This window comes from Nicotiana tabacum, chromosome 1, assembly GCF_000715075.1.
Source record: "Nicotiana tabacum cultivar K326 chromosome 1, ASM71507v2, whole genome shotgun sequence".
Classification (NCBI taxonomy): Eukaryota; Viridiplantae; Streptophyta; class Magnoliopsida; order Solanales; family Solanaceae; genus Nicotiana; species Nicotiana tabacum.
Window position 1 is genome coordinate 98,565,246 of NC_134080.1, and position 72,089 is coordinate 98,637,334.

At 37.3% G+C, this 72,089-nt stretch overlaps 3 protein-coding genes and 1 pseudogene across 9 annotated transcripts; 2 read left to right on the forward strand and 2 right to left on the reverse strand.

Annotated features, from left to right (window-relative positions):
* The first annotated feature begins 16,520 nt into the window (after positions 1-16,520).
* On the forward strand, positions 16,521-18,615 carry LOC107823983 (pentatricopeptide repeat-containing protein At1g31920). Its single transcript, XM_016650693.2, has one exon. It carries the CDS (start codon positions 16,774-16,776, stop codon positions 18,589-18,591), a length of 1,818 nt encoding a protein of 605 aa, XP_016506179.1. The 5' UTR covers positions 16,521-16,773; the 3' UTR covers positions 18,592-18,615.
* Positions 18,616-18,881: 266 nt separating this feature from the next.
* On the reverse strand, positions 18,882-25,324 carry LOC107823984 (phosphomevalonate kinase, peroxisomal-like; annotated as a pseudogene).
* Positions 25,325-27,236: 1,912 nt separating this feature from the next.
* LOC107823986 (vacuolar protein sorting-associated protein 25) lies at positions 27,237-39,169 on the forward strand. Of its 4 annotated transcripts, none has more exons than XM_016650696.2 (8): positions 27,237-27,375; positions 27,510-27,615; positions 34,120-34,209; positions 35,718-35,857; positions 37,252-37,305; positions 37,410-37,498; positions 38,410-38,485; positions 38,882-39,169. In XM_016650696.2, the coding sequence occupies exons 3-8, from the start codon at positions 34,151-34,153 to the stop codon at positions 39,001-39,003; spliced, it is 540 nt and encodes a 179-aa protein (XP_016506182.1). In that variant the 5' UTR covers positions 27,237-27,375; positions 27,510-27,615; positions 34,120-34,150; the 3' UTR covers positions 39,004-39,169. The 4 variants fall into 4 exon arrangements, with proteins under 4 accessions (XP_016506182.1, XP_016506181.1, XP_016506183.1 ...); XM_016650695.2 differs by having other exon boundaries at positions 27,510-27,553; XM_016650697.2 differs by having other exon boundaries at positions 27,243-27,375; positions 27,516-27,615.
* Positions 39,170-39,474: 305 nt separating this feature from the next.
* On the reverse strand, positions 39,475-51,956 carry LOC107823987 (protein AE7). Of its 4 annotated transcripts, none has more exons than XM_075252404.1 (7): positions 51,762-51,956; positions 51,087-51,240; positions 49,910-50,014; positions 49,719-49,818; positions 47,337-47,570; positions 40,353-40,398; positions 39,475-39,845 (listed from the first exon to the last, which is right to left on the reverse strand). In XM_075252404.1, the coding sequence occupies exons 2-7, from the start codon at positions 51,209-51,211 to the stop codon at positions 39,745-39,747; spliced, it is 711 nt and encodes a 236-aa protein (XP_075108505.1). In that variant the 5' UTR covers positions 51,212-51,240; positions 51,762-51,956; the 3' UTR covers positions 39,475-39,744. The 4 variants fall into 4 exon arrangements, with proteins under 4 accessions (XP_075108505.1, XP_075108510.1, XP_075108515.1 ...); XM_075252409.1 differs by lacking the exon at positions 51,087-51,240 and adding an exon at positions 50,138-50,166 and having other exon boundaries at positions 49,910-50,005; positions 51,762-51,901; XM_075252414.1 differs by lacking the exons at positions 51,087-51,240; positions 51,762-51,956 and adding exons at positions 50,138-50,166; positions 50,728-50,865 and having other exon boundaries at positions 49,910-50,005.
* Positions 51,957-72,089: the final 20,133 nt, after the last annotated feature.

Below are 72,089 nucleotides of genomic sequence, written 5' to 3' on the forward strand. Positions count from 1 at the left end.
TATACTAAGGGCTTCTGGTTCGTAAATTTGCAGCTATTGTAGTTGGAGGATGTTATTATGAACATACGAATTGTGTGGTGCACTGTTGATTTTAGCATGGGTGCATAAACATGTTTTGGTATAGTGAGTTGAGGTTGATACGGTGCTCGTATGTTAGAATCAGACCTGGTATAGAATTTCGGATATTGGAATTTGGTTCTAAGGCTTGTGGGCTAAGGTGGCAGGAAGGATCTTCAGTCTGGCTTGAGCTAATGTGCTCATATAGGTTGTGGTGGTAGGGGTAGGTGCACTATGTGTTAAACAATGCTTTTGGGCAACTCCAGAATGACTCTTGGCACGTTCGAGGATGAACGTATGTTTAAGTGGGGGAGAATGTAACGACCCGAACAGTCATTTTGAGCCCTAGCGCATTGTTTAGCGATTTGAGGCCTTGAGTAGCTTCACTTCATGTATTATGACTTGTACGTGTGGTCGATTTCAATTTTCGGGAAGTTCGGAGTTGATTTGGAAGGAAAATTCTCAATTCGGAAGCTTTAAGTTGAAAGAATTGACCAAGGTTTGACTTTTGAGTAAATGACATAGGAATCAGGATTTGAAGGTTCCAATAGGTTCGTATGATGATTTTGGACTTGGGCGTATGTTTGGGTTAACTATCGGATGGTCCGGAAGCATTTCGGTGCTTATTGTGGAAAGCTGGCATTTTGAAGTTTATAGAATTTCCTAAGTTCGAGTTGAAGTGGACTTTGGTGTTGTTGATGTCCGTTTGGGATTCCGATCCTTGTAATAGGTTCGTGTTGTGACTTGTGACTTGTACGCAAAATTTGGCGTCATTCTGAAATGTTTAAGTGTAATTCAGATGCATTCGGCGAAGGATGAAGGTTTGAAGTTAAGAGAGTTTAAGAAATTGAGTTTTGATCTTTAATTATTAGTTTTGATGTTGTAATTTATGTTACGAACCTTTGAATAAGTTTACATAGGATATATAAACATGTTAGAATGATTGGACGGGGTTCGTCGGACCTCGGGTAAGTTTTGGGATGGTTTCGGACCACTTTTTGACCTTTTTGAACTGCTATTATCTGATACAAGGGGGGTGCTCTTTGCAATCGCTGAGTCCGGATCGTAATCGCGAAGAGCAAAGTACATTCCAGGCCTTGTGAATCGCGATCGCGAAGGGATGTTCACGATCACGTAGAAGGAATTTCTGTTGTCAAGAGTCTGACTTTGGGGGCTTATATCTTGCAATCTATAAGGAATTTGAGGATGATTCAGAAATGAAAAATGTAGCTTTTTGAATCTAGTTTTCAGAAAATTAAACCATTTGTCATTTAGAATTTTGTACAAAACGTTATGACTCTTATACTGAAGTGTGTCTGTGAATAACAAAACACAATTTGTACATCGCGATCGCTGGATTTTGGCCGCGATCACGATGAAGGAAATGATGCTGGAACTTTTGTTAACCCCGTCACATGGATAATGATCGTGATCGTGAAGAAGGAGGCCTGATAGGTGTATTAAATATCTAATTTCGGGATTTTGAGCTCATTTCTTCACTTTTAAGTTCTTGGAGCTCTTGTGGGGCAATTTGGGGTGATTCTTGAAGATCATTTTCACCATATATCATAAGGTAAGTTATTCCTACTTTTTTCGAGTTAAATACATGGATTATATATAGATTTTAATATGAAATTTGATAGATATTGTGGAATTTTTAGAAGAAAACTTAAAATGGTATTTTCGAATTTTGGCCACGAAATTGGACATGGAATTAGGAATAAATTATATATTTGAGTAGTGGTGTTATGGGTAATGTTTATCTTCAAAAAAAATTGGAATCCAGACGCGTGGGCCCGGGGGTTGACTTTGTTGACTTTTCGAGCGGAGTTGGAAAGTGTTCTGAATTGTTAAATTATGAGTATTGGAGTATATATTTATTAGTTTGCATGTTGTTTGACTAGTTTCGAATCGATGGGCATCAGTTTGGGGTGTTAGAGAGGAGTTGAAACCGGTTATGGAACTTCGGAGCTAGGTAAGTCTCGTGTCTAACCTTGTGAGGGGGAATTTACCCTGTAGGTGTTATATTTGCTATGTGATACATGTTGTGGGGGCTATGCACGTATAAGGTGACAAGTGTTCATGCGTATTCTAGAATTCATGATTAGGTTCGGGTAGTCTTAGACTCACGCCATGCTTTAATTATAATATTTGAGTTATTCCTTCCTGTTTAATTGCTTTAATATACATTTTGCATGAGACTAGACTTGCGCAAAGTATCGGACTTACGATTCGTGATGTATGGAGAGCTAATTGATTAGCAGTAGAGATTTCACTTCCTATTATGGATTTCTCCCGTGTTGTAAGTATTTTTCCAGATGTTTTCTTGAATTTCACAACTCACACATATATTCGTAAGTGGGGCCAGTGATCCATCAAGTCTTCACTATTCCTATGGGATCGGGTTGATCGCCTCAGCAGTATCATTATGGGATCGTTCACCTCGACAGTATTATGAGATGCATCTATGGTTCGTGTCGGTCGACCCTCAGCAGTGTACATGATTATGGGATCAGGATGAGTGTCTCAGCGGTACTATTATGGGATTGGGTCGTACGCTATGACAGGAATTCGTGCCTTTACTCTTATGGGATCGGGCTGCTCGCCTCAGCAGAATCGTGTGAAATACTTGATAAGGAGTCTGCATACTCATGAGTTTTCCTGACTTGAGATGTGAACGTAGATTTGGTGATGACAATTATGTATTCTATTTGAGGAGGTATCCGGTATTTGAGGACCTTGTGTTCACTATTCAGTCGTAGACCGTATTATTTGCCTATATCTATTCTCACCGTTTACTTACCATGTTTCATACTTGTCTACTTTACTATATGTGATTTATTGGACCGCTAGTAAGTGTCAATACTGACCCCTCTTCATTACTTCTTCGGGGGTAGGCTAGATACTTACTTATAACGATCCAGCAGGTCGTTTTGAGAATTTGCATTCTATTCAGCTATTTGAAGTCTTGAGTAGCATCGTATGATGTGTTATGATTTGTGTGAATCGTCGGTTTGGTTTTCAAGTTATTCGGAATTGATTTGGAAGAATGATTCTCAACTAGGAAGCTTTAAGTTGGAAGAGTTGACCAAGTTTGACTCTTTAGTACTTGACCTTGAATCGGAGTTCTAATGGTTCCATTGGGTCCGGATGGTGATTTTGGACTTGGGCCTATGCCTATTTGGATATTTCTAGAATGTTTCAGCACTATTTGGCAAATGTTGGAAATTTAAAGATTTGGAATGTTTATAAGTTTGACCGGGAGTTCACTTTGATGATATCGGGTTCAAATTGTGATTCCGGGAACTGGAATAGCTTTGTTATGTTATTTGGGACTTGTATGCAAAATTTGAGTTCATTTCGAGTTAATTGGATAAGGTTCGGCACGAGTTTTAGAAGTTGAAAGATTCAAAGTTCATTAAGTTTGATTTGAGGTGCGATTCGAGGTTTTGATGTTGGTATTCATGATTTGAGGCCTCGAATAAGTTTGTGTTATGTTATGGGACTTGTTGGTATGTTCGGACAGGGTCCCGAGGGTCTCACGTGAGTTTCGAATAGGTTTGGGTTGCGTTGCGCTTGTTTTTTAATGTTTCGACGTCGTTTCTTCAAGCATAAAGGGTACCACATTAAGCAAATGAGCTCCAATTTCTGTTTTGATTGAAGCATTGTATATGTATCATAATTACGGAGGCATAGCAAAAAAGGAATCGTCGAATTTGGACATCGTATGAGGAGATAATGGTCATTTTACAAAGAATTGGGTTGCCAGATTTTTTCAGATTAATTATGAAATTGCCACTTATTTCGTATTTAAAAATCTACACTATTTTCAAATATTAAAACCAGCATATCTCCTTCATTATAAGGTCAAATGGAGTGATTCAAAGCTTACTTGAATGAAATTTCACAAGAAATCTATTGGAGGCATCAAAAGCGAGTTTTGGGATCGTTTGGCATGAAAAATGAGGCAGAACAGCTGGCAGAAATATATAATATCAAGGGTTTGTTCATTTTATCATATTTTGAGTTGGGGAGCTCGGATTTGGGCGATTTTAGATGCGATTTTCACCACATGAATTGGGGTAAGTGTTCTCTACTCGGTTTTATATTTCATGAATTCATCTTCATTTTTGGCATTTGATTGATGATTTCAAAGTGAAATTTTGGGGGTTTTGTCTAATAGTTTATAAAGTGAATTTTTGAGTTTAGAACATCGATTCGAAGTCGGATTTAAGTGAAACTAGTATGGTTGGACTCGTAATTGAATGGTTGTCAGATTTTATAAGTTTTGTCGGGTTTCGAGGTGCGGGTCCGGGTTTGACTTTTTGGTTGACTTCGTTGGACGTCATTACGGCCTATTGTGGGTTTTGGAGCATGACAATATTGCAACCCCACAATTTCTACTGTTATCACGGTTTTGCACTAATAAGCCATGCGCGCGCTTCGTTTCATGAGTGCTCTAGAAATTTTGCCACAAATTTCATAGGAGCGGCCCCACTCCATACTCATATAGGTCCATCCATCAAGTGTATTCTGCAGCACAATACACCACCTATAAAAAGGCTATGGATTATTGAATCAAGAGTTTAATAACTCAGCCTCGCATTCTTTGCAGACTTGCACTATATACATGTGCCATAGGAAGAGACATAATTAATAGTGCATATTTGATCAACTAATGACTTGTTATTACCCATATAAACCTACTTCATGGGATCTCCAATCACATAGGTTAAGTTACCATCATTGTTGATACATCTCAAATTGGCAAAATCTCATTCCCCTCGATGTTTCACTTATAAGTCAAAGGATCAGCCAAATCCTCTTTTGATTACATATTATATGTATGAAAAAATCCTTATCTCTAAGAAATTGCTTTATCTCTAAGATTTATTTTCTTAAAATAGTTATTGCGCCTTGGCAATCACACTTCATCGACAAAAATATAGTCGGTTTAATTCCTAGTGAAAAGCACACCAAGAGGTTGCTTAATCAGCCTCATTGTCAGACAATTTCAATATCATAACACCTCATTAAAAGGTGTTCACACAATCACTAGTGAGTTTTTCCTCATCTTAATCAGAAATTCAATATCATTATTATATCCTTCAAATACAAGGAAAATCCGTATATAGTTAACTAGCTCATAGTACTTCTCAAGTAACACATAAAACCATTTCAAGTTAGTAGGAAATGGGTCATAATTCAATTATTTCATCATCACCCAAATGGCTAAAGACCCAAAGCAAAATAACTTTTTAGAGCCAAAAACACAATATATTTTTTATCTTGCAATATAAATTTTTGCCACAAATTTTTTTAATTTTGTAAGGCTTCATTATAATTTTAATAAACAATTTTTCCTAATTTTTTCCTTCTCACGATCAGGCTATATAACTCTAGAAACCACGGTCCTCTATATTTTTAAATATTTCAGGTTAAAGAGATAATCTTTTCACAACTCATAAAAAGTTCTACTTTATAAATAATAAGCTAATATATAGCTTCATCTCGAAAATTATCATATGGATTAATAAGCATGTAATTTATTAATTAATTAAAAATAAATATTTGAATCCGGTACATCATCACAAGAAAAATCAAACCATTTAATCTTATATGCTTTTCCAATTCCCCTTCACCAAAATCTTCAATTACCGGAATAGAATTAACCCGTCCAAGAGATAGAAAATTTATCTATGAACTCTTTTTTTTTCGAAGCACGTATGACTTGATAAAGGTTTGAATAAATATTTTTCATGTGATTTCAAAGAAAAGGAAAATACTTCAATTGAAAATTTATCAAACTTGGCATAGCAAATTTCGTCATTTTTTTGTTATTGAAGAGATTTATTCATTAACCCACTTTTTCTATTAGGTGGTTAACACTTTTCAATGTAATTCTTAATTAACAATAAGAATCAATCTAGCAAGAATAAAAAATTCACCGCAGGAAAGTCCTACTATTAAATTCACATAGTTAAAGTGAGGTATGGATGCTAATAGAAAGGATGAAAAAATATTTTTGAGAGCTTTTAGTATAAAATGATTTATTAAATAAATATAATTTTGTACCCCTAATTGAATTATATAACTATACAAAATCTACATTTAAGTAGGGTTAGGCGCATTCAAATACTAGAAAAAGCATACCTTAATTTTGTGGTGCAATTTATCCTTCATAATACGATAATGCACAAAATTGAAACAACAACTTGATTAACATTTTGTAGCTCATGAAAATAATTTGAGTGGTATTCTTCATAAGACCATTGTGCAAACTTGAAGTGTAGGTCCCATTTTCAGAATTAAAACAATAACTTGGACAATATCAAATTTGATTCTCCATAATAAAAAATATGAAAATATCCTTAAGGACTGTGTTTTTGACACGCCTCAAACTTTGATAACTCATATTCTCCATAATCAAATATTTCTCCAACAGAATATGCTGTAAATATAGCTTATACAAAAGTGATTTGTAATTATATTAACATCGCTTTACCTTAATTACCAAAAAAAACTTCGCTTTACCACACTCCATTTCAGTTTTCAAAGTTTGGTTACTAATTCTTTAGTGATCAAACTTACCAGTTATTACTGTATTATAATTTGTAAAAATTCAAAATTTGGGGAAAAAGAAGAAATGGTAAAATTGCACGGGGCACCTTATTTGGTTGCCCTCATTTAATCTATACCTATTTTTTTTAAAACTTTTAACTTGTACCCACTTTTTAAAAAACTTCAGCCCCCTTTCTCCTCCTCCTTCTCCTCCTCAAATCCGTAACAGTGTCTCCAAGCTCTGTGATATAACTAGAGGTGTTTGTGTATGAAAATCCAACACCAACAGGGGATTCCAAGAACAATAAGTTTGCAGCTGAAAATATTAATATACACAATTATTAGTACTACGAAGAGATTTTGATTTCTAATTCTTTGATGAAGATCTGCAAGTACTAGGATAAATTCAGATGTCTAAAAAGAAAAGGAAATATGAGCTAACAAAAATATTTTTCGATCTAATTTCAAGGTGGGTTGTTATTTAAAATGATCAATCGTTTTAACACAAAAACTTTAGAAGGCTCTACATTAACACAGAAAAATTACTTCTAATGTTGATTAATTAGAGCAGATATTTGGTTACATAAGGAAGATTATTTTCTTGACAGTTTCATTATGAAGGGAAGAAGGCTCTAGAGCTGAGTCGTGATGGCGCCTACTCGTAGAAGCTAGGCAAGCCGCGACATATAGAAATTCTAACTCTTTCATTTTAATCTTTTTTACGATTTTGAATTAACAAGTAATCAACATTTAAATATTAACGATAAACAGAACAAGCGGAAGACTTAAACAGCTAAAAACAACCAAGTCAGTACTACAATGCCAATATACTCCTCTACCCGGAATCTGGTGTCAAAATATTCACGGACGGTCTATGAGTACCACATACAATTGTCTGAAAGAAATACAATCTGTCTCGAAATCTAATGAAAACAGAGTACATAATAAAGTAGAAGAGAACGTCGGGCCTGCGGATGCCTGCAGGACTACCTCGTGATCTCTGGCTGGACTGAAGGCACACTCCCCAAGTTCTACTGTCCAAAAGCTGCTCCGGAATCTGCACATAGTGCAGAGTGTAGCATCAGCACAACCGACCCCATTTGCTGGTAAGTGTCTGGCCTAACCCCGGTGAGGTAGTAACGAGGCTAGGACCAGACTCCAGATAAACCTGTGTAGTTATATAATATACAGCGGAAAATAAACAGGAATAAACAATTAACATGGGAGGGGGTACATGCTACGGGGGAAATATCAAATCCAGCAGAAACTTAAGAGAAATATGAGAGAACAATCCAAGATCTACAACAAAACAATAATGAGACTATTGCGGCGCGCAACCCGATCCCTATCATGTAACGTTGTTGCGGCGTGCAACCCGATCCCTGTCATTTGACACTGTTGAGGCGTACAACCCGATCCATTTATATCTCTGTTGTGGCATGCAACCCGATCCAATATAACATTGTTGCAACGTGCAACCCGATCCAATATAATATTGTTGCGGCGTGCAACCCGATCCAACACAACATTGTTGCGGTGCGCAAGCCGATCCATACATTTATATACCTTTAGCAACAACCATACCAAGAGTCCCGGCAAGGGATCAACAAATAACTATACTATCCGGCAAGGGATTCGACAGTAAAAGTAAATACATCCTGCCAAGGGAGAAACAGCTATAACCAATCTTAACCCAACATCTGATCATCTCAGCTAACACCAATACTCTATCGTAAGTAATTTCCACGAAAACAATCTTAATCCTTGCTCAATATCGAGAATTATCAATTAAAGCATCCGTAGTATAATTTAAGAACACAATAAATTACAATTTAAGACTCACGGTCATGCTCGACACCAACGTATAGATACTCATCACCATGCCTATACGTTGTACTCAACAAGAAGCAAATAGCAGATAGGACACAACTCCTAATCCCTCAAGCTAAGGTTAGACCGAACACTTACCTCGAACTTCCACGGCCAACTCAAGCCTCAAACACCGCCTTTCCTTTCGAATTCGGCTCCAAATCGAATGTATCTAGACATAATCGATTTAATAACATCAATAAAAGTTAAACAATCCAATTTCAATGCTTAATTATAGCTTTCTAATCATTCTTCCCAAAAGTTAAAAATTGACCTCGGACCCACTTGGTCAAAACAAGAGGTTCGGACCAAAATCTGATCACCCATTCACCCACGAGCCCAAATATATAATTTATTTTGAAATCCGACCCCAAAATGAGGTCAAATCCCCAAATAATCAAAAATTCCTAACTCTATGTCAAATCCCTAATTTTCTACCCTTAATCACATGATTTAGGCCTAGAAATCTAATGGGTGTTAATAAAAATTGAAGAAAATGAGTCTAAGATTACATACAAATGAATTGGTGGTGAAATCCCCTTTCAAAAATTGCCCAATTTGGAGTTGAAGAGAAGAAGTTATGAAATTTTGGCTAAATCCTGTTTTTGGTTCTATTTTAAAATCACTGGACAGGCCTTCATCGCGTTCGCGATAGGCCTGTCGCGCTCGTGATGAAGCCAACTTAAGCGACTTTCACGTTCGCGATAAATGGCTCGCATTCGCGGAGCTTCAGCTCCCAGAGCCTTCGCGTTCGCGTCCAGGTGATCGCGTTCACGTAGGGTATAGTACCCCTCCCTCTGCCCAGGCTATAAGCCTTCGCGTTCGCGATATCAGGCCCGCGTTCGCGAAGGGAAGACCCCCCCAATGCTTCGCGTTCGCGACCTAGTTCTCGCGTTCGCGTAGAAGGAATTTTGCTTCAGCATGAATAGCTCATCGCGTTCGCGAGGGTCCTCCCAAGAACGCGAAGAAGAAAATATCAGCACACCAGAACTGAAAAACCTGCAACTTTTTGTGTTCCAAAAACTTTCCGAAACTCATCCGAACTCACCCGAGCCCTCGGGGCTCCAAACCAAACATACATACTAACTCAAAAAAATCATATGAACTTATCTGTGCGATCAAATCGCCATAATAACATCATTAACATCGAATTAAACCTCAAAATCAATGGATTATTTCAAAACTTCTTAAAACATCAAATTTTGCATTTAAGGTCCGAATCACGTCAAACGTATTATGTTTCTTACCAAACTTCACAGAATTATCTTAAATCACGTATAAGACCTGTACCGGGAGCCAGAACCAAAATACGGACCCGATACCAAAATGTTCTAATCAACATTCATTTTCAAATCCTTTAAACAATTTTAGAAAATAATTTTCTTTAAAAATTCATTTCTCGGGCTTGGGACCTCGGAATTCGATTCCGGGAATACGCCCAGGTCCCATATTTTCCTACAGACCCTCCGGGATCGTCAAATCATGGGTCCGGCTCCGTTTACCCAAAACATTAACCGAAGTCAAATTAATTCATTTTATAGTTAAAATCTATCATTTTTCACATATTTTCACATATAGCTTTTCGGCTACATGCCCGGACTGCGCACGCAAATCGAGGTGATGTTAAAAGAGGTTTTTAAAGCCTCGAAATGCAATTCTATTTTAAAACAAGTGATGACCTTTTGGGTCATCATATTCTCCACCTCTAAAACAATTGTTCGTCCTCGAACGGACAGAAGAAGGAAGTACCAGAGTCAGGGAAAAGATGGGGATAATGGCTCCGCATATTGGACTCGGACTCCCAGGTCGATGCCTCAGTAGGCTGACCTCTCCATTGAACACTAACAGAAGGGAAACTCTTCGATCTCAACTGACGAACCTGCCGATCTAGAATAGCTACCGGCTCCTCCTCATAGGACAAGTCCTTGTCCAACTGGACAGTGCTGAAATGTAACACATGGAATGGATCGCCGTGATATTTCCGAAGCATGGACACTTGAAACACTGGATGCACGGCCGATAAGCTCGACGGCAATGCAAGTCTATAAGCCACCTCTCCCACTCGATCAAGAATCTCAAACGGGCCAATGAACCTAGGGCTAAGCTTGCGCTTCTTCCCAAATCTCATCACGCCCTTCATAGGCGATACTCGAAGCAATACCCGCTCACCGACCTTGAATGCCAAATCACGAACCTTGCGGTCGGCATAACTCTTTTGCCTGGACTGAGCTGTACGAAGCCTATCCTAAATAATCTTGACCTTGTCCAAGGCCTCCTGAACCAGATCCGTACCCAACAACCGAGCCTCTCCCGTCTCAAACCATCCAACCGGAGACCGCCACCGCCTACCATATAAAGCCTCATAAGGAGCCATCTGAAAACTCGATTGGTAGCTGTTGTTGTAGGCAAACTCTGCTAAAGGCAAAAAATGATCCCACGAGCCTCCAAAGTTGATGACACAAGCTCGGAGCATATCCTCCAAAATCTGAATGGTCCGCTCGGACTGCCCGTCCGTCTGAGGATGAAACGTTGTGCTCAACTCAACCTATGTGCCCAACTCTCACTGAACTGCCCTTCAGAAGCGTGAGGTAAACTACGTACCTCGGTCCGAAATGATAGATACGGGAACCTTGCTGCTGCGACTGAGTACCCACCAATCTCGGACAAGCCCTCCTGATATGACCATACTCACCACACTCAAAACATTCACCTGAGTGCTGCGGCTGAGGAAACTGAGACTGACCCTGGCGACCTGAATGACCGCCTCGAAAACTCTGGAGCGGCGGTGCACTGATAGGAGCAGGTGGTGCATTGTAGGGCTGCTGATTCGGATACTGCATGTGAGAACCACGGCCACCTGAAGCACCGTGAGAAACCTGAAGCGCTGACTGAAAGGGCCTAGGAGGATGGCCTCTACCATACGAATCCCTGCCTCAAGACAAGGCACCACTGAATTTGCTCGAATGACGGGGCCTCTTGTCCGACCCATGACCACCTCTCTGCGACAAAACCATTTCCACTCTCCTGGCCACATTGGCCGCCTCCTGGAAAGTAATCTCACTCCCAGTCTCCCTAGCCATCTGAAGACGAATCGGCTGAATAAGTCCATCAATGAACCTCCTCACCATCTCTCTCTCGGTGGGAAGTATGACAAGAGCATGACGGGCCAAGTTGATGAATCTGGTCTCATATTGAGTAACAGTCATGGAACCCTGCTAGAGACGCTCAAACTGCCTCCGATAGGCCTCTCTATGAGTGATGGGGAGAAACTTCTCCAGAAATAGCTGAGTAAACTGCTCCTAAGTCAAAGCTGGCGATCCGGCTGGTCTAGCCAAACAGAAATCCCTCCACCAAATCTTGGCGGACCCAAACAAGCGAAAAATGGCAAAATCGACCTCATTGGTCTCAACTATCCCCATGTTCCTAAGAACCTCATAACAGCTGTCTAGATAATCCTAGGGATCCTTAGTAGATGCACCGCTGAAAGTACTAGTAAAGAGCTTGGTGAACCTATCCAACCTCCACAAGGCATCGGCAGACATAGCTTCTCCATCACCGGTCTGAGCTACCACACCCGGCTGAACTGCTCTAACTGGATGAACTGCTGGAGTTTGAAACTGGGGAGCTACCTGCTCCGGGGTGCGAGTAGCAGGAGTCTGGGCTCCTCCTCCAGCCTGAGAGACGGCTGGTGCTACAGAAAGCAAGCCTGCCCGGGTGACACTCTCCATAAGGCCCACTAGACGGACCAGAGTATCCTGAAGTACTGAGGTAGCAATAAACCCCTCTGGGACCTGATCTGGGCCCATCGGAACTGCTGGGGCCAGAACCTTATCATCAAAGTCAACCTGAGGCTCCGCCGCTGGTGCTGCTACTCGAGGCTGAGCTCTGCCCCTGCCTAGGCCTATAGCACGGCCTCGGCCTCGCCCTCTACCCCTCGTGGGAGCTGCTACTGGGGTCTCAGGCTGCTGATCGGTGGATGAGGAAGCGCGTGTTCTCGCCATCTGCGGAAGAACAGAGTAGAATTTCAATTAGCATTGAGAAACCAATCCACACGACAGGAAAGAATAAATGTGGAATGTTTCCTAACTCTGTAGCCTCTGGGGATAAATACAGACGTCTCTGTACCGATCCCTCATACTCTACTAAGCTTTTCCGTGAATTGTGAGACCTATGTAACCTAGACCTCTATTACCAACTTGTCACGACCCGGATTTCCCACCTTCGGGAGTCGTGATGGTGCCTACTCATAGAAGTTAGGCAAGCCGCGACATATAGAAATTCTAACTCTTTCATTTTAATCCTTTTTACAATTTTGAATTAATAGGTAATCAACATTTAAATATTAACGATAAATGGAACAAGCGGAAGACTTAAACAGCTAAAGATAACCAAGCTAGTACTACAATGCCAATATACTCCACTACCCGAAATCTGGTGTCACAATATTCATGGACAGTCTATGAGTACTACATACAATTCTCTGAAAGAAATACAATCTATCTCAAAATCTAATAAAAATAGAGTACATAATAAAGTAGAAGAGAACGTCGGTCCCGCGGACGCCTGCAATACTACCTCGGGATCTCTGGCTGGACTGAAGGCAGACTTCCCAAGTGCTACTGTCCAAAAGCTGCTACGGAATCTGCACATAGTGCAGAGTGTTGCATCAGCACAACCGACCCCATGTGCTGGTAAGTGTCTGGCCTAACCCCGGCGAGGTAGTGACGAGGCTAGGACCAGACTCCAGATAAACCTGTGCAGTTATATAATATACAACAGAAAATAAACAGGAATAAACAATTAACATGGGAGGGGGTACATGCTATGGGGGAAATATCAAATCCAGCAGAAACTTAAGAGAAATATGAGAGAACAATCCAAGATCTACAACAAAACAATAATGACACTGTTGCGGCGCGCAACCCGATCCCTATCATTTAACACTGTTACGGCGTGCAACCCGATCCCTGTCATTTGACACTGTTGCAATGTGCAAGCCGATCCATTTATATCTCTATTGCGGCGTGCAACCCGATCCAATATAACATTGTTGCGGCGTGCAACCCGATCCAACACAACATTATTGCGGTGTGCAACCCGATCCATACATTTATATACCTTTAGCAACAACCATACAAAGAGTCCCGGCAAGGGATCAACAAATAACTACACTACCCGGCAAAGGATTCGACAGTAAAAGTAAATACGTCCCGGCAAGGGAGAAACAACTATAACCAATTTTAACCCAACACCTGACCATCTCAGCTAACACCAATACTCTATCGTAAGTAATTTCCACGAAAACAATCTTAATCCTTACTCAATACCGAGAATCATCAATTAAAGCATCTGTAGTATCATTTAAGAACACAATAAATTGCAATTAAGACTCACGGTCATGTTCGACACCAACGTATAGATACTTGTCACCATGCTTATACGTTGTACTCAATAAGAAGCAAATAGCAGATAGGACACAACTCCTAATCCCTCAAGCTAAGATTAGACCGAACACTTACCTCGAACTTTCATGGCCAACTCAAGCCTCAAACACCGCCTTTCCTTTCGAATTCGGCTCCAAATCGATTGTATCTAGACATAATCGACTTAATAACATCAATAAACACTAAACAATCCAATTTCAATGCTTAATTATAGCTTTCTAATCATTCTTCCCAAAAGTCAAAAATTGACCCCAGGCCCGCTTGGTCAAAACACGAGGTTCGGGACCAAAACCCGATCACCCATTCACCCGCGAGCCCGAATATATAATTTATTTTGAAATCCGACCCCAAAACGAGGTCAAATCCCCAAATAATCGAAAAGCCCTAACTATACCCAAATCCCTAATTTTCTTCCCTTAATCACATGATTTAGGCCTAGAAATCTAATGGGTGTTAATGAAAATTGAAGAAAATGAGTCTAAGATTACATACCTATGAATTGGTGGTGAAATCTCCTTTCAAAAATCTCCCAATTTGGAGTTGAAGAGAAGAAGTTATGAAATTTTGGCTAAATCTTGTTTTTGGTTCTGTTTTAAAATCACTGGACAGGTCTTCATCGCATTCGCGATAGGCCTGTCGCGTTCGCGATGAAGCCAGCTCAAGTGACCTTCGCGTTCGCGGAGCTTCAGCTCCTAGAGCCTTCGCGTTCGCGTCCAGGTGGTCGCGTTCGCGTCCAGGTGGTCGCGTTCGCGTCCAGGTGGTCGCGTTCGCGTAGGGTATAGTACCCCTCCCCCTGCCGAGGCTATAAGCATTCGCGTTCGCGATATTAGGCCCGCGTTCGCGAAAGGAAGACCCCCCAATGCTTCGCGTTCGCAACCTGGTTCTCGCGTTCGCGTAGAAGGAATATTCCTTCAGCATGAATAGCTCATCGCGTTCGCGAGGGTCCTCCCGCGAACGCGAAGAAGAAATATCCTCACACCAGAACTGAAAAACCTGCAACTTTTTGAGTTCCAAAAACCTTCTGAAACACATCCGAACTCACCTGAGCCCTCGGGGCTCCAAAGCAAACATACGTACTAACTCAAAAACATCATATGAACTTATCTTGTGATCAAATTGCCAAAATAACATCATTAACATCGAATTAAACCTCAAAATCAATGAATTATTTTAAAACTTCTTAAAACATCAAATTTTGTATTTAAGGTCCGAATCATGTTAAACGGATTCCGTTTCTTACCAAACTTCATAGAATTATCTTAAATCACGTATAAGACCTACACCGAGCGCGGGAACCAAAATACGGTCCCGATACCAACATGGTCTAATCAACATTCATTTCCAAATACTTTAAACAATTTTAGAAAATAATTTTATTTAAAAATTCATTTCTCGGGCTTGAGACCTCGGAATTCAATTCCGGGCATACGCCCAAGTCCCATATTTTCCTACGGACCCTCCGGGACCGTCAAATCACGGGTCCAGGTCCGTTTACCCAAAACGTTGACCGAAGTCAAATTAATTCATTTTATAGTCAAAATTTATCATTTTTCACAAATTTTCACATATAAGCTTTCCGACTACGCGCCGGACTGCGCACTCAAAGCGAGGTGATGCTAAAAGAGGTTTTTAAAGCCTCGGAACGCAGAATTCCATTTTAAAACAAGTGATGACCCAGAAGAAGGCTTTAGAGCTTAAGTTCGCCAGTTACAAACAAAAACTTCAGCTCTAGAGCTGAAGTTCGCCAGTTACAAAACAAAAACTTCAGCTCTAGAGCTGAAGTTTGCCAGCTACAAAACAAAAACAAAAACTTCAGGTTTAGAGCTGAAGTTCGCCAGTTACAAAAATAAAAACTTGCTACTTCAGTCCCGTCTACTAGAATGCTGAAGTTTTGCGTGATTGTCTTTGCTACTTCAGCCCCGTATGCTGAAGTTACGCGAAAAAGTGGATACGCTTGCAATTTTTTTTACTAAGTGGACACAAGTTAAAACGTGACCTTAAAAGCGGGTATAGATGCAAATGCCCCGAAGAAATAAAAAGTAAGGGTTTAGGCCAGCAAAGTTAAATAAGAATTTAAGTAATTTACACTATTAAAATAATTTAATTGATTATAACACATTATTTACTTATCTTTTTTTCATGGTATCATATAATGCTTACTGTAGGAAGTTAACCGCAATTGCATTTTGGAATAACATAATTGTGAAATAGCTGTTAAAACATAAGTGCACAGGTAACTTATACGTATTCATTAAATAAATATCTCTCAAATTATTTTTCTTTTTCATCCCTTCGTGACATGGAATGTGAAGATGGGTTCCACGTGTAGGACACTCATGAGTGGGTACGTAGGGATATAAATAATAATTTTTTTTTTAATTCCCTTTCTCGGCACGGGTATAGATATCGTACCCCATCGTTTAACTAAAAATTTTGGACTAGCCAACGAAATTGGTAGAACATTTACCAAAAGAACAATATGAATGGCTACAAATATTTTTGAAGTGTCTTCCATCTTAATTCCATACTTTGTGGACCCATCTTCAGAAAATACATTATCCTATCAACTTTTACGTGTCTCGTGACCTGGCAAATTTTTTCTGGCTCAAATTCACTTCCAAATCTCATGGATGAGAGCTGACCTTCCACATGTCCCAATCAAGAAAATATTCAAGATTTCCAGCTACTCTCAATTTCCATTCCAGTTCCAAAATTTTCATAGCACAAATTTTTAATCTTTGATACTACACTAGTGAGTTTATCATTCATCAATCTAAAAATTGTTGAAAATTTCTGAGAGTCATTTTAGTCCATTTTTTAGTAAATGATGGTGTAAAACAGAATGGTGAGGACTTCAGTCTTTCATCAGACTCCCTTGCTGATACCCCATGAAGATCATGCAAAAACCCCAGAATTCAACTTCAACTTGAAGGAACAAGAATGGATTTATATGATCAAGAAAAGCAACAATATGAAGGAATTGAAGCAAGTCCATGGCCAAATCTTGAAACTTGGATTAATTTGTAGCTCTTTTTGTGCAGGCAGTCTTTTAGCTACTTGTGCACTTTCAGAATGGGGCAGCATGGACTATGCTTGTTCGATTTTCGGGAAAATCAGTGATCCAGGTTCATTTGAATACAATACTGTAATAAGGGGACATGTTAAAGATATGAACTTAGAAGAAGCTCTACTTTGGTATATTCATATGATTGAAGAAGAGGTTGAACCAGATAATTTCTCATATCCTGCACTTCTTAAGGTGTGTGCTCGATTTCGGGCCCTCAAAGAAGGAAAACAGATTCATGGGCAAATCTTCAAGTTTGGACAAGACGATGATGTGTTTGTGCAGAACAGTTTGATCAATATGTATGGAAAGTGTGGAGAAATTAAGGAATCTTGCATTGTGTTTGAGCAAATGGATCAAAGGACTATAGCTTCTTGGAGTGCACTTATTGCAGCTCATGCAAATTTGGGACTATGGTCTGAGTGCCTCAAACTTTTTGGTGATTTGAACTCTGAGAGATGTTGGAGGGCAGAGGAAAGTACATTAGTGAGTGTGATTTCTGCTTGTACTCATTTGGATGCCCTTGATTTTGGCAAAGCCACGCATGGATATCTTGTAAGGAACATGAGTGGTCTCAATGTTATAGTAGAGACTTCCTTAATAGACATGTATGTTAAATGTGGAAGTCTGGACAAAGGGTTGTTTCTCTTCCAAATAATGGCAAACAAGAATCAGATGTCCTATAGTGCCATAATCTCAGGGCTGGCATTGCACGGGCGTGGAGAGGAAGCTCTAAGGATCTACCATGAAATGCTCAAAGAAAGAATAGAAGCAGATGATGTTGTTTATGTAGGGGTTTTGAGTGCTTGTAGTCATGCTGGACTGGTTGAAGAAGGGCTAAAATGCTTCAATAGGATGAGGCTGGAGCATCGGATAGAGCCAACGATTCAGCATTATGGGTGCATGATTGATCTCTTGGGGCGAGCTGGTAGGCTCGACGAGGCTTTGGAGCTCATCAAGGGCATGCCTATGGAGCCAAACAGCGTCTTGTGGAGAAGTCTGCTAAGTGGTTGCAGAGTTCATCAGAATGTTGAGTTGGGAGAATTAGCAGCCGAGAATCTCTTTCAGTTGAACTCGCGAAATGCAAGTGACTATGTTATGCTCTGCAATATGTATGCAAAAGCTAAAATGTGGGAAAAGAAGGCTGTGACTCGGACCAAAATGGCTAATGAAGGGATAAGTCAAGTCCCTGGCTCTTGCTTGGTTGAAGTAAACAGAAAGATGTACAAGTTTGTGTCACAAGATAGGTCACATCCATGCAGTGAAGAGGTCTATGAGATGCTTCACCAAATGGAATGGCAGCTGAAATTTGAAGGGTATTCGCCAGATACATCACTGGTTTTGTATGATGTAGATGAAGAAGAGAAGAGGCAAAGATTGAGCACTCATTGTCAAAAGTTGGCAATTGCATTTGCACTTATAAAAACATCTCAGAGTTCTCCAATAAGGATAGTAAGAAATGTCAGGATGTGTAGTGATTGTCACACATACACTAAACTAATTTCCATGATTTACGAAAGAGAAATTGTTGTTAGGGACAGAAATCGGTTCCACCAATTCAAAGATGGAACCTGCTCTTGTAAAGACTACTGGTGAATACATCTTCTTTAACCATTAAAACTCCACATTCTTTATTATGATCATATTTTCTACAGTTCAAAGATTTAAACAATATTAGCAACCATCTTTAGAGTCATGCCAATTCTGGAGAACCATCCCCTCACCTCCACCCAAATACGGGGTTTTCACAAGGAGCACTTTGGTTCTGCCTCACAAAAAGAACTAAATTTTATTTCTTTAGTGAGTCACTACGGGGGTGATATGAGCAGGGAAATTGATAAGAAATCTCGATAAAATACTGTGTAGACGAGCTCTAACTGCTTAAATTTTAAAAAAAATAAATAAATTTAACTCACATAATCTGAAATCAATCAACTTGAACTATGAAGTACAAGGGAAGTACATTTCCAGCAAGATCTATTTTTTTTTTTATTCAGTGATCCTTAAGACTCTCATAACCTACCGGATAAAGACTACTTGAACTAGAAAGGTAATCTTATTCATCCTAATATAGTCGGATTAAGATCTCATGTTATAGTTATATAGCATAATAATACTACTGCAAGTGATCTCCTACTTCCAGATAATTATTCCAGCTGAATTGAAGAAACAGCTGTAGTAATTTCCTTTGCTCGAGGATCATTGTTTTCCAAGGACACACCGCGAGGATCTTCTCTTACTAGCATAGCAAGAACATTGACCGAACTCCAAGCTTTAGTCACATTTTTTTTGAATCTGCCAAAGAGACTGCAAAAACTGCATCGAATCCACCAGCACCAGGAATGCCAGCTAACAAAACTCCCTCCATATTCATCGTAGCATCTAGAAGCTGAGACTGTGATTCTGGTTCTATCTGTGAACAGTGCAAATGGTGAAAGAAATGCTCATAAACATGGAAACAAGGCAGCAGCGAACTGGACTCCTTAAGAGCTTTTGACCTTACGAGCTTTGTTTGAATATCAAGATTGTTAAAATATGTCAATTGAGAGAACTGCAGAAGCCATCTTCCTACAAAATTCATTCACTTTTGCAACACATGTAAGATTTTGCATGGAACCTACTTTTCTTTCTCATTTGGAAATTATTTTGCAAACACATGGAAGGAAATTATTTATTTTAAATTACTTCATTTTAACACTTTTTCTTGTTACTCGTTGGATATTTATAGAAACCCAAAGGAAATGGATACTATAATTACACATTGAAGTTGTCTAGAGATTAAATTCTTCAGAAACATAGCCTTCTTTTGCATCCTTGAGATATAGTGATGTCTTGATGAAGTAATTCACACATGGGTGGGGAGAAAGAAAAGAAACAAGCTTCTAGTTACATGCTACTGGAAAACTTACTGGAATTCCTGCAACCTCTCCCATCTTGCGCATTTGATACCTAATCCAAAGCATAGCATCTCGAGCTCCTAATAATTCTTTAACAATTTCTGCTTGAGTTGGTTCATTAGCTCGCTCCAACCACCGTTCATGGTGAGAAGCAGTAGAAACCAAAGTTCCAAATGAAAAGGAATATCTAAAGTTTAGAATAATATTCTATGGATAGCAAATACAGAATTCAACAAAAAAGTAATGAGAATCCAGTTGACTTTACCATAGAAAGTTTGGGCTACACATGTTATGGGATTTAGATCCTTCATCTCAAGGAAGTAGATAATCTTTTTTATGCTTTGTAATTAAAATTGACTTATGAAGAGGGCAAATATAACAATCACTATGACTACGTCCTCTAGTCAACTCGGCCAGGTTACATAAGATAACATCTGCAACACCGAGGGATTTATATTAATATATTAAACCTTCCCAGAAAATATTAGCATCTAAGTGCGTGACAAAATGAGGCAAAACTTTCTAACCAGATAGCAATAGACTTTGCTGCTCTAGTTCTAAAAGAGTTTCACCTTTTCAGCAGGAAGCAGGCTGCAGGCATTGATGATGCATTCGTAAGCATTATAATGTCTCTCAGTCAATTTACTTAAGGTATTAAGGTGCAGTTCAAGCGCAGAGTTCCTTCTGATAGCCTTCTCCATGTTTCTAGAGAATCCTGAGGGTCGGACCTCTGCCATTTCTTAACAGCCCCAACCATCGATGGTGTTGAAGATCCTCCACTACCCGGTTCTCCGAGTAACTGCAAGTGCTCAGCTGTTAGCTCCAGCAACTTAAAAAGAAAGAAACAATGTGTACCACATACAATTAACCACTTTGATCTTGAAACAGCTTCTGCTGGAGTAGGATTCCTTGGAAGACCAAGAATGATTCCATTAAAGGAGGAAGCCTAAGGCAAATGTTTCCTGTCAGGCAACATCTTCAATTATAAAGGTTATACAGCCAATCAGGAGATCCATCAAAGAGGGCCACAATAAAAGCATGCTAGGTTGGATTAGTAATGACCTATAAGAAAGTTATTATCATTTGCATCTGAGAAATAGCAAAACCCAACAGCTAACTTGATACTGACGTGCCATGCACTTCTCGTTCCGGCAACATGAGCTTTAGACTGGAGAGCAAACTGATTAACCCTCTAGATACTTTCTAGTGACCAAATCTGTGATTTGGGTGGCAGTTTAGGTTAGAGGTGGTTATAGCATAACCATTTCTCTGATAAATCATTTGCGAATAGGTTCTGATACAATTGCTTAGCACAGGAAATGACCAACATTCTAAAGACTGAAGAACAAACCTCAATTGCAGCTCCTCCAATTACCTTTTCCGCTCGTTATTCTTCAGAAAAATGTCTATAGATAACTACAATCCCTGGTATACACTGCAACCAAGCTAGATTTTAGCCCCACTGAAGCATATATTATCGAGCCTCTGAATTGAAGGTTTACATCCTTCAGAACCCACTGATTCTTCACAAATTACTTGGACGGTTGGACCAAAGCCGTGCACCCATGCCAAGCGAAATGATGCAGTCCTACATGTTCTATGACAAAGGATCTCTAATATGGTTTCCAATAATTTACTTCACCATGAAAAGGCTACAGTCTTTTCTTAACTCCGTGACACTCTCTATGCCTTGCTGTGCAGCTAAACGGCAACAATTTTCCACCTAGCTGACCTTTTTACTGCCAGAGAGACTCAAAATACCATATTGTATAGAGGTTAAAATTACTTAAAGACATACTGATGGAAACAGCATCTGAATGATGCAATACATGCCTCTTCTTCATATTAAGTTATCAATTTGGAAAGCGTATATTAACTTTAATTGTCACCTCTTAGGACAAAAGATACGTAAATTCAAATATCGGTTCATAATGAGTTTCAACAAATAAGTCTTTGGCAGATTAAAATATAAAAAATAAAAAGATATTGAAGCCATCCAAGCAATTTTTCCAGTCACCAACTGAGACTCGGACAAAACTGGGAAAATGTTACTTTATCTAATATCTACGAGCAAACTCTGCCTACTAAATAATCAAAGAGATGGACAGCAAAGCAGACCTGAGAAGAAGAGAGAACTTCAGGTGAAAATCGGATATACCGCTGACTGCCATAAACGGCTGAACTAACATCAAACCCACTGCCAACTTTACCCTGTGCAATGCAATGGGCAGTTTGAGCTATCACATGAACTACATCAAGATCAGCGACATCATCCTCAGTCAAACAGGAGAGGTTAACAACGCAAAGATAATGAAGCAAGGCAGCAACAACTGCAGTTGTCATAGCTGCTGATGACCCTAATCCAGTCTTTGCCACTTCAGGCTTATGATTTTCTCCAGTTGATTCTTCTGCGTTAAAGGTGATTGAAGCGAAAGGTGGCAGCGAAGCCAATGACTCAGGTGTAAGAGGGAGCCCACGTGCTTCAATCTACATACATAATTAACAGAGTGGTCTAAATTATTATCAAACAAGGAATACAGGTAAAATACCTAGTAGGATAACATCTTAGACAGTATGTTAGCTTGTGCAGCTCAGAATTCCTCAATGTAATTTAATAGAAAGTTGAATATTTCAGTCAATGAAAATAATAAAGGACTAATCTGAGTTGACCAGTTCTAGCCTCGCAAAATCCCCGTATCAAATGTCATTGTAATTTTTCATCCCTATAGTCCTTTCACTAACTTAATGTGATCAAGTATATAAGTCACAGCAATAGCTAATCAGGATAATTTGAAAGTTTGTATTATTTTTCTTTTGATATTATACAAAATCCTTGTATCGTTATTGTTTTTATATTTTGAACAAAAATCCTATAACTTAATAAATTAGAGAAGCAGACTTCTGTAGGAATGTTTTATCAGTTTCTTTCCATCTGTATCGGTTGAAAATTCCAATAAATTCAATCCCCCACTGAAAATCCATGGCCATTAAAATCTTACAAATGTTGCCTTGGTGGATGACAGTCATTCTTTTTACAATTTCTGCAGGTTTGTTCTATTCAAATTGGCTACTCTACTTTTACTTCGTCACAAACTTATGTAATTTGCAAATGTAACTGAAAATGTATTCATAGTATTTCCAATTAGAATTTTATATTTTCCCAGTGTTATTTTCTGAACTTGGAAAAAATCTAGTCAAACATTAGTCCAGCAATTGGTCAATTTGATTATTAAGCCAACTTAGGTCACTTTCTAGGGCTGAGGTTATTTTTTTTGTTAAGCCATTCACTAATTGGGCAAAACCTAAATTAAACAACTGGCAGGGTAATAAGTAGTCTCGTATGAACCTTTTAAAAAAAGAATAATAATAAGTAGTCTCATTTGATACTTTTCCCTGCCGTAACTGTAATTCCTGGAACAGCTGCCACAAATTATAACATAAAGTTAAACAACTTTGGGTACAGTTATTGGGGAATATCAAATTTCACTTCATGTGCAACAAACTGAACTCACAGGTAATTTATATATCATTGAACCACATCCCATATTGGAAATATAAGTAAGCTGTGAACACACCTGATTCCGATACGAATAGAACTCATTGCAACCCAAGATAGTTATGTCAAGACCTTCATGGAGCAGTTGGATACATTAGTTTTCTAATTTCTTTAACAATAATTAGGTGGTAAAGTCTAATATTCAGGAAATGTCATCATCCTCAGATATGAAAGGTGAGAGTGTCAGACATTATCCTGCAGAAGTAGTTTGTGTAATGCATCCTTCTTATCTTTGTCAAATGTTGCATGGGCTGCAGCAATGGCATACTGCACCGCGTGTTCTACGAAGGGGTTTCTTGATTCACTAAGGTTCAACCAAAAAAATATGAAATACCATACTGCTTGCCATTTAGATGACTTACATATTCTTATTATAATAAAAAAGATCAAATAAAATCAATAATAAGTAGCCAGGTTATATCTGAATACTTCAAAAAGCAAATTTTAGAAAATTCACAAACATATAAAGAGAAATATTATTTCCTTTAACTGAAAGCACTTGCCTTGAAGAAACAGATTGAAGCTTCGAGTGTTTAAGATACAGTTTATACATGGTTTCTCTTGCCATCTGAGGTGAAGTCAATTTAACATCTGTCCATACCTGAAAACGAATAAGAAAATTGCCTTACAGCGGGAAAAAAAAGCGGAGGGGACTAAATAAAAAAGCACTTCTCAAGAAAGGAGAAGAAAAAAGACATGCTTATACATACTTCAGATCAATCACTATTCAGTTAAGTGCAGCAAATATCACTCATCCATGCCCAACTTTCAGGTTTAATTTCCTCATAAAGTGGCTTCACAATTGCATAAAAACGAGCATTTGTGCTGAGTACAATACCAGCATTAGGCCTCTCCAAAACAAGATAACCTCCTGTCATTAAAACCTTTCCAGGAGCAGAGGCAACTCTGTTTAACGATCAATAAGCCGAAAATCAGACATTCATGCATATAAAAGCTATGGATTATTAAAGTAAACATAAAATGGAAAAAATTCAAAAGATAAACATCCCAAACTTACACTGCCATTATTTAACAGTTCTCACTTTGAAAAGCTTGAAATGTGCAATCCAAGACTGATAAATCTGCAAACTCAAAAGTAGTCGATAATTTACTTGTTTTTCTTAAAAAAAATACAAAGAGGCCCAAATGAAGCATACTAAAGAACACAAGCCCTCCAATTCAATCTAAAAACAAGTCAACAACAACAAGAAATATGCCTTAATCCCGAACTAGCTGGGATCAGCTATATGAATTGGACCAATTTATAACAAAACTACAGAGACTCCTAACAAGCACATGACCAAATGTAAGTACACCAACATGGCCAAACCATAATCCTAAAAAGTAATCAAAGAAAATTGAGATCTTTGATTTCACTAAAAAGCATCTATGCTGAAATAATTCAACATGGGTTCCTCAAAGAAAACATAACAAAATGTTAAACTCAGAATCATCCAACCCACGGTAATCATCTAGGCCTAACTCAACGAATGGCAGAACAACCCACTAGGAAATAGAAAAATTGTGGGAAAACGAAAAAGGGAAAATCTTTTGCACAGCTCTAAGTCCACATGACAATTTCAAGAAAGTTGGAAATTTTTCAAGGTTGACGAGTGATCATTCAGATTTTGTCACAGAGATAAACAAAAGAGTGAGGAAAGATACTTGCTTTGTTGGGTTAGTGCAGCTACTGTGATTGCAGACTTGAATTGAATTGAAGACGATGGTACAATAAGTGCACAAGCAGCAGTCCAGTTTTGACATTCACTCGCCTTTCTTTAGTTGCACCACTTCATTTTCACCTCTCTTTTCACTGAAATTTATAGAAAGAGTATTTAAAATTGCTTCACAAAACTCACTATTGTATATTTCTTTGAGGGATCTTTTGGTTTGAGAACAAGTAATATGATGTTGAGATTAGAATAAGAAATTAAATAATACTAAAATTATTATTGGAAGTTGTTGTTTAATTTTAATCTTGATTCACTTAAAATTTTGGGAGAAGAGAAAATATATCATTTTATTGATTTATTTCAAGATTAGATTGCTAACCAAATTGAATATAAAAATAAAAATAATATTACTTATAAAAAATAATCTCAAAATTACTTATATCGAAACAAAAATACCAAGGTATTTTATGTTGAGATAACTATTCTTATCCCATCAGTAAAATGCCCTATGTTGTCAGAAACCACTATTGTGTAGTCGCTATTAACTTCTTATAGCAATTATATACATAATTACTTCCTATAACTATTATTCAGTTGTTACGGTAGTGTATTCGCTATATTCGCGCTTGAATACAGTAGCAAAAGTCGCCTAAAAACAGGGGGTTACAGCTGTACGCGACTGTATTCACATGTATTCGCATGTATTCGCGTCATGTATTCATGAATACAGTAAAAATAGATCTGTCCAACTATCTAATAACGAAAATAGGATCAATTAGCGTGATACACTCCTAATATAACTCAATAAAATCACTTCTAACACGACTCATTATCAACGCAATTAATTAGAATGATTTTTCAATTGTTATAATTGTTGTATTTAGTGTGTGTTAATATTTATTTTTTACTGTTGCATTCATTAGATTCAATATTTGTATTTACTGTACTCACTATTTTGTATTCAAATGTATTTGCGTTAATATTATTTTAGTTATTCCTAATACATGTTATTACTGCTGTATTCAGTATATTTTATTGGTTGTATTCACTGTATTTCTATTTGTATTCAATGTATTTTATCGTATTTCACTATATTTTAAAATTAAATGTATTCACTGTTTATATTCTGTTCTATTTTAATGTTTGTATTCAGTGTATTTCAATGTTTATATCATGTATTCAGCTGTATTAAAAAAATATAGATAAAAATACAGACATTCGAAAACACATGAATACAGGCAAAAAAATGTATTTATACAAAAATACAAACGTGTTTGAGTGAATTTGTACAGAATACAATGTATTTTATCATTGTATGTGATTAAATAGCAAAGAAGAGTTTGTCGGAGATGGCGTTTTTCGGCCAAACAAAATATTGTATTCATTTTATTAAAATTAAAAATGGAGGCGAACAAAAAATCCTGGCTCTCAAATCTTCTCCGGCGTAGAAAATATTGCAGTATCCGTCGTTCATGTTATAGTATTCATGCTCTACTCGGATTAATCCGACATCGTTTTTGCTCCCCGCGCAGTGGCCCTAGCCTCAGAGCAACGAGCCCCTCCTCGCTATGTAGGAATCTGATTTCGAAGAAAAGGTCCGTCTTTCTCCTCTTTCTCCCAACAATTTGGAAGTATTTTTAATTGCAGTAACCCTGGAGGACTCGGCCAGAGAATTCACAATCAGAGGCAGGTATTTTGCTTGAAGAGAGAGAAGGAAGAGAGAGAAAGAAGAAAAATTACGAGAGAGAATCGTGTATTAGTTGAAAGAAAGAGAGAGGAAAAATAAATAGCATATTTCACGCTACCATAAATACTTATTTTGCTATAAAATATAAAAGGTAGCTATAAAAAATAATATTTTAAAATAATTTTGATTTATAATAAATAGGGTGTATACCTTTGTTATAGGAGGTAAAATTTCCAATAATTTACTTACATTGGATAAATTCGTGTGTTAGTCAAATCAAATTATGACTTTTGGGGTTAAATCTCATTTGCTGTGACAAATTTAATTCCTTTTCCATTAGAACCGAACAAAAAGCACTAGGGGCCAGTTACTCCATCTGTTATAACTTCTTGGACTTGTTTGCATTTTTACAATTTTCTTAGTTTGTTCTTATGAGGTCCCAACTTCTTGTCATTATTACGAACAACCCAAAATAAACATTTGTCCCCCATTTGATCCAAAGTTACAGTTAGACTGGTCTCTCTCTAAGCTTCTCTTCATCACCGAGTCTTCATCTATCATTCTCAGGTTATTCTATTCTCTCTACAATAACAAGCTTATAATTTTGAAAGTCATAGGTTTACTCCTACGATATTTTAATCTCGAACTACAATTAGGAATTTGATTATTCTTTTAATATTTTTTTTTTTTGATATTTTTAGTTTCAGGTTCATTTTCCATCCGACAATTTTTTTCCGACTTTGTGGTGAGTCTTGGATTTGACTTTCTGAATTTCTCCATATACGACGGGGTTGTTGGCTCGCTGAAGTATGTACTATTCATATTTGTTTTTCGTTTATATTAGTATTAAAGACACCCCCAGATACAAATTTTCTAAAAAAGATTTATTTTTTTATTTTACTTTTCTGGATGTGAATGGAGGAAGTGAAAACTACTTTCTCTTGGGAAATCATTATTCAAATTATTAGTTGCTCTGATCATGAAGTGCCCTCTGATGCTGATCGGCTTTACCTATTCCTGGTTCTATCCCTGAAGTAAAATAGAAACGCTGCATTTTGCTCCCTTTACAAATGTTGACAGAGCTTATAAAATTCCAATCTTTATTCCCAGACTTCAGGAACAGCCATTGGATTCCATTTAGTCTAACCTCGCTTTTGATTTTTATTAGAGTCGTAGAGTATTCTAAATCTTCGTGAAAACATACATTTAGAATACTCTATGACTGAACAAAATCAAAAGTTTTGTTGGACCTATATAATATATGGAATTCTATGGCTGTTCCTGGACTAAATCACAAGGTTAGAGTATTAGCGTATTCTAAATATCGATATATCACTTCGATCTTGGACCAAAACCACGATATATCACCTGAACTTTGTTTCCAATTCTTCATGCAAATAAGCCAATTTCCTGACTACAAATTGATACATCTGATATGTAGGAAGAAAGAACCTTCGATGTAACTAAACCTTCTATATAGTTGTTTGTAATGCTATGTCAAGCAGAACGCATATATGCTTGTATTCTAAGAAGAGATTTTTTCCTTCCTATACAATATTTGAAACTTGTTTATCAAAATTGTCCTAGTTTTATATATTACCCACCCTAAAAGATTACTTACAAATTATATACAATCCATTATTAGTGCTTTGAATTAGGGGATTTAGTTACATTCTTTTCCTTTTTTCTCTCCTCTCCTCTTTCCTCACTGCCGCATCTCTCATCAATTTACTTCCTTTTTCATCTTTCTCTCTCACCGTTTTTCTCTCTCAATTAGGTAAGCCTAAAAATTGTCTTCTGCCAATCAACCTATTGAAGTAACTTCCAGGTCGTAGGAATTGAAATTCGAAAACTAATCATCATAAAGCTTTGAATTCGAATTTGGATTTTCAAAAATCATTATTTGTTTGGATTGGGTATTGTTGCAAACAATTGGGAATATTTTTTAGAGTTTATATCTCAATTTGAGGGTTCTTGGTGAAGATTAGACTTGGTTCTGGCTGAATTACAGATTGAAACTCGAAGAAAAAGAAGAAGAAGACATGGCATACAATATACTTATGAAACTATAGTAAAGTTGTAGTAAAATTGTAGGTAAATTGTATTCTGTTGTTGTTATATACTCCCTCCGTTCCAATTTATGTGAACCTATTTCCTTTTTGGGCCGTTCCAAAAAGAATGAATCCTTTATAAATTTGGAAACAATTTAGCTTAAAACTTCCAATTCTACCTTTAATAAAAAGCACTTATAACCACACAAATACTCTTGATCCCTTTTTGATATGTGTAGGACCACAAATTTCAAAAGTCTTTATTTTTTCTTAAACTCCGTGCCCAGTCAAACAGATTCACATAAATTGAAACGGAGGGAGTATATTTTTGTATTTGAATGTTATATGAAAGTTGAAAAATAGTTGTATAATGATAAAATCTAGTTGCCTCCCCATGTATAATTTGAGAAACTGGTGATAGTTGACATAACAACACCTCTTGGCATTTAACTCTAATATTCACACAATTAAGCATCACGAAATTCTTCTTTAGCAAATGTCTTTCAACGAATAATATTTATTTGATTATGCTATCAGCTTAACACAATTGATTTCTTTAAACATGCATTACTTTTCGTAACGCGGAGGAAATCAAAACTACATCATAAGCACTGAAAGCCTACAAGTCTATCACGCAACCAACTTGAAAATAGGGCTCCTTACTACTTAGATAAATGGTAATACTCAGTACAAGTACTGAGAATTGGCACAGAGACATTTTGAACTTATCGACATTTTTGACAGTTATAGTTACAAGTTATTTGGTCAAATTACATAATCAAATTTTACCCTCAATGTAATTATAGTCAATTGCAACTTGGAATGTAATATTGAATTAGTCACACTGCATTTGATTTTGTAATATTGAATTACAACTAACTATACAGTATACACTTATTTACAACTAATCTATAATTTATCTACAACTTTCATACATTATTTCTACCCAGTTAAATACAACTACAATATCACACAACTTAAATACAATTATTATACAAATTTTATACAATATGTTTTTTGTATATTTTGTATCTGATTTGTATATATTTTGTGTGTAGTGTGTGCTTCTTCCTCTCTAAAATTCCAATCAAAACTTACTCTTTTAATAAATTTTGATACATATCAACAACTTTATGTAATTAATAACTTAAATACAAATTTTATACAACGATTCATATATAATACAACTATTTTTCAACTTTCATACAATATTCAAATAAAATATATATATATATATATATATATATATATATATATATATAACTACAACAAAATACAATTTACCTACAATTTTACTACAATTTCGTAAGTATATTATATGTCATGTCTTCTTCTTTCGAGTTTCAATATGAAATTCAGCCCAAATCAAGTCTAATCTTCACCAAAATACCCTCAAAATTGAGACATAAACTCCAAACAATATTCTCAATTGTTTGCAACAACACTCAATCCAAACAAATAATGGTTTTTGAAAACCCAAATTCAATTTCAAAGTTTTTTAATGGATGTCAATGGTGGAAACTCTATACAGCAAGAAATCCATTGATGAATTACTACAATATCTTTGTCTTGAATTTAGTAATTCTTTTCAATGTTTGTAATCCGCACTTTTGAGTTGCAATCTTTGTTCAGTGAACTCTAAATTTTATAATAACCAATTAAGTGTGAAAGTTCCACTGCCAGAAATCATATTCTTTTATTAAGATCACACTACTGGAAAGAAAGCTAGACGATGGGTATACTGGAAAAAGCAGAGAGAGAGTGGACAAGTATAAAGGGATAAGGAAATAACTGATATTCCTTATTCAATTCCTAACATAAAGGGATACTCATTTAAAACTTATTTGTATATAATTGGTAAATTGTATATGACCATGTAATTAAATTGAAACTTGAGCATGGAGGGTAATAAGGTTTCAAATAATGTATAGGAATGTAAAAATCCCTTTTAAGAATTCAAAAATTTCTTTTGTTTTGGGCCAGATTCTAAGAATTCAGACTTGGCTTTTGTTTTTTGGGTAAATTTACGTAAAAATGGCGTGGGGTAGCCACTTTTAAGCTGGTATTTATTTTTTATCTAGCAATTCTAATGTTGAGCAAAAATAGTCACTATTCTATTAAAATTAATATGAAAACATATTTTTACCCTTTCTTCCATTGCTTTTCCCAAACCCTCGCTTCTCTCTCTACATCGAACTTGAGAAAGATCCCCTGACAACATTAGCTACTGATCATTCTCTCGGACATCAATTGTGTCCCAAATCTCAAACACAGCATTTAAGACATTGGAAAAGAGTGAGATCCAGAGAAAAAAAATCTCTCTCAAAAGTCAGAGAGAGAACGAGAAGGAGCTAACCATTTGATAGAGAAAACAAAGAAAATGGGATTAATGGTTTCGAATTCCTTACTGCTCTTAAAGAGTTGGAGATTAATGGAGACATGTCTAAACCATTTGAAGACGGGCTGCGCTACTGTAGTCCTGAACATAGAGTTCCAAGTTCAAAAAATAAGGACATGTAGTCCTGAACTTAGAGTTACAAGTTCAAAAGTTAAAGACAGGTAGTCCTAAACTTAGACTTACAAGCTCAAAAACTAAGGACAGGTAGTCCTTAACTTAGACTTACAAGCTCATAAATTAAGGACAGCTAGTCCTGAAATTACAGTAACAATCTCATAATTTAAGGACACTTGGTCCTGAACTTATAGTTGGAAGTTCAGAAATTAAGGGCAGGTAGTCCTTAACTTAGAGTTACAAGCACAGAAATTAAGGACATGTAGTCCTGAATTTCGAGTTCCAAGTTCAAAAGTTAAGGACATGCAGTCCTCAACTTAGAGTTACAAGTTCAAAAGTTAAGGACAGGTAGTCCTAAACTTAGACTTACAAGCTCATAAGTTAAGGACAGCTAGTCCTGAACTTACAGTAACAAGCTCATAAGTTAAGGACACTTGGTCCTGAACTTTATTAGCAGAAGGGTATTTTCGTCCGGGCGGGTAAAGGTTTATTAAAGCAGTGGCTAAAGACTAAAGACATTTTAAACAGTGGCTTAAAAGTAAATACATGTCTTATTAGTGGCTAACTGTGCACTTCCCTCTAAATTTAATCTTTAAAATGTTGGTTGGACCAGAATTATTTGCAAACCAGCCCATATTGGGCCTGTATAAATATGGACAGGTTGGGTTATGACCCCTTTTTATTTTAGGAATTTTTACATTTCTATACACTATATGCAACTATATTACCCTTCCTACTCAAGTTTTACTATAATTACATTTTATATACCCAATTACCATTTATGTACATTCTAAGGGAATTAATTCTCTCCACATCCCACCCCTCCCCCACGTATCTTGCACAAAGAGTAGCAATTCCACCATTAACAACCATTAAAAAGTTTTGAAGCTTTGAATTCGAATTTGGGTTTTCAAAAAACATTATTTGTTTGAATTGGGTGTTGTTGCAAAGAATTGGGAATTCTCTCTATGTCTCTCTCTATCTCTCAATCCCTAATTTCAGTAATGTAAAGCAAAGGAAAAGAGAGCAACAATTCCACCATTGACAGTCATTAAAAAGCTTTGAAGCTTTGAATTCGAATTTGGGTTTTCAAAAACCATTATTTGTTTGGATTGGTTGTTGTTGCAAACAATTAGGAATATGGTTTGGAGTTTATATCTCAATTTTGAGGGTGTTTTGGTGAAGATTAGACTTGATTTTGGCTGAATTTTAGATTGAAACTCGAAGAAGAAGAAGAAAACATGAATACATTATATTTACGAAATTGTAGTAAAATTGTAGAAAAATTATAGAAAAATTGTATTCTGCTGTTTATATATATTTTTTTATTTAACTATTGTATATATTTTTTTATTTAACTATTGTATGAAAGTTGAATAATATTGTATAAAAATTATATTTAAGTTGTATGATATTGTAGTTGTATATAACTGAGTGAAATAATGTATGAAAATTGTAGATAAGTTGCAGATAAGTTGTAGATAAGTTGTATAATATATAATTAGTTGTTTGAAATTTGTTTTTACTATGTATAAATCAGATACAAAATATACAAAAGACATATTGTATAATATATGCTTAGTTGTATGAAATTTATTTTTATTATGTATAAATCAGATACAAAATATACAAAAGATATAAAATTTGTATTTAAGTGGTATGATATTGTAGTTGTATATAAATGGGTAGAAATAATATAGATAAGTTGTATATAATTGGGTAGAAATAATATTTTAGCCGTGCACGTGATGCATTTACTTTTCTAGATGCCCCCTATATTTTTCCTTTACAGATTTAATACCAGAATGCTTGTATAACTTATCCACGAAACTGTCGTGGTAAAAATTACTAAATTAATATTCTTTTTTATTTTTGTTAATATAAGTTAACATTAGATGGATATTTTAGTTAGGTAACTGGGTATAAGTTAACATTAGATGGATTAATCTGGTGTATTGTCCAAACAAAACACACTAAGCATATAATGAGATTGTGTCAACATACTTTATGAAACTATGGAGTGGTTGTCCAGTAAAAAGCCAGCTTACTCTCATTTTGCTCCGAAGAGAATAAGTGGAATACATGTCTAGGCTGGTTTGGTGGTAACATGTGTTATATGTGATCTATCATTCTTCAGATTGTGCGCTAGCTGTTCCCCAGTAGTGATTTGGCTTTCATAAATTACAATCAATTGATTAAATTGTAGTGGGAAGTGCAGGAACAGAGGGATGAAAAGCCAATTGGATTGCGTCATTGTTCATATGTCGAATACTGGAATACATGTTGGGTCGGTCAGCATACTATTTTAGTTTAAGGTCGGTCAGAGAGGAAGCAGGGATATCAGGAGAGAATCTGGATAGAAGAGGGGAGAGAGGAGAGAAAAAAAGTAAAGGGTGTAACTAAATCCCTTGATTGAAGACACAAATAATGGATTTGGGAGCCTTTTAAGGTGGATTGTATATATTTTGTAAACCAAACTTGTTTATGCCGGGCAATTAACTAAACATGGACATTTAGGGTAATAAAGTTTCTAATAGTGGATAGGAATGAAAAAACCCCTTTATTTTAACTCATATTTAGTTCGTCCTTGAGCCGTAGTTGTCATTGTTGTTTGTTTTGAACCCGTCCAAATCCAATCAACCTGCCATTTGCCACCACTAGTGTCAGGTTAATTTTGGTGATATTATTCTCTTTTCTTTCTTCCTTTATGTCTTTATTATTACAAGGGGCTATTTTTTGAACAAGCAGGTGAGGCAGAGAAGGAAGTAGTTCAAGAAAGATGCAGAAGCTGGGCGAATTCAAGCTGCCTAACTTCTTCAACTATCCACCTTACTTCACGTAATTTTCTCCTTCCTTTATTTCATGTCTCCATATGTATCCTTGCCTATATTTGAACATGTTCGGTCAATATATATGATGGAAACCCTATCCTTGGACGGGGTGATGAACCTGCAATTTGGCAGCAGTAGATATCAATCAACGACGCCTCAATCCCAATTTCCCAAGTCAGTGGAGGTTGGCTATACGAGTCACTGAATTTTTTGGTATGGTGCATGATGGATGTATACATTTGCTTATTAGGAGAAAGTAAAATTGGTTGAGAAAAGTTCTAATCGGGAGATGCAGTCATAGTCTCAGTATTTGGATGACAAATCATTTAGATCTACCTGCAGAAATTTAGTTTGGATTGCTTTTTTGTTGCTGTATCTTGAAAACTGGAAACGACCAAGCGTGAATTGTTTTTATGGATTTCTGATAAGCTAATGCTTCCATTCATCTGCTATCCACTCTTTTTTTGGGTAGATGAAAACATGTTTTTCCATTTAATCTGTAACATATAAGATTTTCATAGTATATACACAGCTTTTTTTATTGTTTCACCTCCATGTGTAAGTCCAACCTTTTATCATGTTAGGCAAGCTTGTTTTTAGTTTTATGAATAGAGTTGCCAAACAACTTGCAATTCTATCTAGTTTAACTTTATCATGCCACTTCAACACTAACCCGAGTGAGTTTAACTTTATCATGCCACTTCAACACTAACCCGAGTGATAATCGTTTGACAATTTTCTGATAGTCTATCGTCTGCTCTTTGTTTGTCATATATTTATTGTCAAAAGTCAAAACAAAGTATCTCTTCTTACTTATCAAAAGAAAGAGAAAAGACAACTAAAAATCATATAGAAGTAATTTCCACTTACTTTAGCCATTATGCAATCATCAAATCTTTAATTAATCAATGTTTTATATGGTAGTTGAAAACAGCAATTAGGCCTTTGCCCGTGATTCAAACTTCAGATAGTTTGAGCCAAAAAAAATCATTTTTCTTTTCTTGGATTTTGTAATATAGTCTTCAACCTTGTGGAAAAAAACTAATGCTGTTATATAGTAATTGTTTATCAAACAAATTGTGTTTATTGAAATGTGAAAGTTCAAACTTTTGAGCGCGTTTAAGTCAAGATAAATGATAAATACTACAGTTATATCTAGTTATATCTGGTATCTGGTCTAAGAATTCTGCTGGATTTTTTTATCTTCGATCTTGGATCCGATAATTAGGATTTAATGAAGCTAACACCGTAGGATTCTTTTCTCGAAAGTGGAGAATTTTTGGTTAACATCTGATGGTGTACAAGCAAAAGAAAATGACATTCTTTCGCCTATATGTGAAATGTTGACTTGTAGCTTTAAGCATGGTGGTAACATATCTTTCAAGGGGATTTAAGATGGTTTCTCACCAAAAAAAACTATTATCTTTATTTGTTGCGCATTAAATTAAACTTTTCCTCGAGCAATATTAGAAGATTCTTAGTTTGCACATAGGATAATTTTTCTTCTTTCCTTAGTTTGCAGCCTGTAAGGGAAACTAGGGAGAAGCAGATACAGCTATGGAAGGAGCTCATAATTGATTTCTGTCGAACCCAAAAGGTCTTTGTAATTGGGCTGGAGGAAGACTTTCCATTGTTCAGTAATCCTGCTATTGAAAGTGAGTGCTTCTTCTTATTAGTTTTTTATATATCTGATGTTCAGCTAAGGAGCTGCGTTATATATATTACCCTAACTATTGATTTGGGTAAAATGAACTCAAGGTGCCTAGAAATTCATAAAGCTAGTGATCTAGAACATCAGTGGAACGTAAAATACCTCCTCCATTCCAATTTATGTGAAGTTAAGATGTTAATTTGACTTATATTATAGTAGTGATAAATGGAAGAAGAATATTAAAGTGATAGTTTGAAAAGTAAGTCGTGATATTTTATACAGAAAGCTTTACATCAAAGTGTAAAAATGCATATTTTAATGAATTTGAATTCATAAACGTCGTGAAAGTTGTATAGAAATGACATGGTGTCAACATTCTGGAACATCCCAAAATGAGAAGAGTTTCATTCAATTTTGAAAGAAGGGAATAACTATCACCGTCTAGAGTTGTCTCCTTTTGTTTGGTGGCGTGTGCATCCTTGTAGAAGTGGAAAACATTGGTTCTTACAAGATTGCCAAAGCAAAGCTTGACTTGATATTAATGAGGAAGCAGAGATGGAATGGATATTCTCATGCATGCACACACATTTGGACTAAGATGATCCCAGCATTACATAAAATATATCATGTCTTTTCAGCTAAACATATGCAAATATCTTTTTCATTTTCTCTACTTTTGCTGATTTTCTCAGTTGTTGGAAACAGAGATGATACTACAATCAGGGAAGGAAATGGATTAATTACATGTGCATCAGTAGGTTACCATCCTAATTCCAAGGAATTGGTGGACTGGATGGTTTAGGAAAATAATAAAAGCAGAGGTGAAACAGAAAAAAGAAAGTAAATGCCACTAAAGTTGAATTGGCGTAAAGTTACATATCCTTTTAGAAAATTTCTGCTATAGTATCAAAATATCACGGGATTATCTAACAGTCACACGCCATGGAATAATCAACATTTAGCTTATCTAGCAACATGAAATTGTCTTTAAACCACACGTGCATTGCCTCCAATGAATTTCTTTTCCTCTGCAAAATGTTTTCAAGGGAAGTAAGAAATTCTCATAAATGATCAAACTGTAAAAATTGATGTTATGAGGTTTAATGGAGCGAATCTGTAGTACTTATTCATCTGGAGCACAAGGTTTCTGAAGAGATTTCTTCGATCATTCTAATTCTATGCCGTGAAGTATGCATGTCAGTTCACGGACCATATTAACAAAAAGAAACTGTAAATTGTTTTAATTTGCAAAATCCTTGCATTTTTTAGCTAATTGAAAATGTGCTGATCTCTTTATGTGGTTTAGCTTGCCTCTGACTGGATGAAAATCTTTTTAACCTGTAATGTTGGCAATTTTAGTATTCCACAACTGAATACAGATGACCTCTGGTAGTGCAGGATCTCTGAGTCATGAAGCTAGGGAGGCATTTCTCTCAGCTTTGGTTTCTGATGGTAAGCGATCTTGCCAGTTTTAATGATCATGTTGAACCTATTATTGGTATGAGAGTTCACTATACTGCAGAAGGCCAGATGTCTAAATCCGATCTATTTGCCAGGTCGTGCAGAATGGATGGATAAAGGTCATAGAAAATGTCTAATCTTATGGCATCGCATCCAGGACTGGGCAGACTTGATTGTAAACTTTGTGAGTATGCAACCTTAAAATAATTGCTGTCTGTTTTTAGTTTAGCATGGTCCTAACTCAACAAGCTAGTTGATTGTAGAACCCGGTAGGTTAGGAATGTATCTGTGTTTGAGGGGACTACACAATGATTAGTTGTTGGATATAGGACACATATAGGACTCATTCTAGGGTATCATACTCAAATATCATATGCTGTTATTATACTAACAAAAAAGTAGAGATTGTCCAAAAGAGCCTCTTTTACTTTAGACCATGTTTTAAGTTGTTTGACAAATGTTTTTGAAATTGTACGACAGTTACAGATCCCCATAATCAGGGTGAAGATAGCATATGGTAAACATCTGACTGGAACTGAAATGATGAATTGGAGAAAATTTGGGCAAATGGGAAAACCCCTAATTTCCTTTCCTGATTTTCAATTCTTTAATAGTCTTATACTCCCTGTCAATCCATGTTCCTCATGCTCTCCCTCACTCCACCCTTACCACCCCATCTAACTATCTGAGAATAGAATCATTTTGCTTCTCTATGTGTTATTCATTATATAAAGAGTGGCGCTGCATGGTCCTGTTTATCATCAATCTTCAACAATCCCCGGGAGACTTCTTCCTAGCTTCCATTTTCCTGCTTTCTTGTTCTTCTTAAATTTATCTGAAGTTGCTTTTGCGGTTTGCTCGTTTGAATTGAATTTCTCTCAGAGTATTATCCTAGAAAAGATATGATTTTAACGTTTAACAATTAGGTTCTTGTTGGGGACTGCTATATACCATATTTGGGGATGGATGCAGTCTGGTTTTGGAGATGTTTGATGAATTATTATTTAACCTTGTTCACACTGTAGTTGTGTTTGCAATGTACTACCATTCCCCAGCCTTACCGGTTTCCTTATGGAAATATTTTTATCTGATTAGGTAAAGGAGTATGGGCTGGAGGACAGTGTTATGACAGTTGAAGAAATACGTTCTGGGACGGAGTCCCATGGAACAGGTAAAGATTTGGGTTTTAAAATCTACACATTGGTTCTTCTTCTTCTTCTTCTTTAAATCTTTTGCATTTCACTTGCCTTCTATGCATAAAACATGTTTAGATAGACTGAGAATAGTTGATGGTTTCAATTTTCCCTTCTCTCACTATATGACCATCTGCTTGTTTCCATCTTGAACTACTAGGTCATAAACCATGTAACGGAAATTATGGTGATACATAATCAAATTTTTTTCAGTTTAACATCTCACTATTATGTTTAGTAGTGAATTCCCGCACATTTTATGTTATGACAAACTTTACTCATCAACTCTTGGATTGATGGAGATCTTATGTTCTTATCTCTTCTATTTTATTTGCTTCCTTATCATGTCATCTATCTGGCATTTTATTGCTCAGAGCTTCATGGAATGGACCGTACAGTTCTTACGCGCACTTTGAAGCTGCTTGAACATAAGGGGAAGCTTGCGATATTTAAGGGAACTTCAGCCGATGATGAAGGTGTCAAATTTTCTCTGTAAACCACCATGATAGACTCCTTTACTGTACAATGAGCGAGAATTGTACTGAGTATTTATGTCATGAATTACTTGATGGAGCCAAATATGATGAAATGACTTCTTTTCCAACTTCTGAAACTGAATTCTCCGTATTTTTTGAATTTCCATCAGTCATCAGTGTATTGCATCACGTTGATGATACAAATACTATAGCAAATACTCATTCACACTCGGTGTTAGACCGACTGGGAATTGGGACTCCACATCATTTGAAAACTCCTTTTTCACTTGTCTTGAGGAAAAATGAGATTTTGAATTTCTTAAATATTTGGCATTCAGTGCAGTATCACACTAATTTTGAAAGTAGAATTTGCACGAATCGAAATATTGTAATGTCAAAACTTGCAATCTTCTAAGTATGTCATAACGAAACCGCCAACAGTGGATACGGTTATTACTTTTTTATTCAGGCTTTGCAAGTAACATTTTCATGAAAATCCAAGACCTGTATATATATTTACAGGCTGAAAATACCAAGTAAGATGACATAAATACTGCAATACATCTCTTCATAAAGATACAGCCTATCTCATAAGTCATACCAGCCACTACATTGTGATTTCACAGTTTAACTAAAGAACAACCTTATTAATCTAATGAATTAAATAAAACCAATGAAAAGAGGTTTAAAAACAACAACACCTAATATGCCACGAGGAAAGACTTTCAGGTTGTATCTCCATATACTGAACAAAGACTTTCTCATGCATAAGATGGAGCAAGGCATTCGTCAACCATGTCGACAAGGTTAGGGTTCTCCAATGCTGCAGCTACCCGTTCTTTGTCGTTCAACTGCTTATTTACTGCAGAGAGAAAATAAATGATCAGTTGCTGGATATATAGCAATTGCACACTACTCCTAAAAAAGCTCTCTAGTGCTAATGCTTTATGATTTAAAAAGAAAAAAGAAACTTGTATGGTTTTCTCTTTTCCGTCTCTTTTCTTCTGGGATATGTTATGAACTTTTTGATAGTTACTCAAGGATATGTTGTAACTTTATGTTAACAAAAAGGCCGAACACCATATACGAAATAAAAGAAAAGCCAAAATCAGCTCTATGCCCCTGCGGTATGTTAAAGAGGGCAAATATAATAAGCATGTTTGTGAGCATCATCGGAAAAGGAAGATATCCTTTTGTCAAAGCAAATAGGGTGTGACAAATGCAGGCCTGGCAGGTTCAAATGGAAGAAGTCCAGCATAGTGACAACTAGAGAATCGGAGCTTAAGATTGTTGTGGGTAGTGGTGGTTAGAGGAAAATGGTAGCTAAAGATTGGATGTTCTGTGACAGATATTGACAGACAGACGGTACCTGCAGCTTCCGTGGCATGACTCCCAGGTGCTACTCTAATATCCACCTGGCAATATAACAAGGATATGTTAACAAAAAACAAACAGACCGGAAACTTGTAAATCGATAAACAATTTAACGACACAGCTAGTTATCAACAAAAAACTTCAAGGATGAGATATTTGCAAAATATTCAAACAAAATAAATGAATTCCAACAGAAGTCTTTTCATCATTACTTCATTGTTGTAGTTTAGAATGCAACTTAAAAATTGATATAATAAGGCACAGAGAGACTGGGTTACACGTCCAATACAGATTATCCATATTATGTACCCCAAAAGTAGTTAAAGCACAAGGAAATTTCAAGGTGGCAACTTTTGCTGCATAGGAAGATCGAGAATGAGAATGCGATTTGCCACTTAACCTAAGACTGAGCGAACGGGCTAGAACTTTTTCCCCATCCACAACTATTGTGATATTGAAAGCTCGACTACCATTCACTTTTGTCAACCAACTAAGCTACAATCTCAAACTAGTCGAGATTTATATGAATCACCTATATCCCTTTAACTCCATCAGGTCCATTTATTCCAAAAAAGGGCAGCCCGGTGCACTAAGCTCCCGCTATGCGCGGGGTCCGAGGAAGGGCCGGGCCACAAGGGTCTATTGTACGCAACCTTACCCTGCATTTCTGCAAGAGGCTATTTCCACGGCTTGAACCAGTGACCTCCTGGTCACATGGTAACAACTTTATCAGTTACGTCAAGGCTCCCTTCAGGTCCATTTATTCCAATAATAAAGAATTTGTCTTGTAAGGAAAAATTGAGAGCTCTCCACAACTAAAGGGTGCTCTAAAACACACTTTTACACGTTTATCCCTACCTTTATGTACAAGTCTTTAACCAAAACTCGAGTGGCATGCCTTACTGGTTGGCAATCCTGGGAGCATGTTTAACACAAGATAATCTAAATAGGAGAGGTATAATACTATGTAATAGATGCTATTTTATGCATCGGAGAAAGTGAAAGCCTAGACCATCTGTTCTAACATTGTCCAGTGTATATGTTGTGGAATCTTTTTGGTATTAGTTGGGTGATGTCTAGTAGCCCAAAGGAGGCTTTTGTTTGCTGGAAAACCCATCAGAAATACATGGTATATGATCCACAGAGTATTATTTGGTGCATATGGAGGGAAAAGAAATCAGAGGTGTTTTGATGGAATTGCAACTCCAGACATGTTCTAAAGGCTGGACGTTTAGTCTATCATTTTTGCTTGGTGAAATTTTTGTGTTGTAACTAATCCCCTTCTGTTTATGGATTTTGTCAGCTACTTGAATTTTGAGAGAGGAGACAAGTAAATGTACAGGAGCTAACTCTTTTTGTAATAAGTTGCATCCCCTGGATGTTTATTGAATGAAATCTTACTTTACCTGATTAAAAAGATTCTCAAACCAGACTAAGGCCTCATTTGTTTTTTTTTTTAGATTAAGACGTCTGAATCTGAATACACATCTGAATATTGAATACACATCTGAATACACATATTGAAGATGTATTAAGATCTGAATACTAAATGATTAATAATGTTTGATTTTTAACATCTGAATGTATAAAATTTATCTTTATTTAAAAATTAATAAACATAAAATTCAAATGAAATACTAATTAGTCTAATATTCTATCAATAAAATATATAATTTTTTAAAAATATAGTAGTTGGTGGTGGTGATGGCCAACAGTGGTGCTTGTGAATGCTGATTAGAGGCGGTGGTTGGTGGTAAGTTTGGTAGATGGTGGTGGTTCAGGGTAGTAGCTAGTGGTGATTAGTAGTGGTGGCGATTATGATTGAGAATGGTGGTGGTGATAGTTAATAATGACAAGTGTTGGTGGTAGTTGTGATTGAGGACAGTGGTGGTAGTTGTGATTGAGGACAGTGGTGGTAGTTTATAATGATGGGTAGTGCCGGTTATGGTTGTTGATGGTAATGAGGTGGTTAGTTGTGGTAGTTGAGGTGGATGAGTGTTGTTTGTGGTTGAGAATGATGGTGGTGGGAATGGTGCGGATGGCGGGTGGTGGTAGTCGATTATGGCGGCGGCTATGATTGAGGATGATGGTGGTGGTGGTTGATTATGGTGGAGTTGGTGGTGGCATGGTGGTAGTTGATAATGGTAGGCGGTGGTGACAATTAATAATGAATATAGATGATAGCATCTTAATGAAATTAAGTCTCTGTTATGGATCTTAATCATACATATCTATTCAGACTCATTAAGTGGTTATGAAGTAAAAAAAACAAACACACTTAATGATTAAGATCTGAATAATTAAGATTCAGTCTTTAAAAACAAACGCATTTAATGTCCGAGATCTGAATGATGAAGATTCAGATCTCCATTAAGTGCAAACAAATGAGGCCTAAAGAACTTTAATCAGAAAACAAACATGTAATTGGCTGATCACTTAGCCTTAAGATGAATGTCTAGTCTGATGTTGACTCTATTGAAGTAGAAAGTACATATCTTATTAGAAGATTTTAGCTTATAAATTCTAAAAGAGGGGGCTCAAATTCAGGGTCTTACTGTCTTAATATTTCAAAATATTTTGGTGAAATGCTTAGTTTAGAAACTGGTATTAGTGTAAAGCAGCCAAAAATTAAAGCACAGATTTTATACATGGAATGATGGAATGGAGAAGAATATTCATAATATGCTGATCAAACTCAGAACAGCTTTTAACAAATGAAGCAGGAAATTATGGCAACTTCCGTATCAAACTTAGAACTTCAGAGTTAAATACTAGTTAACAAGTTCTTGATTGGCTGAAGGGTTACAGGTTAGGCTGTCATATTAACCGAAAGTTATAGGAAGCAGAATGCCAATTTTTTTATCAGGAGAACTGTTGAAAAAACTGTTAGAAACCAAAGAAGTTATATATTTCATATCCAGAAGAGAAGATTACAAGGCCTATTTATAATACTAATTCACCTAATCTATTAGTTGTCATACACCTAATTACACCTACTATACAACTCATATACATGTGCTAGCTATGATGTAGTACATGTGTATACATGTGCTACACAACTTGTATTACACCTACTATACAACTCATATACATGTGCTAGCTATGATGTAGTACATGTGTATACATGTGCTAGACAACTTGTATGTCAACACTCCCCCTCAAGTTGGAGCATATATATTGATCATGCCCAACTTGTTACAGATATATTCAACTCGAGCTCCATTCAAAGCTTTTGTGAAAATGTCTCCCAATTGATCTCCAGTTCTAACATGACCTGTAGAGATGAGCTTTTGCTGAATCTTTTCACGAACAAAGTGACAATCTATTTCAATGTGCTTAGTCCTTTCGTGAAATACAGGATTAGAGGAGATATGAAGAGCAGCTTGATTATCACACCACAACTTTGCTGGCAATGTAGTTTGGAAGCCAACTTCACTTAATAGTTGATGTACCCATACAACCTCACACACAGATTGTGCCATAGCTCTGTATTCTGCTTCCGCACTAGATCGAGATACGACATTTTGTTTCTTACTCTTCCACGAAATCAAGTTTCCACCAACAAAAACGCAATATCCTGTCGTGGATCTCCTATCGGCTTTTGACCCTGCCCAATCTGCATCTGTGAAACACTCAATGTTAGTGTGTTCATTATTCTTATATACTAGACCCCGTCCTGGAGATCCCTTTAGATAACAAAGAATCTGCTCCAGAGCCGCCCAATGCCTGACTGTTGGGGAAGACATAAACTGACTCACAATGCTGACAGAGTATGCGATATCGGGACGAGTTACTGTAAGATAGTTCAGTTTCCCAACCAATCTCCTATATTTCTCTGGATCTTCGAATAACTCACTGTCTTCTTTCACGAGTTGTGTGTTAGGAACCATTGGCATGCTGCATGGTTTAGATCCCAACTTTCCAGTTTCAGCTAACAAGTCAAGAGTATATTTCCTTTGGGACAAGAAGATGCCTTTCTTGCTCCGTGTAACTTCAACTCCCAAAAAATACTTTAGTTGCCCTAAATCTTTCGTCTGAAATTGAGTGTGAAGGAAAGACTTTAGAGTTGAAATTCCTGTAATATCACTTCCAGTAATAACGATGTCATCAACATATACTACCAATAAAAGAATACCATCATCAGACTTTTTATAAAACACCGTATGATCGCAATTGCTTTTCTTCATCCCATATTCTAGAACAGCCTCACTAAATCTGCCAAACCAAGCACGGGGACTCTGTTTCAGCCCATAAAGAGATTTTCAAAGACGACATACCTTTCCACACTCCCCCCTAGCAACAAACCCAGGTGGTTGCTCCATATATACTTCTTCCTGAAGATCCCCATGTAGAAAAGCATTCTTTATATCAAGCTGATGCAGAGGCCAATCATAAGTAGTTGCCATGGAAATGAATAATCGAACAAAAGCTAACTTGGCGAACGGGAAAAAAGTATCCAAATAGTCGACTCCATAGGTCTGTGCATACCCTTTTGCAACAAGGCGTGCCTTAAGGCGAGCTACTATCCCATCGGAGTTAAACTTAACAGCAAATACCCACTTGCACCCAATAGCCTTTTTGTTAGTGGGCAGATCGGCCAACTCCCAAGTACCATTCTCATCTAAAGCCATCATCTCTTCTATCATTGCATCATGCCAACCTGGGTGGGACAATGCTTCACGAACAGTTTTAGGTATCCTAGCAGAATCTAATGATGCAATAAACGAGCTAGAAGAAGTAGACAAATGGTCATAAGACACAAAAGAAGAAATAGGATAAGTACATTGTCGTGTACCTTTGCGAATGGCAATAGGAAGATCCAAACTAGGATCTGAAACACAGGAGGTTGGATCTACCGACGAAGCAGAAGTAGGTAAAGGATCGGGTTCTGAGGTTTGTTGTCGCCTGGTATACACACAAAGAACAGGTGGCTGCTCGGATGGTCGATCGAGGGAAACGGGTGACTGAGGAAGAGGTGTTGGAGAACTAACTGGATGTGTGACAGTGTAGACCAAAGTATCTTCTTCCTCAGAACTGTTATAAACATATGAAGAAAAGAACGGATAATTTTCATGGAATGTGACATCGGCAGACACTAAGTACCTTTTGAGATCTGGAGAATAACACCGATAACCTTTCTGAAGACGTGAGTACCCTAAGAACACACACTTAAGGGCCTTTGGATCTAATTTAGTTACCTGTGGACGAACATCACGAACAAAACAAGTACAACCAAATATTTTGGGTTCAATAGGAAATAATGGCTTAGAGGAAAAAAGAATGTTGTAAGGAATATTACCATGAAGTACAGAAGATGACATACGATTTATTAAAAAACAAGCTGTAGAGACGGCATCAGCCCAAAAACATTTTGGCACTTTCATTTGAAAGAGGAGTGCTCGGCCTACTTCAAGAAGATGTCTATTTTTTCGTTCCGCAACCTCATTTTGAGAAGGGGTGTCAACACAAGAAGATTGATGTAGAATACCATTTGTAGCCATATAATCTTTAAACAAATCCGAAAAATATTCTTTTGCATTGTCACTCCTTAAATTACGAACGGAAACATTAAAATGAGTTTTTATTTCAGCACAAAAAGCACAAAAAATTGAAAACAACTCCGAACGATTTTTCATTAAATATAACCAAGTAACACGAGAATGATCATCCACAAAGGTAACAAAATATCTAAAACCAGTTTTAGAGATAATAGGACATGGACCCCAAACATCGGTGTGAACTAACTCAAAAGGTAAGTCGACCCGTTTATTGACTCTAGAAACTTTAGCAAGGCGATGGTGTTTAGCAAACTGACATGACTCACAATCTGAAGAGGAAATACTCTGAAACTGAGGATATAACTTCTTCAAACTAGACAAGGATGGATGACCCAATCGACAGTGTACATCAAAGGGAGACAACACAGTTGAACAAGAAATGGATTTCGGCACCTGTGATTCAAGAACATAGAGACCCCAGACTCAGAACCTTTACCAATAATCTGCTTCGTCGTAAGATCCTGAAAAAGACAATAATTGGGAAAAAATGAGACACAACAATTTAGAGTACGAGTAAGTTTACTGACAGATATTAGATTGAAAGAAAAATCAGGCAAATTTAAGACGGAACTAAGGGAAAGAGAAGATGTTGGGTTAACAGTGCCAGACCCTAAAACATATGAGGTAGACCCATCGGCTAAAGTAACTGTGGAACATTGGGTATGTGACTGAAAAGAGGAAAAGAGTTTAGAGTTACCTGTCATATGATCTGTGGCACCAGAATCAATGACCCATTTGGATGACGAAGAGAGGAGACACTTAGTGGTTTTACCTGACTCGGGGATAGTATTGATAGGAGGAGATGATGACTGAGATGGTGAAATAGTCTCGGAAGTGGCGATGTTGGCATACTGAGATCTTTTGTTCTTATTCTGAAGCTTCACACAATAATGTATGGTATGACCGAGCTCATGACAATAAAAACATTCAACTTCCCCTTGCTTTAGGTCTCGACTATCGCTACTCCGATTGCGATTACTATGACTCCTATTCTTTTGGACGCGGCTAAGCAGAGCACCACTATCGATCGTGGCTGTCGGACCTGGATGAGACTTTTCAGTACGCAACACTCTTGTAAATGCCTCTTTCAAGGAAGAGATAGTAGTCCCAGATAAAATCTACGATTTGGCCCCTTCAAATTCGGGAGAAAGACCAGAAAGGAAACTCATGACCGCCAGTTGTTCACGCTGAGCCTGTTGTACCTTCACATCTGGACTAAACGGCAATATAACATTAAGCTCATCATACACCTTCTTAAACTCTGAGAAGTAAGTGGTGAGAGAGCGATCTTGCATGGATGGATGGTAAAATGCCTGGCACACATCATACATGCGAGACAAGTTTCCTTTGCCAGAGTACAAAAAATCTAAATAATCCATTAGATCCTTCACATAATCACAATGAGAAACTAGATCATTTACCTCACTGTGCATCGAATTCTTGATTTGGAGAAACAATTTTGCATCCTCCTTTAACCAGACTGATTTAGTCTCATCCTTGGGTGGATCATCAACCAAGTGGTTCTCTTTGTCGATGCTCCGCAAATAGAGACGGATCGTCTTACTCCAATCCATGTAATTGGAACCCATGAACTTATTCTCCGTAATTTTGGACATAACCGGAATGACATCAACGGTAGGTTTCGTTTCAGTCATCTTGCACCCGAATAATAGCAGAATCAAATAGTCAAGAACAGTGCAGTGAAATTTGAACAGTGCAGTGAACAGTGAATAGTAATATCTGAACAGTGAACAGTGATCTTGGAAAATGAAAGTTGTCAGGAAAAAATGACCGGAAATAGTGAAATAGAATCAAAGCAGCGAAAAACTGTTCTGAACAACAATAATTCGAACGGGGAAAAAAAAATTCCCAACAACAAACTGATGAAAAAACTTCAATGCTCTGATACCATGTTAGAAACCAAAGAAGTTCTATATTTCATATCTAGAAGAGAAGATTACAAGGCCTATTTATAATACTAATTCACCTAATCTATTAGTTGTCATACACCTAATTACACCTACTATACAATTCATATACATGTGCTAGCTATGATGTAGTACATGTGTATACATGTGCTACACAACTTGTATTACACCTACTATACAACTCATAGACATGTGCTAGCTATGATGTAGTACATGTGTATACATGTGCTAGACAACTTGTATGTCAACAAAAACAAATCAAAGAAACTAGATTAATCAGAGGAAAAGAAAATGTCGGTTCTTTATACTGATAGAAGATAAAGAGAAATCCGACAATTCCCATTAGAATGGCTAAAGCATTTTTTAGTATATGAAAGTTAAAAAGACTAGAAAAAAAATATTAAGAGTTAAAAACCCACACAACAACCTTAAAAAGTTGAATCAACTTACCTTAAAAAGTTGTGACCACTTAACGGCTTGCAAATAAAGTTTTGAGACACTAATTAGAGAAAACTTCTTACAAGTAGTTGGACTGCTTTAGTCAAGGCCAGAAAATGGTAAACTACTTTGAAAACCACATTTCCGGTGAGAAAGCGTAATTGGAATCATTTTAATAAACACTTCTAAGTTTTAAGTGATGTCGATCTACTTGATTACTACAGTACACGGAGGAATAAGTCTTCCTCTATTACCACTCTTCCTGGAAAATATGATATACAAAATAAAGCAAATTGACATGATACAAATTCATTGATTTATTTTACTATTATCATTTTCCCAAGTTACTTCTATATAACAAAATTACACCCAAAACCATGATTTAGACCACAGATTAGACTCTACATTCGAACCTTCCATTCCAACATTTTTTCCCACAGCCTTTACTCGTCCCACCTCCCTCTCAAATGAAGCAAAGCTAGAGCCACAAGCGACTAGATCGAATATCATTATAGCATCTAAAGGGGAAACATATATGACATAACACCAATGAAGAAAAACCAGTAGTGTTGTCATTGTTATTCATTAGAATTTGGAAGGGGCTAGAATAGAAGAATTCAGAATTACAAAGATCGGCTGTAATTTCAAAAACCAAGCACAATAGAGTTCCAAGCTTCCCAACTATTTCTGTACAACAACAACAACATACCCAGTATTATCCAGTATTTCTGTAGAAAATGAAATTGACTATGGTCACCAGGCAGCTACGGTGAAGCAAGCTGAGGGATGTTCAAGCTAGAGTAACAAGAACCATAGGCAGATGGATATGTGCATACGCTCTATGCTCGAGCTACTAATAAATTCTCTCTCTCTCCCTCTCTCTTTGTATCTTTGTGTGCGTGTCCTTTTTCCTTTTCCTAATTCTTGTCACTTTATTTTCTTTACTGCGCATCGTTTTAGACACAAAAGGAAAACTTGCCATTTAATACTCAACATACCACAATTGAAGTAATGGCTTGGTTGAATTAAATTATGGCCTAAAATTGGCCAGATTACGATACTTGCCGTGTTGGTCAGAATCTACCCACGCCCAGTAATAACACGTTTAACAAATAGGAACCATATTTACAAATGGCTGAAAATTTTCGAAAAAACCCACGAGACTTTAGGATATATGCCTGAAGATTTACGCCAACTAGTGCCAAGGAAGCTACTTTCAGGTCGAAGTCATTAACAGTTCTAAGAAAATACACATACAGCCACATGTGACCTCATCTCCAGTAAGCTGTAATTTTGAGAATTGTTGACTTCTATAATATCATAATAGCACATCAATTATAACATAAAATTCTATCCACTGTAATATGCTTTTTACAGGAAAAGATGTGTAACACACATAAGCCTATTGAATCGTAATAGAAGGGCCATGAAGCACACCTTATAACGGGAAGGCAAACATCGCATAAGTTTCACGCGCAAGCATAATCCAATAACGGTCGCCATGCTGCAATGTTCAACAGTAGGCGTGAATCTGACCCTGAATCCAAGAACTTCCGCTTCTTAGACAACATGAAAAATGCCACACAGAATCAAAACAGGAACATATGAAACAGATTTATTTATCTCACCTTACATAGCTTCGCTCGTCATTTACCTCAACAGCATCTTCTGTTATAACTTTCAGCTCTTCCAGAGAATAGGGATGCTCTGGATCTTTTATATCTCTAATATGGTGTAAGAATGTTATGGAATAATTGACTTTTCATAGCTAAGAAGTTTCCCCAACTAATCAAACTTCACACTTGCTTAGTTCCCTTCAAAATGACACAATGAAGACCAACCAGGGAGAACAGTACCTCAAATCAGAACCGGAGGTAGCACGATCCTACAAGTTTCCGTAACACATGATCCTAATATATTCCATCATTTGCTAGGAAAAGTAAAACAATGTGAACTTTGTATTGCCTTCACTGAAATCCCAAAAAATGTAAAACAACGTTGAAGGTGCAAATAATGCATGCCCACAAAAAAAGCGACAAAACAAACCCGAGAAAAAGCAAAGAAGACAAGAAAAACAACAACAATATACCCAGTATTATCCCACACCGTGGGGTCTGGGGAGGGTAGTGTGTACGCAGACCTTACCCCTACCTTGTGAGGATAGAGAGGCTGTTTCCAATAGACCCTCGGCTCAAGAAAAGAAAACAAGAAAAACATAAGTCAATTTCTTTGGTTTCCTGAAAATTCAAACTAAAGATAGAAAGGCCATGCTTGTACAGAAAATGGCGCATAGTAACTGACACATACTTCTATCATCCAACATATCCCCTCTTTTTGTAAAGTAACTATATACTTAATATGCCTACTTCACTCCAAATTCCTTCTAGGGTTAGCCAAAATAGAAAAGGATGATGTTAAAATGAAAAGGGAAAGCTTATATACATACCTCGTACGCCAAGGTGCTGAAGGTTTTTTTACTTTGTCTTTCCTATAAAACTACATGGCACAACAACAAACATCAAAAACAACTATAATGAAAATTAACTCTAGTTTGCTATTTCTCTAGGTATTTTCCAGTATAGTATGTTAGTGCTATTCAGAGACTCAGCATGCAGGTTCGCTATGGATCACATGTACTGCTCCAATGGATCACATGTACTGCTCCATTCTAAAGGTTCTCATAAATTCTGAAGTGGATGAATTTTAGCCTCATCGAAATTCCCTTAACTTGGAAAGATTAATTTCAAGTCTAGCATAACAAATTAAGAACAAAATCCGATTTCGGCCATCATTAGCACAAGGATATCAAAAATCTCTAGCTGGTCGATAGGTTCAGCTGTATATTCATCCTCAACACTTGGAGCACTCCTATCTCGACGCTCCTTCTTCTCATACACAATAGGGTTGGCATTTATCAATTCAGAAACCATTTTCAGGTCCAACTTTGATAAAATTCACCCTACAGTAATGATAAATGTAAAGATCAACACGTGAATTTCTGAGCTACAGAAATTCCTTTGCAAACAAGAAGTAATAAATTTAACAAACTGCAAATTGTATTTCTTAGACATTAGCTTAGAAAAATTGCATATTTCTAGCCTCTCTTGGCCACCTCATCAAACAAAATCAATACCTAAACTTACCCCTCCCCCCACCCCCAAGAACCCCCCCCCCACACACACACACACACACATCAAGCTGAAGCAATTAAGAAATTAAAAGTACCACAGTTTCCAAATAAAAAAAATAAACTAACAAAATAATAGTTTTACAAAACCCTCGTGACTTTCTTTGATAACAGAGGCATGTGCAGAAATTCATATATTGATAAAAATATTTAAAAAAAAAAATCACCAAACTATTTTAAGGGTCGTGAGAATTTTTCCCAGAAAGATTCAAATTAAGTGCAAAGGGTCCAGTTAAAAATAACAAATTCAATAAGAAACAATAAAGGCATATGATTTAATAGGTTTAACTCACAAGTTCAGTTTCTAATCTGGAAAAAATAACTGTATCTGGTTAAGGGGAAAAAAGAGAATGAACTATGAAGAGACTTTGGGAAAAAGAGAATGTTGGCGAGGAAGAACAACTCCTAAATATTGGGACTTAAACGGGTTGTAAATATCTTTTCTTTTCTGGGAAGACGAGGTAGCTGGCAAACCAGCTTAATCTTTTGTTTTAGCAAAAAAATGACAAAAACAGTGTCTTATGTTTGAGATGGTCTAAACTATTCAATTTTTGTTATAAATAAAATTTTAATTACGTTGAATGTCTATATTTTAGGGATTATACTTGGTGGCTGAGTTACTCTTTCCCTAAAAATAGAGAGATCATATTCCATTATAATTCATCCAATATCAATAAGAATCCTCTCTCTCTAATTTTCTCTGCAATACTCTTCTTCTTTTATTGTTTTATAACACGTTATCAGTATGAGACTCTAACCAATTGAGTAGAAGCTTTGGGATTGAACATAATGATTGTCAATTGTTCCATGAACTTGCTTCATGATTAAATTCTGGATTTAAGGTATGTATTTTACCGTATTTTTCTCTTTTATTCTATAATTTGATTTTAAATACAAGCAAAGAAAATAAATTTTGATTATAACCACTCGAATTGGTAAAATTTCTACGTCTTGCCATGATCAAAGTCATGTATGATCGTGAGCACAAGAAGTGGAAACCCGCCCTATTGAATTTGCTTCATTCTCGTTCCCTTAAGAGAATGTGGTAGTAATATGTAATAAATCTGAAAGAAGACAAAATTATTACCGTGAAGTTATCAATGGATGTGGACGTGGCAATAGACAAAATTATAATCGTCATCATTGTGGTAATGAGAATAATAAGGATTCTCAAAATAATCTTTCACTCTGTGAAAGTAATGTTTGTCAACGATTTGACATGAGATTTTGTAAAGCACATATAGATGATTATGGTCCATTCATGATGTGAATGTGACAACATGTGATTTTTGAATACATATTCATTCTTGAAGAATAAAACGTGCTAGTGATAGTGAATATACCATACTCACCTCTAAAAGGAGGTTAGAGATGATATAAAAAAATAATATCATTATTATGACATGAATGGTCATTGTTCACGTAAATATTTTACGCCAAAATATTTTGGCATTGTGATTATTAAAAGACAACGGTAATGCAAGAAACAGTTCTTGCATATAATTTTGACCATAACCATAATGGTAGAACTTTTTCTTTAAAAGAGATAGTCACCATATGGATATTGATGAATATGTGGTGCTATAAAATTAACTGAGAACTCTGCAAGAGCCAATTATACTATTTTGGAGAAACAAAATTGATTACCAATAAGGTATTGTGTTGTAGTAAGTCTCAAAGAAACTTATTCAGCTTCCAAAGTATACGCGAAAGCGGTTGATTATATTGAGACTATAAATAAAGGAAAGATTTAATATCTTCTATTATTACAACTTGTAGCGGGGTAATATATATGTGAAAATTTACCCGCTTTATTCTCTAATTTGTACTACATAAAAAAAAGTGCCACAATAAAGTAGAAGTTTATTGATATAAAAACCCATATCATAATAAACTTGAAGCTTATTGATAATTGCACACATCATGGTGTAAACCTGAAGTTTATCAATATTGATAATTTATCCAATTGGCATAATTGATTTAGCCATGTTAATTTAAGTATGATATGCAAAAATAAAAGAGAATTCACATGGCTAAATGTTCTTTATGAATTCTCTTACATTGCTTGTTCTTATTAATAATAGACCAATTAAAATTGGGATTGAATCCCATGAATGCTGGAAATATCAAAAGTGAATATGGGCTCATTCACCTGCCATGTACACCACATAAGATGCATTTATGAGATGGTTACATGTGCGATTTTTATTAACCCGCAACCTGATGTTTGCGAGGTAACTTGCTCAATAATTTAATTTAGAGCATAATTTCCAGATTTCTATTCAAGACAGTTAATTTTGATAAGTTGGTTTATATCACAGTTGATTTAGCAAAATAATTTATTGAGTGCCCCCACTTAATAGCTAAACTATTGCTTATGAGAATAAAGTTATCTATATTAGTTTGATATTTATGAGAACAAAGTTATATATATCAGTTTGATATACGTTATATACGAAAGTATATTATTTTCTCCCCTCACAAGTGGTTCAGGGTCAGAAACCAAATAATTTCATCTTATTATTATTGATATGTGGTGTATTTTGATTAATACCATAACGCACAAAGATGGGTTCTCAAAGTTGAGGAAACTAGTTTTTCTAATATGAAGGGGAGACATGATAAACAGTTGAGAAAATATTACATGGAATGAATTATCATGTGTACATCTAGATCATCGAATAAAATAATATGAACTTGAAGTTCATAAAAGGATAATTCAATTGCAATATATTGCAAAACATGCTAGACGCATTTGCTAACCCAAAGAAAGTAACTATATTCTCATTGCAAATGCTCATATTAAGTCCTAGAAGGATAAAGTCATGTATGCTTAAAGCATATAGATAAATTGGTTTCAAATAAACTTCTTGATAAAGAAGATGAACAAATGATCATAATAAAGGAGGCAAGTGATCAAGAAGATCACATGACAGAATACTTCATAAAATCCCAGGAGAGGTTTAGGTACCTGAAAATATGAAGGAAGAGATCTCTATGTTATGACTTTATGAAAAAATATAGGAATCGATATAAAATGTTCGTCGATGACATCTATGATAGCACTAATATAGATGAGGATCTTAAGTTTGTCAAATACAGATACAAAAATATTGGCCAAATGGAAGAGACAAAATTCGAATAGAATTAGTTTCATATGAAAGACATGTAGTTTTGGACATATAGTTCAAACACTTGAAAGTATAAAGTTAATAGTGTGTGCAATCACCTTTATCTATCTTATATGTCTAGCATGACATAAAAACTTGATATGCATCTAAAGTCCATTCATATGGCTTATATGATTGTAACGATCTAACCGGACGTTTTATGAATTTTAGCCTTGTTTCCCCCATTTCTATTTCTTTATGTATTGTTCAGCCGCATTTCATCGTATCATGTTGGTATGTTGGGGTTCAGAGTGGTTTTGGAGAGGAATGAGATACTTAGTCTCTTTTGAGTAAGCTTAAGTTGAGAAAGTCAACCAGATGTTGACTTATGTGTAGAAGGTTTCGGATGTAAATTCTGATGGTTCGGATAGCTTTGTTAGAGGATTTGAGACTTAGGAGCGTGATCGAAATGTATTTTGGAGGCCCCTGGTAGATTTAGGCTTGAATTGGCGAAATTAGAAATTTGGCATTTTCCGGTCAGCAGCGGAGATTTTGATATCGGGGTCGGAATGGAATTCCAAAAATTGAAGTAGGTCTGTTGTGTCATTTGTGACGTGTGTGCAAAATTTCATGTCATTCGGATGAGGTTTGATAGGTTTTTGCATCGTATGCAGAATTTGGAAGTTTCTAAGTTCTTAGATTTGAATCCGAGGTCGATTTGGTGTTTTGATGTTGTTTTGAAGGTTGGGATAAGTTTGTATAGTGTTATATGACTTTTTGGTATTTTAGTAGAGGCCCCGAGGTCCTCGGGATGAATTCGGATGGCTAACGGAAGGATTTGGAATTTGGTTTGAGCAGCTGAACTTTGCTGCTTCTACCATTTCCGCACATGCGAATTGGGGACCGCAGGTGCGAGCCTCGCAGAAGAGAGATTGGACCGCATATGCGGAGAATTGAGGAGCTGAAGAAAACTGTAGGTGCGCACAAGGACCGCACCTGCGAGACCGCAAGAGCGGGAAGCTGACCGCAGAATCGGGAATTCTAGGGTTAAGTGAAAATCGCACCTGCGTTGGTTTTTCCGCAGGTGTGGTGTCGCAGGTGCGGCGTCGCAGAAGTGACTCTGAGATCGCAGATGCGGAAAACACTGGGTAGTAGGTATAAAAAGGTCTTTTTCGTGAATTTTGCTAAGTTTCTCCATTTTTTAAGACGGGAGTTGAGCTTGGGGAGTGATTTCTCAAGAGGGATCAAGGGTTATCAGTTGGGTAAGCTACTTAAGCTTTATTACTTGTGTTTATGACCATTTTTCCATTGCTTAATCATAATATTAGTGGAAATTAGGGAAGAAAGTTGGGAGATCAGGGCTTGAAATTGGAGAGTTTAAATTGGGAATTTGAGGGACTATTTGGGGTCCGATTTTGATGAATTTGGTATGTATGGACTCGGAAGTGAGAAGAGGTTCTAGTTTAGCGACTTTTCTGGATTCCGAGACACGGGCCCAGGGGTCGGGTTTGGCCAATTTCGGGATGTTTGAGTTAATTTGATAATTTTCGTATGAGTTTCATTCCTTTAGCGTATATTGATGATAATATATTGATTTTGGTTAGATTAGAAGCATTTGGAGGCCAAATCGAGAGGCAAAGGCATCGCGGGCTAAAGTCTTGGCTTGGTTTGAGGTAAGTAACGCTTCCAAACTTGGATCTGAGGGTTCGAAACCCCGAACTATGTGTCCTATGATTAATATTGAGGTGACGCAAATGCCAAGTGATGGGCGTGTGGGCGTGCACCGTGAGAATTGCGGCCTGGATCATTCCATGGCATCGCTTAGCAACTCTTTCTTGCTGATATCTATGTTGTGATTATGTGATTAAGTTAATGAGCTATAAATCATGCCAATTATCATGTTAAGGCTTCACATTGATACTATATAGACCCAAGAGGTCGTTTCTTGCTATCATATCATTAACTTCATTGATATTCTGTACTTAGTCCTGTTCATGCATATTATATCATGTCTCAGTCTCGATTATTGTTATTTGGCATATCATATCATTGTTCGGGCTAGTATCATGGCATTTTGAGCCCGTATGTGTGAGACTGGAGAGTGATGACTGAGTGAGGCCGAGAGCTTGATATTGAGGGACAATATGGGATCGGGTTGCACGCCGCAGCGGGATATTGATTATGCCTTCATTGGCTTGTTATAGCGCTTGGGCTGAAAGGAGCCCCTCCGCAATCTTTACACCCCCAGTGAGCGCAATTGATGTTATTGAGGGATAGATCTTCCCTAGACATGGATCTTGTCCGAAGTATTTATACCTGGAGATGGATCTTCTCCATAGGGCTGGAATGGCCTTCCTCGGTACTGGATGACTGCGGTCAGTGATGTGTATATATTCCGGGATGGATCTTCCCTAGGCTGGATGGCCATATACAATACCGAGTGGTTGAACACTTGTGAGTGGAGGTACACGGTACATTTTCCATGCTTTATGTGCATTGGTACATAGAGATTTGCTGAGCTTTATATTCCGTACTATTCAGATTGTCTTTATTAACTGTTGAGTTTTATACTTGAACTGCAAGCATGCCTACTTTTCTGTACAGATTAATTGTATTACCTGTTGAGGTTTGGTTCGTCACTACCTGTCAGTCCATAGTTTGGACTTGTTACTTACCGAGTTGGTGTATTCAAATTACCCCTACACCTTGTGTGCAGATCTAGGTATCTCAGGGCACGGTAGCGACTGTTGACTATTTCGGTCGCGGACTTCAAGGAGATAACGAGGTAGCTGCTTGGCGATTCCCAGTTCCGCTTTTCTCCTTCTCCATCTTCCTATTAGTACATTGTTGTTATTTCCAGACTATTTTGGTCTTGTCTTGTTTCGGAACTATTGTAGCGTTTCATGACTTAGTGACACCCGAGGTCAGGCTTGTATTTTCTGCTTTGTTTTGATTTTGACTTTATATATTTTATCGGATTTCAGTTGAAAAATGGTTTTACTTAAGTTTTAAATGAAATATGGATTATTTTGGAAACCAGTTGGCTGACCTAGTTTCATGATAGGCGCCATCACGACCCAGTCGATTTTGGTGTCGTGACAATAATTTAACTTATATAACAATCCATGAAGAATTTAAATTCCTTAAAGCATATAAAATTCTTGGTTATAAAGTACTACATCCTAATTACAATTTGTGCACATTTGTATCTTATAATATTTATAAGCATGATAATGTGATAGCGAGAATTTTAACTGTGCAACATATTCATTGGAGTTAATATGGGTGATTTATTCACCATATCTCTGCCGACGTCAACCATCAAGAAGCTAGTGCACAAAATTGGGATGTGAAGGCTCAAAGATGTGAATTGATGCTCTCATCAGAGGGAGTTAATACGCGTTGTACTCTTTTTCCCTTACTAGGTTTTGTCCCACTGGTTTTCCTTGCAAGGTTTTTAATGAGGCAACCAAAAGGCGTATTTCTAAATATGTGTACACTTTTTCCTTCTCTAGAATTTTTTTACCACTGGATTTTATTTTAGTTAATGTTTTAACGAGGTACATTATCTGTTGAATAGACATATAAGGGGGAGTGTTATAAATAGAATTTTATTTATGGCGAATGTCTATATTTTAGAGAGATTTTAGGGATTTTACTTGGTGGCTAAGTCACTCTTTTCCTATGAATAGAGAGATCCTATTCCATTATAATTCATCCAAAATTAATAAGAATCCTCTCTCTCTAATTTCTCTGCAATACTCTTCTTCTTCTTTTATTGTTTTATAATAATTTTGATATTTTAAATTTGTCAAAAGTGAGTATTTTTTATTTTGAAAAAATATTTAATTTTTATTATTGTTAGATTTAATAAAACTCATATTTGGAAAAATAAAGTTTCTGCTATTTTTGTTACCAGTGAATGAGGCAAATTCTTGATGTACAGTTTCTAAATTTCTTGACCTATTTCTAAATTTCTCTAATGTAATCTTTGGGTTCTCAAAATTACAAAAACCGTTATTTATTTTTCTTTTATGAAAATTAGGCCCTCCTACTTTGTAAGACCGTATTTTTGAATGTTTTAAAGTTTAGATGATTTTCTCAAATAGCCCCCTTTTTTTAAGTTGTTTATTGTTATGAAATAAAAGCAATTTAGTAAAACATGAACAAGAAATAAAAGCAATTTAGTAAAACATGAACAAGAAATAGAGATAGAGAGAAGGAAGAGATTTTGTTTTTCAATTGTGTGTATTTTCCTATCTATTACAAAGCCTTTATATAGGCATGAAAAGTGAAGAAAATATATCATGGAATATGTCATTGAACATAGAAAATATGTCATTGAATATGTCATTAAGCATTTGACATGAAGATCATGGAGGAAGAGTAGACATCCACCATAATATGATATTTATCATAACACTCCCCCTTGGATGTCCATAAATATGTGCCTTGTTAAAACCTTATTAGGAAAAAACCCTATGGGAAAAAAAATCATAATGAAGGAAAAAGAGTGCACATATACGCCTTTTGGTTGCCTCGTTAAAAACCTTGCAAGGAAAATCCGGTGGGACAAAACCTTGTAAGGGAAAAAGAGTACACCGCGTATTAACTCCTCCTGATGAGAGCATTAGTTCACATCCTTCAGCCTTCGCATCCCAATCTTGTACACCAGTTTCTTGAAGGTTGACGTCAGTAGAGATTTGGTGAACAAATCAACCATATTATCACTTGAACGAATCTGTTGCACATTGATATCACCATTCTTTTGAAGATCATGTGTGAAAAATAATTTTAGTAAAATGTGCTTTGTCTTATCTCCTTTTATGAATCATCCCTTCAATAGGGTTATGCATGCTGCATTGTCTTCATACAAAATTATGCGTAGTTTGTCACACTTCAAACCACATTTGTCTCGAATAAGATATATTATAGACCTCAACCAAATACATTCTCGACTTGCTTCATCAATAGAAATTATCTCAGCATGATTAGAAGAAGTAGCCATGATTGATTGCTTAGTCGATCGCCAAGATATGATAGTGCCTCCACATGTAAACACATAGCATGTTTGAGATCAAGCCTTGTGTGTGTCAGATAAATACTCTACATCGGCATAACCAACAAGATCGGTATTGCAATCATTGCCATAAAATAAACCCACATCGGTAATCCCCCTTAGATAACGCAATATGTGCTTGATTTTATTCCAATGTTTCCTTGAGCGGAGCTATATCTTGCTAAGACATTAACTGAAAAAGTTATGTCAGACCTTGTAGTGTTAGCAAGATATATTAGCGCACCAATTGCATTAAGATATGATACTTTAGGACCAAGAAGCTCTTCATTATTTTTATGAGGTCGGAGTGGATCTTTATTTATATCGAGTAATCTTACAACCATCGAGGTACTTAATGGATGTGCTTTATCCATATAGAAGCTCTTTAAAAACTTTTTAGTGTATGTTGATTGATTAATAAAATTTTTATCTTTCATATACTCAATTTGTAGATCAAGAACAAAAGTCTTTCCAAGATCTTTTATTTCAAATTCTTTCTTTAAACAGTTTACTGCTTTAGGAAGCTGTCTGGGAGTTGTAATGATATTTGAATCATCAACATACACAGAGATTATAATAAATTCAAATCCAGATCTTTTTATAAAGATACAAGGACAAATTGAATCATCTTTGTACCCTTCTTTCAATAGGTACTCACACAGGCATTTATACCACATGCGCCCTGATTGTTTCAATCCGTATAAGGATTTTTGAAGCTTTATTTAATAAATTTCTTGGAAACATTAATATACTTCAGAACAATTTTAATCCTTCAATGATTTCCATTATATGCATAAGTTTTCATGTATTGCCAGATTAAAACCTGAAATGATTATATCCACCATAAGAGACACATGTCTCCATATAATCAACGTGAGCATATTTACTAATTTTCTTGTATCACAAGTCGTCTTTATGTCTATCGACTTTGAACTTTTTGCACAAGAACACATTTATACCTCTATTGGCTTTATACTTTCAGGTGTTGGGACTATCCGCCCAACTTCACATATTTTCAAGTGAAGTCAATTTTCATTGCGTATTTTTCATTTGGCCAATCATTTATCGGTCCAAATTTCATGGCAGATTTGAGCTTAATATCCTCGTCAATATTAATAATATTGAGTGCTACATTATGTTAACAATATCATCGATGATCACTCTACTCTGGTTCCATTATTACCTAATAAAGACATAACTTAGTGAGATCTCTTTATCTCATTATTTTCAGGTACCTGAGCCTCTCACATGAGGTCTTACGAAGTGTTATGTCGTGGTGCTCTTCTAGAGCACTTGCCTCCTTATTATGACCATCTTGAACATTTGCTCATCTCCTTCTTCAAGGAGTTTTATCTTTGGAACTGATTAGTTTATTATGCTTCATGCATGCCACAAACTCTGTTCATCATAAACTTTATTCTATTTGGAGCATTAGCAGTTGAAATATGACATTTAGCTTTGGGTCAGCAAATGCGTCTGGCAATAATTTGTAAATGAATTATCACTTGAACTTCAAGTTCATATTTTCTTGTACGAGGATTTATATGTATTTATAATAATTCATTTCACGTATCACTTTCTCAGCTGTCCATTTTCTCCCCTAATGTTGGAATCACCAACACATTTCCCAACCATCTTTGGGAACTCATCTTTGTGCATTTTGGTGGCATAATTAAATCATATAACACATCCATATTTCTATATAGAAATTATTTGGTTCCTGACCCTGAACCGATTGTGATAGGGAAATTTTTTTATAACTTGGCTAGATGCGTACAAGTGCTGCTGTATATTAAATAATAAATCTCATACCAAAATTCGTTTTTTTGGAGTTTTGTTCTCATAACCAATGATTTAGCTATAATTGGAGGCATACAATTTCTGCTAAACCAACTTGGATTTAAACCAGTATTATCAAGATAAATCATCATAATTTATATTCTGGAACTGTGCTCTAATAATTTGAGCAAGCAATCTTGCAAAAGCCAAACTGCAAGTTGATAACAAATGCACATGTGACCATAAAATAGATGCATCTATTAAAAATCATATATTAGTAAACGGTCCACATGGCAGGTGACTAGGCCCATATATTTATCATCTTTTATTCGTTCCAGAAATTAAGGGATTCAATCCCAACCTTAACTGGTATATCATGAGAATAAGCAGTACAAGAGAATTCTTGAAGAATCTTCTATTCTTCAATATATGTCAATATAATTCTTAATTAATTTTTCGCATCATAATTGAACCAGGATGGTCAACCAGTTATGCCAACTAATATTTGTTTTAGTAAACCTCTGGTTTACTTGTGGCATATGATTTCATTATCATGCTTATATTTGTGTAGTACAAATAGGAAGAAAATCGGGTAACCTTTTATATTTACCCGGTATGATTATAGAAATATGAAGATATTCAATCTTCCTTTCATTTATAGTCTCAATTTGACAACCACTTTGACTTATACATTTGAAACTCAAAAAGTTTCTTTTGAGACTTTACAATATCAATGTCATGAATAATTTTATTCATCTGGGTAGTAACAAATTAGTTTTTCCGGAACTCTTAACAACTTTTGTACTACAAGATACTTTATCATACCATTCATATGGTAAATGTCTCATTCACGGAGAAACTTATATCATAATAAATTGTCATGGTCAAAATTATCATAAGTAAAATTATTTCTTGCTTAAGTTTTGCCTTTAATAATTTTTATAAGGTATGCCAAAATATTTTGGCGTATCACATGTACGAGACCAATGACATATTCATGTAACCACACAATAATATTTGTTCTCTTTATTTCACTCAAACCTCCCTCAAAGGTGAGTTGTGTGGTACTCATCCAATCATGCCTTGCATGTCTTTATTCATTACTTTTATCAAATATTACCACATTCACTTTTAGGAATGGGTCTGCATTCTCAATGCTTATCACAAGTCATATTTTCTTCAAGGAATGGATCATAATCAGCGATGTGCTACATACCAATTTGATGGTAAACATTGCCTTCACAGTTTGAAGGACTATTTTGAGAACTCTTGTTGTTCTCCTTTTATAATCATTGTGATGATTATTATTATTTGGAATGCTCACGTTCATTGTTCAACCACTTGTCTTCATTTAGACTTATTATGCACTGCTAGCACATTTACTTCAAGAATAGAGCAAATCAAGTAGGACAATTTTCATGCCTTTTCATGAAAAATATATTATTTTTCTTTAGTCATCATTATATCATAAATATGGTACATTGGGACTCAAACCCAATATCTTACCAATATAAAGGCATGTTAGTCCATAATAAATTGGGACTCAAACCCAACTCTTATCATTTGGAGCATCAGGACTTGATCTCAATGTCTTACCCTCAATCAATGGCATAATAGGCTAAACAATATTGAGATTCATTCTCAAGCCTTAATTTCAATCACATGCCAAGAAAGTTATACACAACTAATTTGCATCTTAGCAAATTAAATTTGCTTTCTTAAATAAGTGTACAAATCTCAAATCAGCGTAAAACTTTATTAATCATTTGTAGCATCTATATGAAATACAACTGTTTGTAGTCAGAATATTTCTTCTAAATTCTATTAGAGTTTAAAAGGATCATAAAATCATTGTCATAATATTTATTGAGTCTCTCTTAAAAATATTATTGTTTTCGGGGTATACCCTACCTATTGGATTTGATTAAACGCCATGACTTTCCTTCACTCAATTTAACCAAACAATTAATGAATAAATTTATCAAAAGTACACCATATAGGTAACAACACATATATATAGTACTAATACATAAATTCAGCATTTATATTACCTGAAAAGTGACATTATAAGTCACAACTTTCCAGTTGTAGCTTGTGCATCATTCATATAAAATACTTAAAATGGTACGTCAGTAGCAAGCATCAAGTAGGTCATGGATACTCAAAAATACCTCTTCTAGTAGTCATACTAATCATTGTTTGCTTTCAAATGATACGACCATAAATTATGAAGTATACTTTCTCAATAGCTGGTTTGTTTTCCAAATTTCAAAGAAGTAATTAATCAACCTAGATAAAGATGTGAAGTATTTTTTGTTTTCTTCAAGATGATTTATGCTTTTAATCAGTGTGACCAATTTTATTATTATTTTTTATTCCTTTTTTTTGGTACTATATGCAAGTGTAAAAATCCAAAAGGAAAAAAAATATTCATCCAAGTAAAAGAAAATATTAAAAGCGGCAGGACAGATTGAAGATAGTTAACGCACAAATATGCATAAGACAATTTATATAAAATATCTTTGGTTACCATGACATGCATCATATCAACAATTAACTGCTACTATGATTTTCACATATAGAACTTCGAAAATTTTATTCCATTCATGTGATATAAAAGATGTAATATTAATATGTGCTTATGCAATACAAGTGTAGTACGAAGTTGTGTGCATATGAGATTTTAAAGGAATGACAAGTATAAGATAATCATACCTTCTTACATTTCATTACTTACCATATGTAGTTTCTCTTTACATTTAACCATGTGATGATATGTATAGCTTTTAATTGTAATTTTTTCGGATGTAGGAAATTTTTTGTAGATATATATACAATTGGTTAGAGACTCGTGCTGATAACGTGTTATGAAATAAAAGAAATTTAGTAAAACATGAACAAGAAATAAAAGCAATTTAGTAAAACATGAACAAGAAATAGAGATAGAGAGAAGGAAGAGATTTTCTTCTTTAATTGTGTGTATTTTCCTATCTATTACAAAGCCTTTATATAGGCATGAAAAGTGAAGAAAATATGTCATGGAATATGTCATTGAACATAGAAAATATGTCATTAAGCATTTGTCACGACCCAATTTCCAAACCCGGTCGTGATGGCGCCTCTCGCGAAGACAAGGCCAGCCAGACCAAACAAAACACCTTTGTAAACAGTTAAGTTTCATAAACAGTAATAACATATATTATAATCTTCATAAATTGCGGAATTTAACGAAAATAGCGGTAGAAACCATCCCGACACAGCCCAAACCGGGGTGTCACAAGTCATGAGCTACTACAGAATCTGCTATAGGTCTACAAAGTACGAAATCCGATACAACAGTCTGAAGGAAACATAAATGATAGAGGATAAGAGAGACAAGGGCCTGCGGACGTCAACAGCTACCTCGTAACTCCAAATCACTGCCTAGCTTGGAAGGAATCAGCGCTCAGGAATGGACTTTGCGATGCCTGAATCTGCACACATGGTGCAGGGAGTAATGTGAGTACTCCGACTCAGTGAGTAATAATTACAAATAATGGCTGAAAGTATGAAAACACATAAAGGCACAAAGCAATTCCATATCGAGTAGTAAAAATCACTTAAAGCAGCAAGTCAGTGAAGAAATCAAATGGTATTCCTTTTGAAAACAAGTAAAACAGGTGATTTAACAGGTAAATAACAAGTAAAAAAAAAAATCCGCACCTCGGGCACAGTATCAATCGCTCGACATAGTATCAGCCCCTCGGGCTCACTCTCAGTACAGTATCAGCCCCATCAGACTACCTCACAATCACTCAGCATAATGGTCAGCCATTGTTACCTGACCCAATTGCATCATACAGTGTCATTGTTACCACTGTTTCACATCACATGGGTACCCGCGCTCACTGTGGGTGTGCAGACTCCGGAGGGGCCCCTTACGGCCCAAGCGCTATATCAAGCCATCTCGTGGCATCATCACTCAGCATATCCTCACATCAGCATATAAAGTATCTCAGGCCCTCGGCCTCATGTCTCTCAATATATCCTCACATATGGCCTTCGGCCTCACTCAGTCCGAAACTCATCACAAGCCCCTCGGGCATTAGTAAAACAGTAGTTCTCAGCCAAAACATCATTTAGAAATATCATTTAAGTTTCAAGTCTGAGTAAAAGTGGCCGAGTTTGTAAAACGGTAGATATAAACAGGACTGAGTTCAAGTAATAAGTCAAACAGTGAGGAAACAATGATAAAAAAAATCCCCGAAGGGTTCAATTAGCTGGCACGAAGCCCAAATATGGCAATCAGCCCAAATCATGATGATAATAAATAAATTTCAGTCAAATATTCGGTAAAATCATCAATCGGGATGGACCAAGTCACAACCCCAGTAGTAAAAGACATCACGCTCATCATCCAACGCGTATCTTGCCTCAATATAGCACTACGATGTGCAATCCGGGGTTTCAAACCCTCAGGACATCATTTACAATCATTACTCACCTCGAACCGGTGAAATCTCTAGCTCGCGACGCCTTTGCCCCTCCAATCGGCCTCCACGCGTGTCGAATCTAACCAAAATCAAAGCGAATACATCACAATATGCTAAGGGGACAATACCCAATCGAAAACAATTGAAAATATCAAGAATCTCGAAATTAGCAAAACCCGAGCCCCGGGCCCACGTCTTGGAATCGGGTAAAATTTACATTTTTAGAATCCTCATGCCCTCACGAGTCTAACCATACCAAAATTATCCAATTCCGATACCATTAGGTCGTTCAAATCATCATTTTACATTTTTGAAAGGTTTCACAATTTTCTTCCCAAATTCCATCTCAAATCACGAATTAAATGATGAATTCAGTGATAGATTCATGTATTCTAGCCAAATCTGAGTTAAAATCACTTACCCCGATGAGTTCCTTGAAAAACCTTCGAAAAATCACCAAAATCCGAGCTCTCTAGGTCAAAACATTAAATAAAACTCAAAACCTCGTATTTATATAGTACCCTTCGGATTCCGACACCGCTGACCGCATACAAATGACCGCGGTCCGTAGAAAATCAGCGGGGTCCGCGCAGTTTTTTGATTGCAGTGACAGGCTTCAGTATGTTGGCCATAACTTTTGCTACATGTATCCAAATTGCGATATCTTTACCTTTCTGGAAACTAGACATGAAGGGATACAACTTTCGTTTTTGAATCACCTCAAAATTCCTTGTGGATTAAAGGATATGAGCTTCAGAAGTAGAACCAGCAACCTACAGTCTTCAGTGACCGCGGGCGCGGCCATTTTGACGCGGTCAACGCTGCTCAGCGCGCCCAGCGCGAAAAGGAGCGCGGTCCGCGCCACAACTGCTGCTCCCTCCATTTTTCTAAGTTCCGGGGTGTCCGTACTCGCTCAAAACTCACCCGAAACATACCAGAGGTCCCCGGGACCTCAACCAAAAGTACTAACGCACCCTAAACATTATTCAATCTCGTTCCAATCATCAAAACACCTCGACTAACACCAAAAATCATCAAATCACATCGAATTCAAGCCTATGAATCTCAAGAACTTCCAAATTCCATTTTTGATCAAAAACCCAACCAAACCACATCCGAATGACCTCAAATTTCGCAGACAAGTCCAAAATGACATAACGAAACTACAGAAACTCTCGGAATTCCATTCCGACCCTTGGATCAAAATCTCACCTATCAACTGGAATTTGCCAAAATACTAACTTCGCTAATTCAAGCCTAATTCTACACCGTACCTCCAAAACCACGTTTGATCACCCTCCTAAGTCACAAATCACCTTCCGAAGCTAACCAAACCGTCAGAACTCACATCCGAACCCTCTAACACATAAATCAACATCTGGTTGATTTCTCCAACTTAAGCCTTCTTAAAAAAGACTAAATGTCTTATTTCTTATTAAAATCACTTCAAATCAACTCGATTACACAAGATATGGATAATGAAACATAAGGAAGCTGAAAATGGGGAAAATGGAGCGGTAACTCATGAGACGACGGGTCGGGTCGTCACATCCTCCCCAACTTAAACAAACGTTCGTCCTCGAACGAGTCAAGAAACATACCTGAAGCCTCAAACAGATGAGGATATCTGCTCCGTATCTCCCGCTCGGCCTCCCAGGTAGCCTCCTCCACGGGCCGACCTCTCCACTGCACCTTCACTGAAGCTATATCCTTTGACCTCAACTTCCGAACCTGGCGACCCAAAATAGCTACTGGCTCCACATCAAAGGTCAAATCATCATCCAACTGAACCGTGTTGTAGTCCAAAACATGAAACGGATCCCCAATATACTTCCGGAGCATAGAAACATGAAATACCGGATGCACACTCGACAAGCTAGGTGGCAAAGCAAGCTCATAAGCCACCTCCCCAATCCTCCGAAGCACCTCGAAAGGCCCAATGAACCGATGACTCAACTTGCCTTTCTTCCCAAATCTCATAACACCCTTCATGGGCGAAACCTTCAGCAAGACCTTCTCACCGACCATGTAGGACACATCTCGAACCTTCCGATCCGCATAACTCTTCTGACGTGACTGCGCTGTACGAAGCCTCTCCTGGATCATCTTCACCTTCTCTAAGGCATCCTGAACCAAATCTGTCCCCAATAGTCTAGCCTCGCCGGGCTCAAACCAACCAACCGAAAATCTACACCGCCTCCCGTACAAAGCCTCATATGGAGCCATCTGAATACTCGACTGGTAGCTGTTGTTGTAGGCAAACTCTGCAAGTGGTAGAAACTTATCCCATGAACCTCCAAAGTCAATAACACAAGCACGCAACATGTCCTCTAATATTTGAATAGTACGCTCGGACTGCCCGTCCGTCTGAGGATGAAACGCGGTGCTCAATTCCACCTGAGTACCCAACTCTCTCTGCACGGCTCTCCAAAACTGCGAAGTAAACTGAGTACCTTTATTTGAGATGATGGAAACAGGAACGCCATGCAACCGAACAATCTCCCGGATATAAATCCCTGCCAACCGCTCTGAAAAATAGGTAGTACACATAGGAATGAAATGCGCAGACTTGGTCAGCCGATCCACAATCACCCAAATAGAATCGAACTTCTTCAAAGTCCGAGGAAGTCCAGCCACAAAGTCCATAGTGATTCTCTCCCACTTCCACTCGGGAATAACCATCTACTGAAACAAGCCGCCCGATCTTTGATGCTCATACTTCACCTGCTGACAGTTGAGACACCGAGCTACAAATCCCACAATATCTTTCTTCATTCTTCTCCACCAGTAGTGTTGCCTCAAATCCTGATACATCTTTGCGGCACCCGGATGAATGGAATACCGCGAGCTATGGGCCTCCTCCAGAATCAGCTCTCTAAGCCCATCCACATTGGGCACACAAATCCGGCCCTGCATCCTCAACACACCATCATCACCGACGGTCACATCTCTGGAATCATCGTGCTGGACTCTATCCCTAAGGACAAGCAAATGCGGATCATCATACTGGCGCTCTCTGATGCGATCATATAAAGAAGACCGAGAAACCACACAAGCCAACACCCGATTGGGCTCTGAAATATCCAACCTCACGAACCTATTGGCCAAGGCTTGAACATCAACTGCAAGAGGTCTCTCCCCAACTAGAATATATGCCAAAATCCCCATACTCACTGCCTTTCGGCTTAAAGCATCGGCCACCACATTGGCCTTTCCCGGATGGTACAATATAGTGATATCATAATCCTTAAGCAACTCCAACCATCTCCGCTGCCTCAAATTAAGATCCTTTTGCTTGAACAAATGCTGAAGACTGCGATGATCAGTGAACACCTCACAAGATACGCCATACAAGTAATGCCTCCAAATCTTCAATGCGTGAACTATGGCAGCCAACTCCAAATCATGAACGGGGTAGTTCTTCTCATGGGGCTTCAACTGCCGAGAAGCATAAGCAATAACTCTACCCTCCTGCATCAACACACAACCAATCCCAACTCTTGAAGCATCACAATACACAGTATATGAACCTGAAGCTGATGGCAAAACTAATATTGGAGCTGTGGTCAAGGCTGTCTTGAGCTTCTGAAAGCTCTCCTCACACTCGTCCGACCATACGAATGGAGCACCCATTTGAGTCAACTTGGTCAAGGGTGATGCAATGGATGAAAATCCCTGAACAAACCGGCGATAATAGCCTGCTAATCCAAGAAAGCTACGAATCTCTGTGGCTGAGGACGGTCTAGGCCAACTCTGAACCGCCTTTATCTTCTTCGGATCAACCTGTATACCCTCACTAGACACCACGTGCCCCAAGAAAGCCACTGAACTGAGCCAGAACTCACACTTGGAGAATTTTGCATAAAGTTTCCCCTCCCTCAATCTCTGCAACACAACTCTCAAATGCTCCGCGTGCTCCTCCTGACTACGCGAGTACACCAGAATATCATCAATGAATACAATAACGAACGAATCCAGATAAGGCCAAAATACACTGTTCATCAAATGCATGAATGCTGCTGGGGCATTGGTTAGCCCGAAGGACATAACGAGAAACTCATAATGACCATATCTGGTCCTGAAAGCAGTCTTAAGAATATCTGAATCCCTGATCTTCAACTGGTGATATCCCGAACGGAGATCAATCTTGGAGAACACCCTCGCTCCCTGAAGCTGATCAAATAAATCATCAATGCGAGGCAAAGGATACTTGTTCTTGATTGTTACTTTGTTCAATTGCCTATAATCAATGCACATTCTCATTGTGCCATCCTTCTTCTTTACAAACAAAACTGGTGCACCCCAAGGGGACACACTAGGCCAAATGAACCCCTTATCTAGGAGTTCCTGGAGCTGTTCTTTCAATTCCTTCAACTCTGCTAGAGCCATACGATATGGCGGAATAGAAATGGGCTGAGTGTCCAGCACTAGGTCAATAAAAAAATCAATATCCCTGTCCGGTGGCACGCCCGGTAGGTCTGCAGGAAAAACATCGAGAAAATCCCTCACGACTGGGACAGAATCAAGACTAGGAGTCTCAGCTCCAACATCCCTCACCAATGCTAGATATGAAAGACAACCCTTCCCAACCATACGCTGGGCCCTAAAGAAAGAGATCACTCTACTAGGGATATAATCAGTCACACCATGCCACTCGATTCGCGGTACACCCGGTATAGCCAAAGTGACTATCTTAGCATGACAGTCTAGCATAGCACGACACGGAGATAGCCAATCCATGCCCAAAATGACATCAAAATCCACCGTGCTCAATAGAAATAGATCCACTCGGGTCTCCAGACCCCCAATAGTCACCACACATGACCGGTACACACGGTCTACAACAACGGTATCGCCCACTGGGGTAGATACATGAACAGGTAAAGCAAGAAGCTCACGGGGCATACCCAAATAATGAGCAAAGTATGATGACACATAAGAAAAGGTGGAACCGGGATCAAATAATATAGAGGCATCTCTGTGGCAGACTGAAACAATACCTGTAATGACAGCATCTGAAGTTATAGCATCTGGCCTGCCAGGAAGTGCATAGAAATGGGCTTGACCGCCCCCTGATCGACCTCCCCCTCTGGGGCGACCCCTGGCTGCCTGACCTCCACCCCTAGCTGGCTGGGCGAGTGGTGAAGTAACTGGAGCAGAAGTCGAGGGCTGACCCCTCTGCTGAGATGAACTAGCCATACGATGAGGACACTGCCTCCACATATGTCCAAACTCTCCACACTCATAACAACTCCTAGGTGCTGGAGAAGGGGACTGAAGGGAACCCCTCGCACCGGAGTGACCAGCTGATGCACTCGGCATAGAAGAACCCTGAGCTGACGGGGCATGAGATGAACTCTGGGCTGGAAGGACACTGAGTGATGACTGGCCCCGCTGAGATCCATGATGACCATGACCCGAAGATGCCCCGCGATACTCTGGGCGGGCTGACTGAGCATGCCTGAAAGAACGGCCTCTACCATGTTGAAACTGGCGCCTCGAAGAAGCACCACTGTAACTGCCAGATCCTCGAGGCCTCTTGGCCTCCCTCTCCTCCCGATCCTGACGGCGAACCGTCTCAATCTCACGAGCGATATCGACCACCTCCTCGAATGTAGCACCCAACACCCTCTCTCGGGTCATAAGAATACGGAGGTGATAGTTGAGGCCATCAACAAATCTCCTGATCCTCTCACGATCTGTCGGAACCATCCAGATGGCATGACGAGCCAACTCAGAAAACCTCGACTCATACTGTGACACAGTCATACCCCCCTATCGCAACCACTCAAACTATCTACGCAGCTCCTCTCTACGGGACTGCGGCACATACTTCTCCAAGAAGAGAGTGGAGAACTGCTTCCAAGTAAGGGGCGCTGCTCCAACCGGCCTACGCCTCTCATACGCCTCCCACCATGTGAAGGCAGCCCCAGTAAACTGAAATGTGGTAAATGCCACACCATTAGTCTCAAGAATCCTGGCTGTACGGAGCATCCGCTGACACTTATCAAGAAAACCTTGGGCATCCTCGCCCTAGGGTACCACTAAATGACGGAGGCTGGAGTCTACCAAACCTCTCAAGACGACACTGCTCGTCATCCGGCATAACTGGCACAATAAACTCCTGAGCTGGTGCAACCGGCTGAGCTGGAGGTGCCCCCGGTGTCTGTAGTCCCTGCACTACCTGCTCAGGTGTGCGAG

What these genes read in the sequence shown, in the direction of transcription:
- LOC107823983 (XM_016650693.2), top strand. Translation starts at nt 16,774, where the DNA reads ATGGTGAGGACTTCAGTCTTTCATCAGACTCCCTTGCTGATACCCCAT.
- LOC107823986 (XM_016650696.2), top strand. Translation starts at nt 34,151, where the DNA reads ATGCAGAAGCTGGGCGAATTCAAGCTGCCTAACTTCTTCAACTATCCA. An exon ending in CAGTAATCCTGCTATTGAAA is followed by an intron (nt 35,858 to 37,251) that starts GTGAGTGCTTCT and finishes CTGGTAGTGCAG; the next exon opens with GATCTCTGAGTCATGAAGCT. An exon ending in CAGACTTGATTGTAAACTTT is followed by an intron (nt 37,499 to 38,409) that starts GTGAGTATGCAA and finishes TTATCTGATTAG; the next exon opens with GTAAAGGAGTATGGGCTGGA.
- LOC107823987 (XM_075252404.1), bottom strand. Translation starts at nt 51,211, where the DNA reads ATGGTTTCTGAATTGATAAATGCCAACCCTATTGTGTATGAGAAGAAG. An exon ending in GACCAGCTAGAGATTTTTGA is followed by an intron (nt 50,015 to 51,086) that starts TATCCTTGTGCT and finishes AACATTCTTACA; the next exon opens with CCATATTAGAGATATAAAAG. An exon ending in GTTTGCCTTCCCGTTATAAG is followed by an intron (nt 47,571 to 49,718) that starts GTGTGCTTCATG and finishes TTCGGGTGCAAG; the next exon opens with ATGACTGAAACGAAACCTAC.